The sequence below is a fragment of the Scleropages formosus genome, chromosome 13 (genome assembly GCF_900964775.1).
Source record: "Scleropages formosus chromosome 13, fSclFor1.1, whole genome shotgun sequence".
NCBI lineage: Eukaryota > Metazoa > Chordata > Actinopteri > Osteoglossiformes > Osteoglossidae > Scleropages > Scleropages formosus.
Genome location: NC_041818.1, coordinates 20475861 through 20547949, shown reverse-complemented (window position 1 = coordinate 20547949; position 72089 = coordinate 20475861).

The following is a 72089-nucleotide window of genomic DNA, read 5'->3' as shown; positions in this document are numbered from 1 at the left end:
CTTCGGATGCCTTGTGATGGACTTGTGTCCCCTCCCCCTCCAGCCTTGCGCCCTGCCTTGCCAGGACAAGTGATTTTAAAGAGTGTGTTTGTGTAACTTAAGTGGGTGCAGCATTTGTTTAATTTTTGCAAGTATCAATGTACCTTGTAAATTATTCTTTCCATCTGTTTGTTGCTATTTGTTTTTTATGACTTTTTCCATATAAGCATACCCCTTGTTATTTTTTTGTATTGAGCTGTTTTATGTTTTCTTTTCACTGCAAGGATTAATAAAGTATTATTCCATTAATTTCTTTGTACATTTCCCAAAAAAATCTCAGAAATTACAACATATAATTTTATCCTTTCAATGTATGTCTCAGAAGCATCTATTTTGTACAGGTCCATATAAAGAAACAGGGATTCACCACCATCGTGAGGTCTGGTCCACAGGGAATAGCTCCATCAGGCTCTTGCCTCTTCCTATGAAAAGTAGGAAGAAAAAATCTGCTGAAGGCTGCTGAAGGCTGAGTCTCAGTGGGGCTACATTCTGATTTATTACAGTGGAAAGTTGTACAATGTTGCATACCAAAGTAAAAAAGATATAGCAAAAAACATCTTTTTGACTCAGAGGATCACAGAATCTGCAGGAAATATAGCAATCTGAAAAATTTATAGTACTTTTCAATGTGTTCTTTCAATGATAAAAGCATATTTAATGTTTAATATTTTTACTTAATGCTACATAATATGTAGTGGTGTTAAATTAATTCATTTTATTGAACTTTCAATTACTAAATATGCAAAACAGAAATAATGTGGAAGACAGACAACATATAAGGTGCAAATTGTGAAAATTGGATGAGAAACATCATCAGTATTAAAATTATTTAAAATTACACTTATTGTAAGGGGGGTGCGGTGGTGCAGCAGGTTTGGCCTGTGCCTGCTCTCTAGTGATTGTGGGGTTCAAGCCCTGCTTTGGGTCCCTTGTGATGGACTGGCATCCTGTCCTGGGTGTGTCCCCTCTTGCTCCAGTCCTATGCCCTGTGGTGCCGGGTTAGGCTCCGGATCACCGCTTCCCTGCTTGGGACAAGTGGTTTCAGCCAGCGTGTGCCTGTCTGCTTATTGCCACGACCCAGAGGGACAGTACCCCTATGGGCCAGCAGAGGCGCCACTCAGTGCCGCTAGCCCGAACCCATGATGCAGCTGTTCACAACCTGGTACTTGCTGACGTATGAGAGGAGCAAACGGCCGAGGATCGATCGCGGATCCTTAATCAATTTCTGTTGTGCTCTCCTGGCGATCCTTAGTTACCTGTTTCCGCAGTTTGTTCCAGGTGTATCTGTTCCAGTCCCGGGTTCCCGTCCTGTCTACTGCTGCCTCTTGTTCTCCAGTCCAGATCCAGCGTTCCAGTCCGTTTTTTCGTCACGTCTCCGTGTTCATGTCTTATTGCAAATTCCCTTTTAATTTTTAACCTTCGAATATACTGTGTTTCCTTGTCCCGCGTTCATTGTTTTACCTTTACTCTGTACTTTACAGTTTGCACTGAGCACTTATAAATACTCTCTCCACGTGGGGTCATTTTACTTTTCGTCTGTGTTCGGACGTAACAGCAACGCGCGTCCGTGTCGGACTCCCGTCCGGGCGAAGTGTTCATTAAAATAAACACACACACACACACACACACACACACACACACACACACACACACACACACACACACACACACACACACACACACACATTTTCAGAACCGCTTGTCCCGTACGGGGTCACGGGGAACCGGAGCCTACCCGGTAACACAGGGCGTAAGGCCGGAGGGGGAAGGGGACACACCCAGGACGGGACGCCAGTCCGCCGCAAGGCACCCCAAGCGGGACTCGAACCCCAGACCCACCGGAGAGCAGGACTGTGGTTCAACCCACTGCGCCACCGCACCCCCTAAAATAAATATTTTAAAGTAAATAAATTAATGAATATTTATTTGAGAAGACCTGAAAAAATAAAACACTAAACTTAATCTCTCCTTAGATTTTGCAGAGTTTACCACTGTGTTGTTGTCTTTTTAAATTTAGGAAATCTCATCGTATCTCCTCCCTGCCAATAAAAAAATCCATTGATTTCTTGATGCAAACCTCCAGCTTTAGTATCCAGCCTTAGAAATATTGTGAGAAAATACACACACACACACACATTTTCAGAACCGCTTGTCCCATACGGGGTCACGGGGGAACCGGAGCCTACCCGGCAACACAGGGCGTAAGGCCGGAGGGGGAGGGGACACACCCAGGACGGGACGCCAGTCCGTCGCAAGGCACCCCAAGTGGGACTCGAACCCCAGACCCACTGGACAGCAGGACCGTGGTCCAACCCACTGCGCCACCGCACCCCTCTTGTGAGAAAATATTTAGTATAAATATTTAATATAGTAAATATTCGGAGTAAAACTGAAATGTGTGTACGTGTGTGTTTGTGTGTCATTCAGAGAGCACATGTTGGTGCATCAAACTACTCGCTAACTGAACAACTAGCAATGATTTGACCATCCCCAAATGTTTATCTAAATTTATTTCATTCTTAATTAATTGCCAAGAGCAATAAAGACACGTTAATAATGATACTCTAAATATATAGAAATGAAAGCGGGAAATTTCCTGGAAGTGAAAATTCTCGATTGCCAGACATGGAAGCGAGAGTCAGTTACCTCATTCCATCGATCCATGTCTGAAGGTTGAAACCACAACAATTATTTCACACATTGAGGCTTTTCCTGCTGCTCCTGTATCTTTGAGAAGAAAAGTGCTGCCACAACTGCTTCTTATGCTCACTACTCACTTCCTCTATAAAGTAGTTAGTACATGATAGAGACACACTGAGAAGGTCACAGCGGTTCATGCTCCCGAAATGGCGGGAGGGGTTTTGACAACGTCTATATCCTGGATCCTGGTCAAGTGAGGAGCAACTGTGGAATAACCTCCTTCATCTTCAGAGAGCAACAGAGCTCACAGATCTCATATGTGGCACAATGGTGCTCAACATACTTGTCCAGTATTCACAGTGGATCAATATTTGTGTGATTGTGTGTATGTGTTGTACAAAGTTGAGGCTGAAATTCAGTTCATTCAATATATATTTCATTCAGCGATGGTGTTCATGCCTTGTCCTTCATGCCTGTTTCTTTTGTGGCATTACGTGATAATGTCATTTTTATTTAGTTCAATCATTTCCTGTTTTTTTTTCACACCGTGTGTTTGTTCTGTTCCTCATGACCGGATGTTTTTTCACAGAATGACACCAATGACGAAACTCTGAGAGAACATGTATAGAATTTTACTGCATACATGAAATGAGCTCAACCTTCTAATTACATCCCACCCTGTCCTTTCATATATAGTGCATCTGTGTTGTAGGACCAGTCCAGATTGTTGTTGATTTGCACCCCCAGGTACTTGTAGATGCAAACAATCGCCATGTCTGTACCTTCGATGGTAACCATGAATAAGTGCTACACAGCAAACATCAACCACCAGCTCCTTCTTTTTCTAATGTTCAGCTGAAGGTGGTTTACTTTATACCATGAAAGGTGAACAGGAAAGGAAACAAAACTGTTCTCATTACCATATGGCGCAACAGAAGAATGACCCTTCAAACTGCCACATTGTTTTACTACGAATGGCTGAATTCTGTTCATTAGATACTGAGATCTGAATTTCATTAGAATAATCTGCTATAACGGGGGCGCAGTGGCGCAGTGGGTTGGACCACAGTCCTGCTCTCCGGTGGGTCTGGGGGTCGAGTCCCACTTGGGGTGCCTTGCGGCGGACTGGCGTGTGTCCCCTCCCCCTCCGGACTTGCGCCCTGTGTTGCCGGGTTAGGCTCCAGTTCCCCGCGACCCCGTATGGGACAAGCGGTTCAGAAAATGTGTGTGTGTGTGTGTGTAATCTGCTGTATATCAGTGACATTCAGTCCAGGTGCCTAAATCAAGAACATTATTTTCTCTTTCACTTCCTTTCTCTCACTGTTTAAATTTCTAAAAATATATGTGATTCCTGTCTGCAAAGGAAAGTTTCCACGTGAACTGTAGTCATGAACAAAATAAAATATCCTCTTTATTCCATTTGTTCTAGTTTTAATCCTCAGTCTGTAGCTTTTTCTTTATCGTAGTTTCACAGTCAGCATCCAACTCAGAGAAAACTTTGAATTGTCATTCATAGCAATCACACAGGCATTATTTTTGTGATTTAAATCCATTTTTCATTTTATTATTATTTACAAAATATATAAGTTGCTTTTTTCTTATAGGAAAATACTGTACAGACTAAAACCAATGAGACTGTTTCACAAAGGTATTTTTCTGTAGAATCACACTGATACAAATATTTTTTTCTATCATCAAACAGTTAATATGACTGAGAGAAGAACTCATCTGCGCTGTTGAGCAATTCTCACATCACTGTAAATAATATCACCGCCAGCTGCCTCCGTTGAGACCCTCCCTCCACTGAGACCTTCTGGCTGCACATCTAGAGGACAAAAATAGAGCTTCAGCTCAAACGGTTTCCTCACAGTCCAGACACAGCATGTTTGAACTGATCAACACTTTTAACTTTGACATATGTAACATCATGTAAATAAAACAAGGGCATCCAACATCCATCTGGGATATAAAATAAATGTGTAATATAAAATTATTTAGAGACAGACTCTTAAATAAAAATCAAGTTATTAAAAAACTAATCCTGAAAGGTCTAACCATCTACATCTACAACCTACAACACTCTAACAACATTATACACCCAAACACAAACGTGTCCAAACAAAGAATACAAATTACAGCAAAATGAAGTATCAGCCCTTCTGCAGATTTCCATATGTCTCTTTTATTTTTTTAATATATCAGAAAGCCTGAGCAAAAAAGTGTTTTTTTTTTTCTATGTTTAATAAGTAAAGTATTCCAAGGTGTTTTCAGCACTCAAATTCTACAGGTACAACACACCACTTTGAAAATACGATTCCTGAAATCCTCCACACACAAGTTGTTCATGTCTCTCAGAATGAAAACAGTCTGTTTCACATCTTTGGTTCTTCACCAAACCACAGTCAGATCCATACAGTTCAAATGGAGAAAGTTTGGAACAGCAGTGAATCTTTCCCACAGTGGCTGTCCCAGTTAAATATTTCCAAAAACAAGACATGAAGTGTTCAGGACGTCACAGTGAAGCCAGAACTAGAATATGTAGGATTTTTCATGTCACCTCAGTGAAGGTCGGTGTTCATAACTACACCATCAGAACGATACTGATGGGCAAAAATAAGATCGATGGCAGAAGCACAGCTCACTATAGAAGTATAATAGAGTTCAGTGGGAGTGTTGATATTGACACTAAATGAAGCTGGATGTTCCTGCCATAAATTCTGCTCTGTGTTGTATAATTTTACAGGACAACATCAGACCATCTAACTGTGAGATCAAGTTGAAGAGCAAAGCACACCAGTAAGTGCAGATCGGAACAGGCTCTAGTTAATACTCTGAAAGGTAACATGAAAAGTGGCAGGTACTTTTTCCTCAGGGGTCACTGGATGTTACAACAATTAAATCAAAATATGAAATGTATAAGCATGTCATTCTTGAATTTTTCACTAAAGACTCGATCTGCAAAATATTACGCTGAAGATTCCATAACAGTCACTTGCAAAATTAAACAGAAAGTTAAAATATTACTGTCCATATTAACACCTAAAATATGATTGAGGTAAAAATAGTTTTTGGCAGGGTGAAATATGTAACTTACCCAAATGATGTCTCTTGTACCAAATCAGAATCCCAGCCATTATCAGACAGGGCAGCAGTGCAAAGGACAGAGCAACGATGCACCAGAGCGGAACTGTCCCTTTTTGGGATACAAACCATCAGAAATTAGTTCTGTTACATATCAGGTTTTTTTTTTTAATTAATGCTGTGAAATTTAGTTTTTAATGTGTTTAGTCTTTTTAAAGATAAAAGCTATTCTGACTTAATTAATGCTTAAAATGGAAAAATTTAACTGATTACAATGATTTACCAGTTTGTACAGCTCACAGAATTTTACTGGAGTAATTCAGGGTAAGTACCTTGCTCAATTAAATACTTTAATTAAAGGTTGACACTTCTATCCCATTCACCATCTGCTGCACCAGAATTTCAAAATCGGAAGCAATAATAAAATTATTAAAAGGAGTTTTTGCAGTTTCACATTTGCAGTAACTAATTGTTCATTGAACAGGAACATCATTTGACTTACTTGTGCAGTAAAAGTATTGAGGTTTACTATGAAAACTGCAGCCCTTCTTCTCCACAGAGCAGCGGACACTTCCAGACATGAGCTCCAAAGTTAAGTGTTTCTTACTGTTATTGAATACAGTCTCTTCTCCAAGGACACTGTTATTGACAGTCCAGCTGTATGAAACATCACTGTCATTGTTGGTCACACACAAAAATTCTGATTTTCCATTGACACAAAGAGAGAACTCAACCACTGGAGGATCTGAAAAAGTCATGAAGGACCATCATTTTGTGCCCCATGTACATTTTTCAAATGTTGACCAACATTCATTTGTAAAAACAATTTAAATTCTTCTCAAGAAAAAGACATTTTTACACATACCAAGAACCACCAACCGATGAGTCTCTTTCTTCACAAATGTTCCTTTAGAATGGAGATCAGCAGTGAATTCTCCGCTCCACTTTGTCTGGATGTTGGCGATTTTAAGTGTCCCATTTTGGAAAAGCTCAACTGGTGGATTATTACATTGTTTAGATTTAGCTATGCTACGTGAACCGAAGATCCATTGAACCTCATTAAAACTGTATTTATTCCCATTGTGTAGATGCAGATGAACATCGTCCCCTGTCTTTGTACACACTTTGTTCGCTGAGTCGCCACTGATCTCCCCTGTGGAGAAACACACACTTATTAACATCCAGTGGCTTCTGTTTCACAGCAACATGAACTTGTTCCTACAGTTAGACTTAAGATTTATTTTACGCTACACAATTTTAAGCTATATTGGTACATTTTTTTTTTATATGTACACTTACTTAAAATAGTGACACAGTATATTTTGTATAAATCCAGCAAAATTAACCTTGTCCATTTTAATCGGGTGACTGTCACTGTCCTCACTATGAATCATATTAGTAAATTATACTATTACATTTCACTTATATTAGTGATTAATGCATAATTATAGAAATGAAACTTGAGCATTACCTGAGAGGAGATGAATTGCAGCCCAGAAGAGGAAATGTGTTTTACTGTTCATTTCAGTTGTTGGTTCTATTTAAGGACTGAGTGTAAGATACATCAGTAGAGGATCTTATACGCAACATGTGACCGGACACGGAAACGTCTCAGCCAGTCCTTATATTTTTTTGTTTCCTGCTTTCTTGCTTTTCTTCTGCAGTGCATGAAATGTAGTATACAGACAAAGAAAGTGAATTTAATTTTTAAAGGTTTTTCTGTACTCATATTTTTTTTGTCATCTTACCAGTAGCATTCAGCCTCAATAATAGCAGCCAAGGGCTTTTTATTTCCTTAAGACAGTGAAGAAGGAAGCACAATGAGTAAAGTGTGTTTTTGCATCACTTGTTTATTTATTGTCCAGAATAAGTGCATCTTGTAACAATTGGTTTTGTTCTTTTTTTTTTTTTTTCCAATTCTTAGGGTTTCTTTTCTGTTGTTCTTTTCTGCTTCTGTTCTATTATTTTATTATGATATTATTTTTATTTTGTTATTATTTTTTTAACCATTCACCTTTTTGTCATGTGGTATATGTTGGGCTGCTGTGTGTAGATCTCCCTACAGGGATTAATGAAGTCCTGCCCTATCCTATCCTATCCTATCCTATCCTATCCTATTTTTTAAGGAAAAAAAAGCCAAAAATTAACAGATAAAGATTGTACTGTTCTGTATTTAAGTCAGACAAATGATCTATAGATATGTACTGACGGTCTATACAATAAAATAAACAGGAATTTGGAGTCATGAAAGAAAGACCAAGATGCAGATGAAATGTACACATTGCATTTTCCATGACATAGAATTTTGTTGGAGAAAAACGGCTGCTAAATGAATAAACGTAAATGAAAATGAAAAGGTAAATATATGATATAGTGTCAGGAACACATGTGATTCCTTCTAAATTGGTAGTAGGGGCTGTTCTCGTTAGAATGCCATGTCTGCACTTGCCATGTGTGATTCACACCTCTTGTTGTAGTACCACATAGAAAGGTACTTACCTTGAATTGTCCTGGCATAAATTACCCAGCTGTATAAAAGGGAAAATCACTTTAAGTAAGTTTAGGTTTAGTTTTGGTTTTAGGTGAGCACTATGAGTCAGTTTGGCAAAAAGTATCAGCAAAATGAATAAATTTAAATGAACAATGTATGTGCACAAATACACACACACACTGCAGCTCCTGCTACTGATTCCATTTAATCTGTACTGTTTTTCCCATCTTTCTGGGACAGTCAGGTAATGACAAAAAATAGCCAACAGTAGAGATCTAATGTACTTATTGTCGTTACGCAAAAGCACTTATTTCTCATCTTGTGATGCTCACTGAAAAGATTTACTCCAATGATTTCAACCAAACACTTTTAATGATGCAGAATGAAAGTTCAGTTTTTATTTTCCAGACATGAAATCTGAAAGATATAAAGTCTTCCAGAGGTTGGATGATGACAGTACTAGTTATAAAGAAGCATTTACTGCATGGCTGAAAAAGGTAAAGAAATCAGGCTGGATTCTAACAGTATATGCATCTATACATGTTTAATATTATTAATAAATCACTTTGACTGAATGTTCAAAACAAAACAAAATCATTGTATGTGTTTTGTATGAGTGTGCGTGTTTTTTCCATTTTGTTCCATCTTGTCAAGATTTCACATAAACTGTTATAAAACATGTATATTTTGTAATGTCCACATTTAAGTTGTTCTGTTTGATTTTCCACTCCTCTGACTTGGATTCAACTGTCCATCAATGTCAGTCCAAGAGTGACGGACCCGATTCGCTGGACCAGGAAAGGAGGGACTTCCCAGCCATTGAAAGGACACTTCCTGGAGGCCATTGGGGAGCTTCCTTGTTGGTCAATAACCTGTTGTAGTGTGATTTTGATAGTGCTCTAAGTCCTTTTGCTTACCTTCTTCTTTGTACTTTGTTATTTTTGCATCTTTATTTCTTAGGAACACCTGAATACTGCTTGTGCACTTGTTTGGTTGTTTGTTCGTTTGCTTTCTTTAGACAGTGTAAAAGTAGTGTAATTGGGAAGGTGGCGGAAAACTTTGTTTTGGTTTTTGTCTCCTTTTTCTTTCTGAGTGGAGTTACAGGGTGGTACATCAGATTTGGTAAACTGACTTTTTACACGTTTGTTAGATACTTCTGTCGGATCAGTGTTTGTGTGCATGTGCTGCACACAGTACAGTCTATAATTTAATTCACTTCAATATGTCTTTCATACAAAAAATGAGTGCAGTAAGAGATGAGCTCAAAAAGGGCCCAATGAGCTCCTTGCACAGAGTACAGTCAGTGTTTCGTTGCTTCTCTTTATCTTCATCAGTGTGGTGAATGATAATGGTGAGCGTGTTTTTCTTGTCGCAGTGGGTTGGACCACAGTCCTGCTCTCCAGTGGGTCTGGGGTTCAAGTCCCGCTTGGGGTGCCTTGCGGCAGACTGGCGTCCTGTCCTGGGTGTGTCCCCTTCCCCCTTCGGCCTTACGCCCTGTGTTACCGGGTAGGCTCCGGTTCCCCGTGACCCCGTATGGGACAAGCGGTTCTGAAAATGTGTGTGTGTGTGTGTGTGTTTTTCTTGTGTATTCTTAAAATACATGTTCACTCTTTGTTCCTCATTTTCCCTCCCTCTAGGTAAATGCTCTTTTTTTTTCACATTTCCCTTTGGGTCCTTTTTAGCCACGCCTACTGTCAATGCTTCACTACTTGTGGCTTTTCTTCAAAACTTTTTTTTTTTTTTTAATCATTTTATCTTGTTTGTTCTCCATTTTGCCCTTGCAAACTTGCCATCAGGGTGACATTATGCTAGAATGTGTTGTGCTTATGTCTCCTGGGTCCTTGGTTGTGTTCGGATAAAAAGTGCATTAGATCATAACTCCATTGCTATTTTCATGTCACACAGTAAACTGGCATCCTATCCGGGGTGTACCCCTGCACTGCCTTGCACTGAGTGATTCCATGATAGGTTCTGGACTTGACCCTGACCAGAACAAATAGTTAGTAAAAGTGAATGAGTGAATTTGTCTTCCATGCAAAGTTAAGACAACATTCGGTGAGCGTTTATTATTGTTTTTTTTTTTTTTTCCTGGTTTCTTTTTTTAATAAACAATAACATATACAACAAAAAATTAAAATGCAATTACAGAATACGTAAAACTGACTGAAAGGCATGCAGAAACATATTATAGAAACATATTCATAATTTCTATTCCCAGAGTTTTTTCTTCATCACACATTTTCAGGTGATAAAATCAATGGCATTATTTAGCAAATCTCACATCACTGTAAATAAGATCATTGCCAGTTGCCTCTGTTGAGACCCTCCGTCCACTGAGACCTTCTGACCGCACATCTAGAGGAGAGAAATAGAGATTCAGCTTTCATGGTTTTCTTACAATCCAGTCACAGCATGTTTGAACTTATAAACTCTGTTAATCCTGAGATGAAATGCAACTTCTTAACAAGATAATGACATTTGATCTTCATTTGATATAAGTTGCTTTGGAGAAAAGTGTCTGCTAAGTGAATAAATGTAAATAAATTAAAGAGTAATAAACGTGAACCTCAAATTATTTGCTGTTTTGATTTTGATAAAGTCTTGGATATACCTGTAATAAATGAAAAGACTGTCTTAAAAGACTTTCCTTTTAAAATGTTTTTTTTTTTCAGCTACATTAAAACTAAAACTAATTTAAAATGACTGAAAATAAGATAACAGGGGGCGCGGTGGCGCAGTGGGTTGGACCGGGTCCTGCTCTCGGTGGGTCTGGGGTTTGAGTCCTGCGTGGGGTGCCTCGCGACAGACTGGCGTCCCGTCCTGGGTGTGTCCCCTCCCCCTCCGGCCTTACGCCCTGTGTTACCCGGTAAGGCTCTAGTTCCCCGTGACCCCGTATGGGACAAGCGGTTCTGAAACTGTGTGTGTGTGTGTGTGTGAAAATAAGATAAATTGTCTCCAGAAATTTCTATTTAATACCAATTATTAATTGATTAACTATTTCTCTTCTCATTACTGGTCACCAGCACTCAATAACACCGGACGCACACTGTGAACATTGTAGAAGCCAATTTAATTTATCTGGTCGCAAACTCTGAACTGCTTGTCCCATATGGGGTCGCAGGGAACCGGAGCCTACCCAGCAACACAGGGCGTAAGGCCGGAGGGGGAGGACACACCCAGGACGGGACGCCAGTCTGTCGCAAGGCACCCCAAGCGGGACTCGAACCCCAGACCCACCAGAGAGCAGGACCCGGTCCAACCCACCGCGCCACCGCACCCCCCTCACCATGAAAACAATGGGCAAAAATATGTTCCACAATAAGTCAGAATCCAGTGTTGCCAAAAAGAACATGGGTGTTTCCATCAACTGAAAATGAACCTGCATGTTCCAACCATGAATTCAACTATGTCTAAAGAATGCAGGACAACATCATACCTTCTGAGAGCTGAACAACCTAATTGTGTGACTAGATAATAAAAACAAAGAGAGAACTATTGATCAGAGCTGGAGAACAAGACAAAAAGAGGTTTGGAATGGATTAAAGTTCAGACCTAAAATATTGTGACATTGCTGCAATACTAGAATTGAGCTGTTCATGCTCAAAAACCCAGAGATGCTGAAAGCTTGAAAGACTTTTGGATGGAGGAGTGAGTCAAAATTCCTCCTAAATGGTACGAGAAACTGATCAATACTGACCATCAGATAACAGTTTTGTTATTTGTTCATTCAAGATGTGCCTTGATCTGATATTACATTGGGGGTTTAATAACATTCACTTTTGAACTATATACAATTTATGCAGAAAATCAGACTTCTTAATGGTCGTGCACAATGTTTTACTCACCTAAATGATATCGCTTGTACCAAATCCAAAGTACAGCCAAGATCAGACAGAGCAGCAGTACAGAGATGAGAACAATGACAATACAGGGCTGTACTGTCCCTCCTGTCTCACTGTGGGATTCTGCACCTCAAATACACAGTGTGGTCTGTCAGTTATTTTTTATTTATTTGTTTCTATTTTTATTATTTTGTTTTCTTTAATTTATTTAATTAACACTGTATTCTAGCTAGATTTGAAAATGAATCTGACTTAAATAGTTTAAACACACACCCATAGTATTTAAAGCATTATTAAAGACACATTTGCATTGATTGTTTTCTTACTGACCAGTGATGTTATTTCACTTACTTGTGCAGTTAAAGTACTGAGGTTTACTGTGAAAACTGCAGCCCTTCTTCTCCACAGAGCAGCGGACACTTCCAGACATGTTCTCCAGAATTATGTATTTATTATTGTTATTGAATACAGTCTCTTCTCCCAGGACACTGTTATTGACAGTCCAACTGTGTGTAACATCGTGGTCATTCTCACTGGCACAGTAAAACACTGATTTTCCATCGATACACACGTGGAACTGAACCGCTGGAGGATCTGAAAACACCATGAAATCATTTTGTGCCTCATGTACATTTCTGAAAAGCTATCAAAGATCAGCTGAAATTGAATATTTGAAGCAAAGTAAGAATGTAGTAGGAATGACAAACTGTTACAACAAATTAAAAACTAATTCAGAGAAGGTAATTGTAAACATACCAAGTACCACCAAGTGATGTGTCCGTTTCCCCACAGATTTTCCTTTAGAATGCAGGTCAACAGTAAATTCTCCGCTCCAGTTCGTCTGGATGTTGGCGATTTTAAGTGTCCCATTTTGGAAAAGCTCAACTGGTGGTTTATTACTTTGTTTAGACGTAGCTATGATATGTGAACCGTTGCTCCATTGTACCTCATTAAAACTGTATTTATTCCCCTTGTGTTGATGCAGATGAACATCGTCCCCTGTCTTTGTACACACTTTGTACACTGAGCTGCCACTGATCTCTCCTGTGGAGAAACACACAACAATTAACATCCAGCGGAATCAAACTGTTTCACAGCTACATCAACTTCTTCTCACATTTACACACAATAATTGATCAAGACTTTTGTACTTTTAAGTTTCTTTTAATGACTGTATTATGTTGTTACATTTTCTGTTAAATCAATATTAATTTTAAGTAACTTCTTTCTGATTTCTTTTTCATACATAAATTAAGCTTTTTCCTTTTATCAACTGACTGAATTTGTTTTTCCTAGTTATGAAACATTGCAGCAATTTATCAAGATTTAGTGATTTCAACACTTACCAGGTTCTGTACTATTTCAATATGTGAATATTTTGTTTGGGTACATTTCTGATTTACATTACATTTATGTTTACATTTATTAATGGTTAGATAAACATTCATTTTGAATTTAGGAAGACTCACTATTTCCATTTTTATTGTCACCTTTTCGTTAGATAATTTAAACACTTCTGTTCATCTGTTAAATCATTGAATCATTCATCATCTATACATCTTTTAATACAACTAGGAGATGGATTTTACCTGACAGGAGAAGAAAGACAGGCAAGAAGAAGCAATACACTTTAGTTCCCATTTCAGTGGTTGTTTCTATATAAGGACTGAGTAGAAAATACATCAGTTGAGGTTCATATAAGTAACATGTGACCAGACATGGAAACTACAATCACATGTCACAGCCACTTCTTACATTTTTTTTACTACTTGTATTTGTTATTGCTTGTTTCTAATGCATTGCATGCAGTGCACATATTTAAAAAGTAGATTTCATAGTTAAGGACTTTCATTGAGAAGCCATTAAATGAGACTAATTTCTAGTATCAGTGTTTAACTTTAAACTCTCAACAGTCTGTGTGTGAGACTAATCTCCTTGGAACTCAGCACACACACATTTTCAGAACCGCTCATCCCATACGGGGTCGCGGGGAACCGGAGCCAACCCGGCAACACAGGGCGTAAGGCCGGAGGGGGAGGGAACACACCCAGGACGGGACGCCAGTCTGCCGCAAGGCACCCCAAGCGGGACTCGAACCCCAGACCCACCGGAAAGCAGGACCGTGGTCCAACCCACTGCGCCCCTCTGAACTCAGCACAATTAAGCATTAATAAACAGGAAACTGACAGCACACAAAAATGAAAAGATGAACAGATCCTGCGATCTGACCACACATGAATTGGTTAAATGTGCAATAAATGTGCACATGTGACCCCCCCAACACACACTCATCCACTGCAGCACCCTGTATGGGCTTCATATAAACTCCTACTGTAGTGACCTCTCTGTTGGGGACAGTTACTGTATGACATACAGTTACAGCAGGGGGCTGATACAGGCAAATCAGAGTACAAACACACGGCCCTTTTACGGTGAACAGAGTCACAGGTGTGGAAAAATATCTGGATTTTTCTGAATTATAATCTATGACTTCAGACTTCATATGCTTTTTTCTGGTTCCAAAATGTATTTGCTTAAGATCGGTCTGTGTGTTTTGTGCAAGAATAGCAAGGACTGTTGCCACCACTAATAACATTTTCTTTAAGACAACTGAGATGCAGCCAAAGCGTTACACAGAATATTGCCAGCAACAGGAAGTCACATGGTGCTTTGAGAACCATGACCAAAGGGAGCAGATGCTTATGTATTTCCAGAGAGGCCTCTGTCTACCTCATACTCAGGGATCATGAACCATCCAGGTTTTAGACAGGGTGAGATACCAGTCCATTGCAAAGCACCCCAAACAGGACTTGAACCCTAGACCCACCAGATAGCAGGCCCTGACCAAACTTGCTGCACCTCCATCCCCTGTAAATACACACACACTTTCTGAACCGCTTGTCCCATTTGGGGTCAAGGGGAGCCAGAGCCTAACCTGGAACACAGAGCGTAAGGCTGGAGAGGGGAGGGACACAATCAGGACAGGACGCCAGTCCGTTGCAAGGCACCCTAAGCGGGACTTGAACCCCAGACCCACCAGAGAGCAAGACCTGGTCCAAACCACTGCACCACCGCACCCTCCGCCTTGTAAATACTATATCACACACACACACACACACACACACACACACACACACACACACACACACACACACACACACACACACACACACATTTTCAGAACCGCTTGTCCCATACAGGGTCGCGGGGAACCGGAGCCTAACCCAGCAACTCAGGGCATAAGGCCGGAGGGGGAGGGGATACACCCAGGACGGGACGCCAGTCCGTCGCAAGGCACCCCAAGCGGGACTCGAACCCCAGACCCACCGGAGAGCAGGACTGTGGTCTAACCCACTGCGCCACCGCACCCCCCATATACTATATCTCAAAAATATTATTTGAAAACTGTTTCTACAGTCATAAAAATATACTTTTTTGTGCACTCTGTAAAATGAGTGAAAAGAAAAAAGAAAACTGCTGGAAAATGAAAAAGTGAAAGAGTGAGTTTCAGAAATGATAAGCAATGTATTTTGATTATAGCACCAATTAGCTTTAGAAGAGCGAGTCAACATTTACTTTGGCAGAACTTGTACATTTGATTCATTTACTCTGACAGCCATAGAGGATTATATTGGAATATTGTGAAAAAGATGAAAAATTACAAGACAAATTACAGAAATCAGTAAAATAAGCTCTCTGCTATTCACTATAGAACACTGTAACACAGAAGAAAATGTTTAGGAATGGGAAGTAACTTCACGCTCATTAACAGTGTATTAAGTTCACTGAAAACAATACAAATTATTTTAACTAAAAAAGGAAAAGCTTCCACACTTTGTACCTTGGTACACATGAGGTCAGTACGTCAATGTTAAACTCCATGAGATCCAACCCCCACACACACACACACACACACACACACACACACACACACACACACACACACACACATTGGCTGAAACCACTTCTCCCAAGCAGGGTCACGGCAAACCAGAGCCTAACCCGGCAACACAGGGTGCAAGGCTGGAGGGGGGAGGGGACACACCCAGGACGGGACACCAGCTCGTCGCAAGACGAGACTCACCGGAGAGCAGGACCCGGCCACACCCGCTGCATCACCGTGCCCCCTGAGATCCAACCCATCTAATAAATTTTAATGCTAAACCCTCCCACTGAAGGACAGTGTAATTGAATATGACCTGAGATAGTCACCAGGACACCAGCTATTTTGAGAGACTTTCTGAGACAGGAAGCGACAATAAACGGACCACAGTCAATATGACGTGTGTATGTCTGGGTTGAGGTTGTGCGGTGTGTATAGACTGCATGTTACTTTGTTTAGACCACTATAGAAAATCATCTCAGTTGGGGGTCAGAAGTTTACTGTCCAGTCTGTGGCTCATTGGAACTGCAATGCAGAGATTTGTTTGTTCATAACTCTAAAAGACCGTCCTAAATATTCAGCTAATTTGCATTGTAAATAAACCAAACTCTATAATACAATAAATAAACATCTAACTTTGGACCCATAATACCATGATACTTAAGTGCCAGAACCCTCATTCCACAGGTTCCAAACCGGTAAACCTCCCGTTGAGGAAATCTCCAATTTTCCTGGTGTGTATTTTTCAGAAGAAAGGAGGCTCCACAGCTTCATTGCACACCGTCTACAGTCTCCTCCTGCTCAAACACCACAATGAATTCATTGCAAGGCGGAAAACTACAAGGGTCTAAGTGGTTTGTGGCTCTTTAATACGAGGAGGGGTCGTTGTTGTCGTCATTTTGCTTGATCCTGGTGAAGCTGAGCAAATTTAGAATAACATCCCTCCACCTTCAGAGAGCAGTGGAGCTCATACCGATCAGAAGTGACAGAATACCTGCCTGTTTATGGAATAATGTGTTTGAATATCTCTGCCAGATCAGCGTTTTTGAGTATGTGCTCTACACACCTGAGGTTGGAATTCAGTTCATTCAATATGTATTTCATACAGATACTGTGTGCAGTGAGAGATGAGCTGAGGAAAGGCCTCAAGAAGCCCCTTTACTGGACACTCCCTGTTTCATTGTTCCTCTTTCTGATCTTCAGCTCGAAAGAAGGACCTTCGTGCATCTTTTACCATCTCGCTGTGGTCACTGCTACTGGTGTGAACTTTGTCATATTCATTTTAATAAGAAATGTTCACACCTTCATCATATTTATTTCTTATCGGCAAGAGCTTTTTTTTTTCTCTTTGCAGCTTCTTTTTGTTCACACCTCGTGTTTTTTCCAGTTCTTCATAACTGGTGATTTTATCTCCAAACTTCCTGTTTATTTTGTGTATCTTGTTTGGTCCTGATGTTACTCTCATGAACACAACTTCATTCTGTACTAGCATGTGACTGGACATCTGACCTCCCGACAGTTTGACCAATGAAAACAGACAATACTGCTAAGCTGTATTGCTGTAATATACATTAGAATATACAGTAACGAAAGAGGAAAAAAAAATATGGTTAGAAATCATGAAGTCTTCATTTCGTATTTTAATTATACACTTTTCAGGATTCTAGTAGACGGGAACCTATCCGAGCCAGGATACAAATTGGTTCGAATGGGAAACCAGAGCGCAATGAGGAAACACACAGAAACATGGAGAGAAGATGCAAACTCCACGTGGAGTGAGCCGATTGCAGAGCACCAACACTCATTCGTTCTTTCTACAGTGCCATGTTCACATTTCAACAGCTGATCATTTGTGTCCCATGATCTCACTTGTCACAGAATATACAGGTGTATTGAACAGCCAAAAAGGCACAGTATGAGTTCAGAAACGAGAGCTGGTTTTAATACACCAGTGTGGTTTGTGGTGCAGCTCAGAGCGCAGGTGGCCAACAGAGGGGAGCAGAAACAGGATCCAGGTCACTGCTTTATTCACTGCTCTGAGGACGGAGCTCATCACACACACCTTCATAGTGGATCTATATGATTGTGGTTTAAAGGTGTGGTGGCACAGTGGGTTTGGCTGGGGTCTGCTCTCTGGTGGTTCTGGGGTTTGAGTTCTGCTTGGGGTGCCTTGCAACGGACCGGTGTCCCGTCCTGGATGTGTCCCCTCCCCTCCTCTTCTCGCCTTGCGCCCTGTGTTGCCGGGTTAGGCTCCGTCTCGCTGCAGCCCTGCTTGGGACAAGTTAATCCTGATATTGTTAAAATTAAAGTACATTTTGCTGATCTGAGATAAGGGGCAATAACAGGAATAAAAGTGACCAACAAAACAAATAAACCAGACTCATGGAGTGAAAGGTATATTTCAAATGCACCAATGTCTGTCACAGTCATACCACAGTAGTATCATAACCAAAAACATCATTTGTGGATGAAACCTTAAGAAGTAACTTAAAGCATTAAAAATAAAAGCAACATGACATCATACACTATGAAACTCGAGAAATGTCACATGGCTCTTGCTGTGTGAATAAAAAACATGTTGCCAGTGCAGGAGAGCGATTCACAGAAGCGTGTGCAACACTGAAGTCGGTGGTAGTTTACCACAGTATTAGTGCGTGGCACCCTATAAATAACAGCGTGTCTGCTCACAAAGCCTGCAGGCTTTCTCACTTTGTGTACAGCCTCTACATGCTTTAACCGCAGATGATTTTCCGATCTGCGAGTGGTCTGGTAGCAAGTTTGCAGAAGTTTGCTGCAAATAACCCACATCACAGCATGAAGCTGCTGTCTGAGCTGCTCTTTGCTGGTGTGTGAACAGGCCTCACTCCGTTTCTGTCGCTGTAGCCATGAACACTGATTGATTGGTGAGCTTTAGATGCCCTCCTGCTGCATTGTGTGTCCATGGCCGAAAGGAGGATTCTCTCAAACATCCAAAGCCAAACATGTGTATGGGCTGCAAATTTGAATTTAACACTTCAATTGACCATTGAGAAAAAGAGAGAAGTCACACTAGGTCACTTCAGGCCAGTTGGCATTGCTTTTAAATTGTGAAATGTGACCATGCTTGACATATTTCCATCCTAATGTTGGTAACTCTCTCCAAACTGAGGAAATACCTGTTTTTTTTTTTTTTTTTCATTTGCCTGCTTCTTTAATTCTTTTTGTACAGATAATTGATGGGTGTTTTGTAGGGTTAGGGTTAGCGTTAGGGTTAAGTTTAGGATTAGTGTTAGGGTTAACACTTTCAATCCTAATGCCAATTAACAAAAAGAAACACTGCACTTGGGTACTTGTTTAATGGGCGTATTGTAAAATGCCTCAAGAAATAGTGCTGGTGGGCAAATAGTGGAAACTTTCATCTGCACTAATGCAGATAAAAAATTTATTAGATTTAGAATTTTAATACATTTAAGTTTTGTTAGCTTTTGCTCTCCTTCAAAGGGAGTCACACACACATTTTCTGAACCGCTTGTCCCATATGGGGTCATGGCACCCAACCCGGCAGCTCAAAGCGTAAGGCTGGAGAAGGAGGGGACACACCCAGGACGAGACACCAGTCTGTCGCAAGACACCCCAAGCGGGACTCGAACCCCAGACCCAGCAGATAACAGAACCTGGTCCAACCCACTGCACCACTGGACCCCCATTCAAAGTAACTCATTATATTAAAAACAGGGCGTTTTACGGCAAAGGATACAGGGCTTCAGACGAAATAAAATTCTGACTTACTAATGTTGTTAAAGATCCCCTGACACTAATTTATTGGTTATAAGGTTGTTAATTCAGGTGAATTTTCAGCACATCCTGATTTTACGGTTGTTGTAATGGAGACATCAACACAAGAAGGTGATAATGCAGATGTGCTGGGAAAAACACCAGGATTAAAGATAGATGAAGCTGCAAAGAGCATACAAGTTTATAACAGCCTTCCAGTCTGAAGTTTGACCCTTAAATACATGTGAAGGGCCTTGCTGCTGAGTGCAATTGCTGAGACACCAACAGCATCCTTTGACAGCATTTTGGATGAGTGAATAGAATATTGATGTTTTATAAGAGTAAATACTGAATATTTACCAGTTAGTGTGGAATGGAAGAAAAAAACACCCAGTGATTTTGTTTTTCTTTTAATATACAGTCAAAGTGAATTATTATTATTCTGTATGTACATATACATATACTGCATTATTTAATTTCCTTTAGCAGACAGTTTTCTTTTTTTCCAAAGTGACTTACAATGATCAGTTTTTGTGTTTTCAGCTACTTTGAATTTCTTTATTTATTTCTTTTCCATACAGCTTGAGCAATTCAGAGGAAGAGATCTGGTAAAGGGTCCTGCAGCAGAAACAACAACTGGAACCTAGGTCTCTTAATTGCAACGTGACGCTCCAAGCACAAAAAATTTACAAACAATATTTAATTTTATTAATTTCTCAGGAATGTAAGAGCATGACTGATGAAAAATATTTACATTCCTATGCTATATGCTAACTTCCATTTTCTATAATTCAAACAAAAATATTTACTTTTTTCGAGTACATCCTGATTTAGTTACTTTTATCAGACAGACAGTATGTTGCTTTACTGTAATCTGCATTGTCATCATCCAACATCCGGAAGATTTTACATCCTTCAGTTTTCATGTCTGGAAAATAAAAACAATCTTAATTAAGATTATCAACTATTATCCCTTAAAAGAGACAGACAAATTGTATAAATGCATGACTTACTGAAATTACTTTGCCTGTGGAATTTTTCAGTATATAAAGTTAATCCAGCCTCCAAAAGGAAAAGAAAAGGTACAGAAATGTTGATTAATTCACCGAAGGACCAGAGCTGATCAGTCTCTTGAGACTCTGCCAGACACAGAAAACATGAATTGATTGCCTTGAGTATCATATCAGGTATGACTTTTTTTTTTTTTAATTAAAGAACATGTCTGAAACAGATTCCAGTTATGTTGCTTTCCTTTTTTTCATATCTTTCAATACATTTTGAGTACATTTGAATGAAGAGCAACATGGTGGCACAGTGCATAAGGCCAGTACCAGACATCTTGATGTGTTATTGACAAGTGAGATGATTTGATTTACTTGTACGGTCACATCAGGTTTACTGTGAAAAACAACCACTTCTACAATTAGTAAAAATGTTAATAGAAGTTAACAGAATTTTAGATAAGCATTTATAAACACTAACTTCTGACACAAGTTAGAACATTTCACTTACTTGTGCAGTTAAAGTACTGAGGTTCGCTGTGAAAACTGCAGCCCTTCTTCTCCACAGAGCAGCGGACACTTCCAGACATAATGTTCTCCAGAATTATGTATTTATTATTGTTATTGAATACAGTCTCTTCTCCCAGGACACTGTTGTTGACAGTCCAACTGTGTGTAACATCGTGGTCATTCTCACTGGCACAGTAAAACACAGATTTTCCATTGATACACACATGGGACTGAACCGCTGGAGGATCTGAAAACAACACAGAATAATTTTGTGCCTCATGTACATTTCTGAAAAGCTATCAAAGATCAGGTGAAATTGAAGTAAATTAAGTATTTGAAGTAAAGTAAGAAAGCAGTAGAAATGACAAACTTACAACAAATTAAAACTAATTCAGAAAAGGTCCGGTCAAATGTTCGGTGAAATGTAAACATACCAAATAGGACCAAGTGATGTACCTGTTTCCCCACAGATGTTCCTTTAGAATGGACATCAAGAGTGAATTCTCCACTCCAGTTTGTCTGGATGTTGTTGATTTTAAGAGTCCCATTTCGGAAAAGCTCAACTGTAGCCCTTATTTTTATTTTTTATTTACTGCTAGGTTCCTTTTCTTCCTTAATACATTGCATGTATAGAAATATAAAAACTACTTTTAACTTGTTTTGGTGTAACAATCACATGAATTAAATAACTGTAACTTCAGTGTTAATGTTTTTTCAGCTCTTAGGAAAACATGACTTTTTGGTTGAAACTGTTCAGATTACATGGAATCAGCAGAGGGAGCTGCAGTGTGTGTGTGTGTTTGTGCACATACATTGTTCACTTAAATTTATTCATTTTGCTGATACTTCTTCACCAAACTGACTCATGGTGTTCACCTAAAACCAAACCTAAACCTAAACCTACTTACAGTGATTTACCGTTTATACAGCTGGGTAATTTCTATTGGAGCAATACAAGGTACCTACCTTTCTATGTGGTACTACAGCAAGAGGTGGGAATCACACATGCCAACTGCAGACATGACACTCTAAGCACTACAGCCCCTACTACTCATTTAGCAGAAATCACACATGTTTCTGGCACTATAGCAAATGTTGATCCTTGATTTGTGTTTCCAGATTACTGGTTATTTCATTATACATACCTATACATTGATCATTTGTCTGACTTACAGAAAGACTATTAAAAACTGAAATGACATCTTCTAATTTTTTGTTTGTTTTTGGAAAAATTAAGGATACGTTACAATAGGGTGGTGGGGGGCTGTGGTGGTGCAGCAGGCTTGACCGGGGCCTGCTCTCTGCTGGGTCTGGGGTTCGAGTCCCACTTGGGGTGCTATGTAGCAGACTGGTATCCCACCCGGAATACCTCCCCTCCCCTGCCAGCCCTGCGTCCTGTGTTGCCGGGTTAGGCTCCAGTTTGCTGTGACAAGCAGTTTCAGACTGTGTGTTTGTGTGGAATAGAACAGAACATTATTAGTCTCTGCAAAGGAAATTCACACACTGCAGGTAAATATATGACACCTTACACTTTACAAAAACATGCATGGTTAACATACAACAAAAATAATTAGGGAATTGTAAGAAAATAACAAAACCAATATGTAGAAGTAATAGTTATACTGGACAAAAATACAAAAGTTGCAACAACTCACTTTACTCAATGAGTTTCCTGCTTCTCTGCGTTGAGGAGATAAAAAGCCTTTGACTGGTATTATTGATGCTGATGGCTGTTGGTAAGAAGGGCGCCAAAAAACACTCCTTCGAGCACCATAACTGAGAAATCCGGTGACTACATGACTATGAGCAAAGACAAAGCTTAAAAAAATGAAGTTTACTCTTTTATTTGTGTACTGCATGTCATGCACTGCAGAAGAAAAGCAAAAGCAGGACACAAAAAAATATATGGAGTGCTTGTGATGTGTGACTGAAGTTTCCATGTCCGGTCACATGTTCACTGTAAGAACCTCTACTGATGTGTCTCACACTCAGTCCTGAAACAGAACTAACGACTGAAATGGACAGTAAAACATATTTATTCTTCTGGGCTGCAATTCATCTGCTCTCAGGTAATGTTCACGTTCCATTTGAATAGATAATATATAAATGATTCACTAATATCATTCAAAGTGAGGACAGTCACCTCATTAATGGATGAGTTTAATTTTGCAGGATTCATACAAAGCACACTGTCTTACTGTTTAAAGTATGTGTTTCTATATTAAAAAAAAAACAATCTGTAGTACTATAGTTTAAAAAAGTGTACAGTCTCAGTCACAGAGTGAAATTGAAGATGAAGTTCACATACAGTAGTTGTGAAACAGTTTGACGCCACTGGATGTTAATGGTGTGTGTTTCTCCACAGGGGAGATCAGTGACGACTCAGCGTACAAAGTGTGTACAAATACAGGGGACGATGTTTTTCTGCATCCACACAATGGGAATAAATACAGTTTTTATGAAGTACAATGGATCTTCGGTTCACGTATCATAGCAAGATCTAAACAAAGTAGCAATACTAATACACGACCAGTTGAGCTTTTCCAAAATGGGACACTTAAAATTGCCAACATTCAGACAAACTGGACTGGAGAATTCACTGTTGATCTCCATGCTAATGGAACATCTGTGGGGAAAGAGATTCATCAATTGGTGGTTCTTGGTAGGTTTAAAAATGCCTTTTTCTCAAGAAGATTTTAAATTGTTTTACAACTGAATGTTGGTCAACATTTGAAAAATGTACATGATGCACAAAATGATGGTCCTTCATGGTTTTTTCAGATCCTCCAGTGGTTGAGTTCTCTCTTTGTGTCAATGGAAAATCAGAATTTTTGTGTGTGACCAACAATGAGAGTGATGCTTCATACAGCTGGACTGTCAATAACAGTGTCCTTGGAGAAGAGACTGTATTCAATAACAGTAAGAAACACTTAACTCTGGAGATCATGACTGGAAGTGTCCGCTGCTCTGTGGAGAAGAAGGGCTGCAGTTTTCCCACTAAACCTCAGTACTTTTACTGCACAAGTAAGTCAAATGATGTGACTGTTCAATGAGCAATTAGTTACTGTAAATGTGAAATTAATGTTGCACGAAATCCTATTAATATTATTTTTTATTATTGTTTTTGTAAGTACTGATTAATGCCTGCATGCTGTAAATACTGATTAATGCGTAATGTTGTGGTATTATAATCATATAGTACGCTGTTAACTCAATAGTCATCATTTTTGGCCTAAAAATGGTAAAATGAAAAGTTTTTTTGTATAATGAAAGTTACATCTTTTAAAAGACCCCAAAACAGTAAGAAATTAAACTAAACATTAGTTTTTGTATCCTCACCAGTACCATTATATCTGTTTGATGGTTTCAATCCAAAAATGATTTAAGCCACTGCTGCTTTGTTTGGTCGTGGCTCGATTTCTGATCTGCTTTCTCATTTTGATCAAGCATTAATTTAGGTGATGTTTTTCTCCAAAGGAACTTAAAATGATAAATACTATCAATTATTTTTCCATTTACAATTTTACTGGAGAAACTGAGGTAAATACTTTGACTGGGACAAATAACATTTTCAATGTTTGATGTTTTGTATCTCAATAAGGAACCGAAAATCCCTGGTCCTGCTATGTCATTATTCTGATATCTGCACTGCTGCTGTGTCTGCTCATGGCTGGAATTTTGATCTGCTTTTGTATAGTACGGTACAAGAGACATCATTTAAGTAAGTATGCATAAATTAATGCATAAATTGTACTTTTGCCGAGATGTACGTCGCTTTGGACAAAAGCGTCTGCTAAATGAATAAATGTAAATGTAAATGTAAGTAAAACATGTCACTCTTCCATGACTTTTCTTTTATTTGCCCCAGTGTGATTTTATGCATTCATATCACATTTTTCCAACTGAATGTGATGATATGACTGTCTTTAGTAGACAGAATATTTTGTGAACAGTTCAAGAATGGGACACATAGAGTGTAGTTATTAGTTTTTTAAACATCCAGTGAAGCACGAAGAAAAATAAATGCCCACTGTAACCTTTCAGAGCATTACATTTTTACATTATACATTTGCTGGTGTGTTTTTAATTATTGTCTAGTGACACGATTCAGTTACATGTGGAAAAATTAATTTCCCCATTGGACACAGCAGCTGCACATATTATTATAAGCAGCAGTAAATGCAGCTGGTGACTTTGTCACATCTTGGGGTTTTCAACGTATACTTCTCAATTCATGTTCTGCTACAAAATCGTGAGAGATTTAGGTGTGGACTTTAGGCGATTCTGAATTTGTGGGTATCTGTGTTCTTCAGCTCTCACCTACACTTACTGGTGTGTTTTTAACCGTTTTCTAGTGATACAATTCCTTTGCGCTTCACCTTCATCTCACAGTTAGATGGTGTGAGGTTGTCCTGTAAAATTCTACAACACAGAGCAGAATTTATGGGAGGAACATCCAGGTTCATTTAGTATCAGTTTCAACACTCTCACTGGACTCTATGAGACTCCTATAGTGAGCTGTACTTTCAGCCATCGATCTTATTTTTGCTCATCAGTATCGTTCTCATGGTGGAGTTATGAACACTGTCCTTCACTGAGGTGACATGAAAATTCCTATGTGTTCTAGTTCTGGCTCAACTGTGACATCTTGAAGACTGTCAGTTTAAACATGTTGTGACTGGACTGTGAGGAAACCGTTTGAGCTGAAGCTCTATTTCTGTCCTCTAGATGTGCAGCCAGAAGGTCTCAGTGGAGGGAGGGTCTCAACGGAGGCAACTGGCGGTGACATTCTTTACAGTGATGTGAGAATTGCTCAACAGCGCAGATGAGTTCTTCCCTCAGTCATATTAACTGTTTGATGATAGAAACATTTTTTTCATCACTGAAATTTTACAGGAAAATTCCTTTGTGAAACAGTGTCATTGCTTGTAGTCTGTATCTTCCGATAAGACAAAAGCAACTTAAATATTTTGTAAATTCTTATTACATTTTATAATTAATACTAATAATGTAATGACCCGCGTTACCGGTTCAATGTAAATAGTTGCATTAGGGGAAATAATGTTAAATACGTGTGTAACCACTGGGGGCACTTAGGGGAAAAATGATGGGGTGACCGTGTCTCCCAGTGTGTTGGAGAGAGCCTGAGGGTACTAAGCAGGGAGGGAAGGCTGGTTGTAAGTATGGGTCCTAACAGAAATGGGGTCCCTGGATCCAAAGCATCATTTCCCTTGTGCTGGTCTTCAAATAAATCCTTCGTCATGAACGCTGCCTCCATGTCCTTTTTCGCCCCATCCAAACCCACAGTGCTGCATGCCACAATCATAATAATAAAAAATGGATGTAAATCAAAATAGTGATTGTGTGAGTTTTAAGAATGACAGTTCTAAGTTTTCTCTGAGTTGGTTGCTGACTGTGGAACTACGATAAAGAAAAAGCTACAGACTGAGGATTAAAACTAGAACAAATGGGATAAAGAGGATATTTTATTTTGTTCATGACTACAACTCACATGGAAACTGTTCTTCGGAGAGAGGAATTACATATACACACACACACACACACATTTTCAGAACCGCTTGTCCCAATTACATATATTTTTATAAATTTAAACAGTGAGAGAAAAGAAGTGAAAGAGAAAATAATGTTTTCAATTTAGGCACCTGGATTGAATGTCACTGATATATAGCAGATTCTTCTAATGAAATTCAGATTTTCAGATCTCAGGATCTAATGAACAGAATTCAGCCATTCGTAGTAAAACAATGCAGCAGTTTGAAGGGTCATTCTTCTGTTGCGCCATATGGTAATGAGAACAGTTTTGTTTCCTTTCCTGTTCACCTTTCATGGTGTAAAGTAAACCACCTTCAGCTCAACATTATAAAGAGGAAGAAGCTGGTGGTTCTTGTTCATTGTGTAGCACTTATGCGTGGTTACCATCGAAGATACAGACATGGCGATTGTTTGCATCTACAAGTACCTGGGGGTACAAATTTTCTGTAGAATTATACTGAAGAAAATAATTTTTCATCAACACAGATGCACTGCATACGAAAGGACAGAGTGGGATGTATGTGGAAAGCTGAGTTTTGTAAGGCTAAGCCTTGTAAGACTGCATGTCTTTGGACTGTGCAAGAAAATGTAAGCACTGTAGAAAACCCATGCAGACACAAGGAGAACATGCATACTGAAGAAAAAAATAAGAAATCGTAGGTTTCTCAGAACACGATGTTAACTCACCTGAAAAACGAAAGTAGAGGCTGCTTCTGTTGGAAACAGTCACAGATCTCAGCTGACAGGTGAGAAGGTAAAGTGCACAGTGTGAATTCAGAAGTGAGAATCTGGTATTAATACACACTTTTGGTCTGTAATGTAGCTCAGAGTGCAGGTGACCAACACACAGGAGAAGGAACAGGGTCAAGTCACTGTCTCATTCACTGTTCTGACAGATGACCTGACCAAACAGCATAGTGATGAGGCAGAACTAACACCATGTCTTCTGAAAGCAAATCAATACATTGACTGGTTGATTGATTAATTAATAGTTGAATTGTACAACTGTGCATGTCTTACCCAGCTTAATCAAAGTTGTCATTTACACAGAAAGCACACACACACACACACACACACACACACACACACACACACATATAATGAGTTTCAAGCTAGAGCCCGGGAGCTGTGCGGCACAAGCACAACACACTGTAGCACAATGCCACCCTGATAACAAGTGTAAGAGCAAAATGAGGAACAGAGATATAATAATAATAATAATAATAATAATAATAATAATAATAATAATAATAATAATAATAATAATAATAAAACAAAACACAGATGCTGCAAAACGTAGAAGAACAAGACAAAACTAAGTGACTGTGGCCAAAGAAGAACCACAGAAAGTTGGTGACAACAAACCCCCCCCCAATATTCCTAATATCCAGTTCCATTCTGGCAGCTTCTTGTTCTAATCTATGAATTGTGGTGATTATGTTTGAAGTGACTATGGTGAGTAGAGGTAGTTGTGGTATCACATTACATGCTAAAGTACAGGCACGTGAGAAGTCCCGATTTCATGGTGTGGAACAATCTGGGGAGTACATGAATATGAATACTGACAGACTTTAAAAAAATTCACTTTTTTTGTCGGTATACTGCATGTCATGCACTGCAGAAGAAAAGCAGAAAAGCAGGAAACAAAAAAAATATATGGAGTGGCTGAGACGTGTGACTAACATTTCCGTGTTCGGTCACATGTTAACTATAAGAACCTCTACTGATGTGTCTCACACTCAGTCCTTAAATAGAACCAACAACTGAAATGAACAGTAAAATACATTTATTCTTCTGGGCTGCAATTCATCTGCTCTCACGTAATGTTCACGTTTCATTTGAATAGATAACATATAAATGATTCACTAGTATCATTCAGTAGGGGGTGCGGTGGCGCAGTGGGTTGGACCACAGTCCTGCTCTCCGGTGGGTCTGGGGTTCGAGTCCCGCTTGGGGTACCTTGCGACGGACTGGCGTCCCGTCCTGGGTGTGTCCCCTCCCCCTCCGGCCTTACGCCCTGTGTTACCCGGTAGGCTCCGGTTCCCCGCGACCCCGTATGGGACAAGCGGTTCTGAAAATGTGTGTGTGTGTGTGTGTGTAGTATCATTCAAAGTGAGGACAGTGACAGTCACCTCATTAATGGACAAGGTTAATTTTGCAAAAACTATACAAAGTACACTGTCTCACTGATTAAGTATCCGTATATAACAAATAACAAAAACAATGTGCTGCACTGCAGTTTAAAATAGTGTACAGAGTCTCAGTTTTGGGTTGAAATTTAAGAAGTTCACATAGCTGTGAAACAGCTTGATTCCACTGGATGTTAATAGGTGTGTTTTTCTCCACAGGGGAGATCAGTGGCAACTCAATGTACAAAGTGTGAAGAAAGTCAGGGGACGATGTTCATCTGCATCTACACAATGGGAATAAATACAGTTCCTATGATGTAGAATGGAAGTTCGGTTCACGTATCAGAGCTAGATCTAAACAAAGTAATTAACCACCACTTGAGCTTTTACAAGACGGGACACTTAAAATGTCCAACATCCAGATAAAGTGGAGTGGAGAATTTACTGCTGATCTCTTTGTTAATGGAACATTTGTGGAGAAAGAGACTTGCCAACCGATGGTTCTTGGTAGGTTGCCTTTTCTGTAGATTTTTTTTCAGTTTTCAATTCTTACTACATTTTTTGGACTCCATTATAAAACTGCTCCTTGAAATGTACATGATGCACAAAATGATGGTACTTCATGGTGTTTGCAGATCCTCCAGTGGTTTTGTTAAATCTGTGTATCGATCCAACCTGGGTGTCTTACTGTGCCAATGAGAATGGCCACGATGTTACACACAGTTGGACTGTCAATAACAGTGTCCTGGGAGAAGAGACTGTGTTCAATAACAGTAATAAGCGTATAATTCTGGAGATCATGTCTGGAAGTGTCCGCTGCTCTGTGGAGAAGAAGGGCTGCAGTTTTCACAGTGAACCGCAGCACTTTAACTGCACAAGTAAGTGACATGATCTGACTGGTGAATAAGGATCTATTTACTGCAGATGTGAAATTAAATGTGGCAATAATCCCTATTATTATTGTTATTATGTTACTGTTTGTTTTGTAAATACTGATTAATGCCATGATTTCTTTAATGTAATGTTATTATAATCACAAACTACACTGTTAACTGATTAGACATCATTTTTGGCCTATAAATAGTAAAATTAAAAGATTTTTTGCAAATAGAAAAATAAAAAAATACATATAATTTTTTTTAAAGACCAAAAACACTAAATTAACCTGCATTTTTAAAAATCCTGACTAATAACAATATCTCTGTTTGATGGTCTGAGACTGGAAAGTCAGTGATGTCATCTTCATCTCCACACTGCTGCTTTGTCTGGTCATGGCTGGAATTCTGATCTGCTTTTTCATCTGGAACAAGCGAGATCATTTTGGGAAGTAAAACATTTTATCCTGCCATGAAAAATTTTTTATCCCCATTGGTTTCTGGTGCATTATGGCATATTATTTTCCAAGGGAATGTTAGAAAATCTACAGCTAAATCAAAACTAACTTGGCAAGCTGCCATCAGTAAAATATTAATAGTAGATTAAACTGAGCACACAATAAAACAGTCTGCTGCCTTTGGGTCCGAAGGCAACCTGTTCGAATCTCACGTACTGCTGTAACACTCTTGAGCAAGGTACTTACCCTAAAATGCTCCAGTAAAAATAACCCAGCTGGGAAAAAGTTGTAAATTCCTTAACGTTGGAAGTAGCTTTGTAGAAAACTGTCATATATACAGTGCCCTGAAAAAGTATTTGCCCCCTCCTTGATTTTTTTAAAATTTTTTTGCATATTTGTCACAGTTAAATGATTGAGATCAAACTAATTATAATATTATGCAAAGATGACCCGAGTTAATACAAAATGCAGTTTTTAAATGATGATTTCATTTATTAATTTTGGTAGGCCGGCCACTCCTGGGAGGGTTCACCACTGTTCCAAGTTTTCTCTATTTGTGAATAATGGCTATCACTATGGTTCGCTGTAGTCCCAAAGCCTTAGAAATGGCTTTGTAACCCTTTCCAGACTGATACATGTCAGTTACTTTGTTTCTCATCTATTCTTGAATTTCTTCAAATCGCAGCATGATGTGTTGCTTTTTCAGATATTTTAGCATGCTTCACTTTGTTAGACAGGTCCTGTTTAAGTTGATTTCTTGATTCAACAGGTCTGGCAATAATCAGGCCTGGGTGTGGCAAGTGAAATTTAACTCAACTTTCCAAAAAATGTGGTTAATCACAATTCATTCAGAATTTAACAAGGGGGGGGGATTACTTTTTCACATGGGGCTAGGTAGGTATGGACAGCTTTTTTCTCTTAGTAAATGAAATTATCATTTAAAAACTGCATTTGTATTTACTCGGGTTATCTTTGTGTAATATTAAAATTTGTTTGATGATCTCAATCATTTAACTGTGACAAATATGCAAAAAAAAAAAAATCAGGGAGGGGGCAAATACTTTTTCACGGCACTATATATGGCTGGGACGTGTGACTTATCATCATTATCTTGTTTTACATTATCATGTATTGCTATTAAATTCATGTTTGCATTTTATTAACAGATTAGTACACTCTAAATTCATTAGTCAAAGTCCTTAGGCTGGAAATAGTAAAATGAGAAAATATATTATTTTCAGCTCTAATTAAGTAACTGTAACTTTTCTTTACTTTAAAAGACAGGACACACTATGAAATAAAATTTCTCTAATTATTTAAAAAATGCTTACAAATAACACTCACCGTTTGCTTTATATCCCAAGAAAGAGCAGAAAAGCCGTGGTGAGTCATTGTTCTGATCTCTGCACTGCTCCATTGTCTGATGATGGCTGGAATTCTGATCTGCTCTCTTATTCAGCACAAGTGATCATTTAGGTAAATAAAAATTTCACTTCTGCAATGATTTCTTTTAACCTCTCTTTTTTTGTTCATGTAGGGGGTGCGGTGGCGCATCGGGTCTGGCTGAGTCCGCTCTCTCGTGGGTCTGGGGTGCGGGTCCTGCTTGGGGTGTCTTGGGATGGACTGGCGTCCCGTCCTGGGTGTGACCCCTCCCCCTCCAGCCTTGCTCCCTCTGTTGCTGGGTTATGCGCTGGTTTACCGCAACCCTGCTCGGGACAAGTGGTTTCAGACTCTGTGTTTGTGTATTTTATTTATTCATATCTTGCTTTTCCAAGTGACTCTTATTGAATCTACAGCTAAATTTTACTATTAAATGGAACATTTAGTGAACAAATAAAGAATGTGACACATAGAGTGCATGAATTGACTTAATTTGTACAACATCCAGTGAACCCTGTGAAGAAGTACCTGTCTGTTTGAACCTCTCATGTTGCCTTTAACAGCATTAACTGAAGCTAGTTCTGACCTACACCATCAGTATCGTTCTCATGGTGGAGTTAAGAGCACTCACCGTAGCTGAGTTGACATTAAAATTCCTACATGTTCTTGTTCAGGCTTCACAGATTCTGGCTCTGGGCAAACAAATATAATGATAAATAATAGAACATTACAAATGTGTTATTCATCCCTGATGATCCTTGATTTCCATTATTTGATTTAAAGAATGTTTTCTATGACACAGTAAATAGTCTTTGTCAGTTCAAACATGTTGTGACTGGACTATGAGGAAATCGTCTGAGCTGAAGCTCTGTTTCTGTCCTCTAGATGTGCAGTCAGAAGGTCTCAGTGAAGGGAGGGTCTGAGAAGAAGCAGCTAGCTGTGAAACTGTTTACTGCAATATGAGAACTGGTGAACAACACCAATGAATTCTTCGCTCTGTCAAATGCTTGATGGGGGGGGGAAGAAAAATCTATCTAATAATGAACTGAACAAATCTGTATTGCTTTCAGTCTGTATTCACCTACTTTCTAAACGCAGCCCATTTTTGTAATTTTATATTTTGAAAAAAATATACATTTCTATATTATACAATCACACTATGTGATTGCTTGAATTTAGTTTTAATTCTGTCTCTCTGATTTAGCAAAAATAAATGTAAAAAAAATCTGGATTTTTTCAGTGCTGGTTTTTGAAATATTATTTATACCTCTATGTGTGACTCACAATAACAAGAAACCAGACACGAGTTAGCATGTAACTGGTTCTGCTGGTGACTTCTTTGTCTTTAACTTTTGACCCTTTTGCCAGAACCAGAGGTTCCTTATCACTGGCAGCACCTCCTACAGGATCTATTGTTGAACAGCATTCACACACTTGTCAATTATGAACTGTTCTGCAACAATCGAGCAAAACACAAAAAAAAGAGAAAAAAATTCTAGGTGCCATCTCTTCCTTTTTTTTCATTCAGTTTTGAACCCACTAATCCATCCATCCATCCATCCATCCATCCATCCATCCATCCATCCATCCATTTTCTTTCCTGCTTGTCCTAGTAGGATCACGGTGGCAACAGGGAGAGCAGAGAGGCCAACCCACCCCTGTCCCCGGCAACTTCCTCCAGCTCAACCTGGGGGATCCCCAGCCATTCCCAGGCCAACCGCGAGATATAATCCCTCTGGCAGGTCCTGGGCCAGCCTCAAGGCCTCGTCCCAGTTGGCCGTGCATGGTATACCTCCAAAGGGAGGTGCCCAGGGGGCATCTTTTCAGATGTCCGAACCACCTCAACTGGTTCCTTTCAATGTGGAGGTGTAGCGGGTCTACTCTGAGCTCCTCCCTGATGGCCCAACGCCTCACCCTATCAGGGAGAGTGAGTCCCAACACCCTGCAAATAAAACTCATTTCAGCCACTTGTATCCGCGATCTTATTCTTTCGGTCATTACCCAAAGTTCATGACCATAGGTGAGGGTAGGGACGTAGATCGTCCAGTAAATGGAGAGCTTCGCCTTATGGCTCAGCTCCTCCTTCACAACTACAGTCCGGTAGAGCGACCGCATTATTGTTGCTGCTGCTCCCAGTCTGCGGCCGATCTCAAGCTCCCTTCTCCCCTCACTCGTGAACGAGACCGCAAGATACTTAAACTCCTCGACCTGCGGCAAATTGGAGGGGGCATGCGACAGAAACTGGCACATCCAACAATCAAAATTTAATTTCATATGCACATACACTAGAGAAGTCATGTATTGTAAAGTGTGTGAGGAGCTCTGGGGGAAACAATTACTGTGTAAGGTGAGTCCAGTCTTGAGGGGACCTGAGACATATTGTGGCCAATTTAATCACTGTTTCAATTGAAACACACCTTTGGACTTGGAGGGGTATTAAAAAATTAGTATGAACATGAGGAAAAAAATTCACATACAGAACTACATCTCAATCCAAGTCTGAACCCAGAGCCCAGGAGCTGTTGGGCACAAGCGCTACACACAGCAGCACTGTAACGCAGTGGGGGGAAGTGCTTGAAAAAGAAAATGAGGATCAGACAACATGAGCTACAGAAAAGGAGCAACATAAAATAGGCAAACACAGTTGACGGGGCCGAAGAAAACCACGAAGAGGCTGCAAAATGAAAAAGAAATAGCAAGTTGGTTTTCAGCAAGTGAAGGACGAGGTGTGAACAACGCACAGTCTACACCCAAAATAAAGAACAGAGAGAAGAGAGATGGGCACCGTGTGGTAAAAGAAGCACAAAGGTCCTTGTTTCGAGATGAAGATCAGAAAGAAGAACAATGAAACAGGGAGTGTCTGGTGAAGGGGTTCCTTGAGCCCTTTCCTCAGCTCATCCCTCACTGCACACAGTCTCTCTATGAAATAAGCATCGATATGTGAAATAATTGTGCTTTGAACCCTCTGATATGGATGGATGGAATGAGGTACCTCTCACTTCCATGTCTGGCAATCCAGAATTTTCAATCCCAGGAAACTTCCTACTTTCATCTCTATATATGAACACACACACACACACACACACACACTGGCTAAAGCCACTTGTCCCGAGTGGGGTCATGGCAAACCAGAGTTTAACCCAGCAACACAGGGCACAATGCTGGAGGGGGAGGGGACACGCCCAGGACAGGATGCCAGTCCGTCACATGGCACCCCAAGCAAGACTCGAACCCCAGGCCCACCAGAGAGAAGGACCCGGTAAAACCCACTGCATCACTGCACCCCCACCTATATGTGAAAAGTGTATTATTATTAACATCTTTTGTCTTTATTGCTCTGTGTAATTAAATTGGCATTAATTTAATTCAGAAGAAATCTTGTGGACGGTCAAATTGTTGCTAGTTATGCAGTTATAGTGAGCTGTTCGTTGGGGTATAACTGTGTGACACCCACTGAGATGATTTACTGTAGTGACCTAAACCAAGTTCTGAAACTGAGAGCTGATACACAGTTTATGCATTATCTCAACTACTTACAAACACACACTTACACACATTTCAGGTTTACTCTGTTTGCTTGTTTTCTATTCCCTCATTTCTCAAGAGGTCCAGATTGGGTTTGCTGCTTTCCTGAGTGCTGTGAAGAGGACATCTCAGGTTTTACCTTCTCTTAGAAGGAGTATTTTCCTGAATTTCAGGAGAATGTCTTGGTGTTTACCAGTGATATAATTTATATTTCTGTTATTGGGTGCTAAAGCTGAAGTTGAGAAAGTTATCACTGCAGTTCATTTTTTGAATGGCATGGAGGAGTTACGACATTCCCTATATTTAAGGACACAACTCAAGTGATCTTTCTTTAGGACACTCAACTGTCTAAAATCTAGAAATAATTTAAGTTCAGTATTTTACTTTTCAGGTCTTTTCAAATTGTAAACAATATCAATATCAATGAAGATTTTTAACCAGTTTTCACAGTTGTTTCCATCTTTCATTTTGTCTCTTTTCCACAGTGTTTCTGTACTGCATTTGGGATGGATCAGTACAATCCATCTACATAATCTGTCCACCAGAAGACACAGAGAAGACTCAAAGATGCTGATTATTGACTGTTTCTTCACAGGACAGACATGGATGATTTGCTAATCGAAATAATTACATAATTTTCTATTCGTGGGGGGCGCGGTGGCGCAGCGGGCTTGGCTGGGTTTTGCTCTCTGGTGGGTCTGGGGTTCAAGTCCTGCTTGGGGTGCCTTGTGGTGAACTGGCATCCCATCTGGGGTATGTCCCCTTGTGTCCTGTGCTGCCCGGTTAGGCTCCTGTTTACCATGACCCATGATAAGTGGTTTCAGATAGTGTGCCTATGTATTTGTTTTCTTTTTTCTTTAGTATCAGAATTTGCATTTCTAAAACTGTTCACTCCCTGGGTTTAAAGAGCAACTGGGACAAGAAATGCAATAATGAACAGACAGGAAGCATGCACTTTGTTTTGTTTCAGTTATACACCTGAAATCCTTGCATTTGCTCAGTCAAATTTCTACTGCTGTTTTTGAGTTGTCAACATCCTTCCCAGAGAAAACTTACAAGTCCTCTTTCATTCTCCCTCACACAGATATTGTGTTATTGTATCTCAGATGCAATTCTCACTAATACAGGAGCAAAAAAAGGCAAAGAAAAAACAGAAGACCTTCCAGGTGTTAAGAATTATTTTTAATAAATCAGAAAGATATAATTAAATCCACATTGAAGATATTATAATAAAAATATAAAATATTAACTTTTTTCCATATGGAGTTTTCATAGTAATAAATTGACATCACTATGATTATAATTCAAAATATAAAATTGTTATATATCAACAATATAAAATGTATCAATTGCATTTGGAAAATAGGTGAATGCAGACTGAAAGCAATTATTTCAGAACTAAATTTATGAAAAGAATTATATTAATTTTCTCCCATCAAACATTTTAAATGACAGTGTGAAGAACTCATCGGTGTTGTTTACCAATTCTCCTGTAGTAAGCAGTATCATCACCAACTGCCTCCGTTGAGACCATCACTCCACTGAGACCTTCTGACTGCACATCTAGAGGACAGAAATAGAGCTCCAGCTCAAACGGTTTCCTCACAGTCCGGTCACAGCATGTTTGAACTGACAAAGATCCTTAAGTGTGAGATAGAAAACATTGTCAAAATAAACAATGTCATCTTTTCCTGAGTTGTGAAACATACACAGCAAAGTTTGGTCCTTTTTTAAAGATTTGATCTTAAAATCATCAGCCAATCCACGTGAGAACGATATTGATGGGCAAAAATAAGATTGATGGCAGGAAGCAAAGCTCACTATAGGAGTATAATAGAGTTCAGTGGGAGCGTCGAACTCGACACTAAATGAACCTGGATGTTCTTGCTGTAAATTCTGCTCTGTGTTGAAGAATTTCACAGGACAACATCACACCATCTAAGTGTGAGATGAAACTGAAGAGCAAAGGGATTGTTTCTCTAGAAAATGATTAAAAACACACCAGTAAGTGCAGCTCGGAACAGGCTGTAGTTAATGCTGCTAATGCTGATAACATTAAAATTTTAAGTGGGTAAGTATGTTTTTACAGACTTCACGGGATTTTACAAAAACTTTATCAATGAATGTAATATGTAATTGTCCCATTCTTCATTTGTTCACTGAAAATTCCATTTACATCAGACTTTCCTATAGACTTTGTAGCATTCTCTTAGAAAAAAAATGTGTTTTACTTACATCAATGATGTTGCTTGTACCGAATGAGACCAAAGATCAGAATTCCAGGAAGGATCAGACAATGCAGCAGTGCGGAGACGGTGATCAGAAGATTGATATACCAGCACTCAACTGTGTCATTTTGGGCTTTAAACAAACATAGATTTTGTTATTTGTCACAATTTCTTTAAAAAAAAAAAAAAAAAAACAAGTTTAGTTTTATTTCTTAATGTTTTGTGTCTTTTATAAAATCTATGTTATTCTGTGAAAGTGCCAAAAATATGATCAACGAGTTAACAGTATCACATTCTGTTTATAAAATGCAATATATGTATGTAATAACATTACCTTACAGGATTAATGACATTGAAAAGAATTTAAATAAATAAATGTATTGAAATACACTTAAATACTGTATATAGAAAAACACTGTCAAAAACTTTGAGAAATGATCATTTATTTTGACTGACACTTTTCTCCAGAGCAAATTGCATCGTTAGGTTTGAATACTGAGATACTTACAGTGTTTTATCAGTTTACACAGCTCACAGAATTTTACTGGAGCAATTCAGGGTAAGTACATTGCTCAAGGGTACTGCTATTGGATACTTTGACTGAATGGTGACAGCTCTAATCCATTTCACCTGCTGCCCCAGAATTCAAAAATTGAAAGCAATAATAAAATTATTAAAAGGAGTGATTGCAATTTCACATTTACAGTAACTAATTGCTCATTGAACAGTCACATCATTTGACTTACTTGTGCAGTAAAAGTACTGAGGTTTACTATGAAAACTGCAGCCCTTCTTCTCCACAGAGCAGCGGACACTTCCAGTCATGATCTCCAGAGTTAAGTGTTTCTTACTGTTATTGAATACAGTCTCTTCTCCAAGGACACTGTTATTGACAGTCCAGCTGTATGAAACATCACTCTCATTGTTGGTCACACACAAAAATTCTGATTTTCCATTGACACAAATAGAGAACTCAACCACTGGAGGATCTGAAAAAACCATGAAGGACCATCATTTTGTGCATCATGTACATTTTTCAAATGTTGACCAACATTCAGTTGTAAAACAATTTAAAATCTTCTTGAGAAAAAGGCATTTTTAAACCTACCAAGAACCACCAATTGATGAATCTCTTTCCCCACAGATGTTCCATTAGCATGGAGATCAACAGTGAATTCTCCGCTCCACTTTGTCTGGATGTTGGCAATTTTAAGTGTCCCATTTTGGAAAAGCTCAACTGGTCGTGTATTAGTATTGCTACTTTGTTTAGATCTTGCTATGATACGTGAACCGAAGATCCATTGTACTTCATAAAAACTGTATTTATTCCCATTGTGTGGATGCAGAAAAACATCGTCCCCTGTATTTGTACACACTTTGTACGCTGAGTCGCCACTGATCTCCCCTGTGGAGAAACACACACCATTAACATCCAGTGGCGTCAAACTGTTTCACAACTACTGTATGTGAACTTCATCTTCAATTTCACTCTGTGACTGAGACTGTACACTTTTTTAAACTATAGTACTACAGATTGTTTTTTTTTTAATATAGAAACACATACTTTAAACAGTAAGACAGTGTGCTTTGTATGAATCCTGCAAAATTAAACTCATCCATTAATGAGGTGACTGTCCTCACTTTGAATGATATTAGTGAATCATTTATATATTATCTATTCAAATGGAACGTGAACATTACCTGAGAGCAGATGAATTGCAGCCCAGAAGAATAAATATGTTTTACTGTCCATTTCAGTCGTTAGTTCTGTTTCAGGACTGAGTGTGAGACACATCAGTAGAGGTTCTTATACTTAACATGTGACCGGACATGGAAACTTCAGTCACACATCACAAGCACTCCATATATTTTTTTGTGTCCTGCTTTTGCTTTTCTTCTGCAGTGCATGACATGCAGTACACAAATAAAAGAGTAAACTTCATTTTTTTATGGTTTGTCTTTGCTCATAGTCATGTAGTCACCGGATTTCTCAGTTATGGTGCTCGAAGGAGTGTTTTTTGGCGCCCTTCTTACCAACAGCCATCAGCATCAATAATACCAGTCAAAGGCTTTTTATCTCCTCAACACAGAGAAGCAGGAAACTCATTGAGTAAAGTGAGTTGTTGCAACTTTTGTATTTTTGTCCAGTATAACTATTACTTCTACATATCGGTTTTGTTATTTTCTTACAATTCCCTAATTATATTTGTTGTATGTTAACCATGCATGTTTTTGTAAAGTGTCATATATTTACTACCTGCAGTGTGTGAATTTCCTTTGCAGAGACTAATAATGTTCTGTTCTATTCCACACAAACATACAGTCTGAAACTGCTTGTCACAGCAAACTGGAGCCTAACCCGGCAACACAGGGTGCAGGGCTGGCAGGGCACGGGAGGTATTCCGGATGGGATACCAGTCTGCTACATAGCACCCCAAGTGGGACTCGAACCCCAGACCCACCAGAGAGCAGGCCCCGGTCAAACCTGCTGCACCACCACAGCCCCCCACCACCCTATTGTAACGTCTCCTTAATTTTTCCAAAAACAAACAAAAAATTAGAAGATGTCATTTCAGTTTTTAATAGTCTTTCTGTAAGTCAGACAAATGATCAATGTATAGGTATGTATAATGAAATAACCAGTAATCTGGAAACACAAATCAAGGATCAACATTTGCTGTAGTGCCAGAAACATGTGTGATTTCTGCTAAATGAGTAGTAGGGGCTGTAGTGCTTAGAGTGTCATGTCTGCAGTTGGCATGTGTGATTCCCACCTCTTGCTGTAGTACCACATAGAAAGGTAGGTACCTTGTATTGCTCCAATAGAAATTACCCAGCTGTATAAACGGTAAATCACTGTAAGTAGGTTTAGGTTTAGGTTTGGTTTTAGGTGAACACCATGAGTCAGTTTGGTGAAGAAGTATCAGCAAAATGAATAAATTTAAGTGAACAATGTATGTGCACAAACACACACACACACTGCAGCTCCCTCTGCTGATTCCATGTAATCTGAACAGTTTCAACCAAAAAGTCATGTTTTCCTAAGAGCTGAAAAAACATTAACACTGAAGTTACAGTTATTTAATTCATGTGATTGTTACACCAAAACAAGTTAAAAGTACTTTTTATATTTCTATACATGCAATGTATTAAGGAAGAAAAGGAACCTAGCAGTAAATAAAAAATAAAAATAAGTATGTCTGCATATCAGTAATGACATCTTAGGCGTGGTTGTGATGTGGACTGAAGTTTCCATGTCCGGTCAAATGTTTACTATCTGAACCTGAATGCGTCTTACACTCAATTCTTAAATACAACTAACCACTGAAATGGACCTAAAGGCGTTTTTGCTCTGTTTCTTCTCAGAAATTTTCATCTTTCACGTGGTAATGGTCAAATTTCAGTTGTATTAATGTTGTGTAAATGATTTGCTGATATGATTGCAAAGACAAGGACATTTCACCTCTGTCAAATGATTCAATAAAACAGCTTAATCTAACAGTAACGACTAAACCAAAACAAGCACTGTGCTTTAAAATCTGTTTTTTATGTAATTATAAATGTAGCAGTACAAAAATTTTTTAGTATTTACAAAAACTATGAAGAGTTGCTACAATGAGAAATAAAAGGCAGAACAGGTACATGTTGCTGTGAAATTCTTTGACTCCACTGAAGGTTAATAGGTGTGTCTTTCTCCACAGGAGAGGTCAGTGGCGACTAAATAATACACAACCAGTTGAGCTTTTCCGAAATGGGACTCTTAAAATCAACAACATCCAGACAAACTGGAGTGGAGAATTCACTCTTGATGTCCATTCTAAAGGAACATCTGTGGGGAAACAGGTACATCACTTGGTCCTATTTGGTATGTTTACATTTCACCGAACATTTGACCGGACCTTTTCTGAATTAGTTTTAATTTGTTGTAAGTTTGTCATTTCTACTGCTTTCTTACTTTACTTCAAATACTTAATTTACTTCAATTTCACCTGATCTTTGATAGCTTTTCAGAAATGTACATGAGGCACAAAATTATTCTGTGTTGTTTTCAGATCCTCCAGCGGTTCAGTCCCATGTGTGTATCAATGGAAAATCTGTGTTTTACTGTGCCAGTGAGAATGACCACGATGTTACACACAGTTGGACTGTCAACAACAGTGTCCTGGGAGAAGAGACTGTATTCAATAACAATAATAAATACATAATTCTGGAGAACATTATGTCTGGAAGTGTCCGCTGCTCTGTGGAGAAGAAGGGCTGCAGTTTTCACAGCGAACCTCAGTACTTTAACTGCACAAGTAAGTGAAATGTTCTAACCTGTGTCAGAAGTTAGTGTTTATAAATGCTTATCTAAAATTCTGTTAACTTCTATTAACATTTTTACTAATTGTAGAAGTGGTTGTTTTTCACAGTAAACCTGATGTGACCGTACAAGTAAATCAAATCATCTCACTTGTCAATAACACATCAAGATGTCTGGTACTGGCCTTATGCACTGTGCCACCATGTTGCTCTTCATTCAAATGTACTCAAAATGTATTGAAAGATATGAAAAAAAAGGAAAGCAACATAACTGGAATCTGTTTCAGACATGTTCTTTAATTAAAAAAAAAAAAAAAATCATACCTGATATGATACTCAAGGCAATCAATTCATGTTTTCTGTGTTTGGCAGAGTCTCAAGAGATTGATCAGCTCTGGTCCTTCGGTGAATTAATCAACATTTCTGTACCTTTTCTTTTCCTTTTGGAGGCTGGATTAACTTTATATACTGAAAAATTCCACAGGCAAAGTAATTTCAGTAAGTCATGCATTTATACAATTTGTCTGTCTCTTTTAAGGGAGTCGAGGGATGCGGTGGCGCAGTGGGGTGGACCGCAGTCCTGCTCTCCAGTGGGTCTGGGGTTCGAATCCCGCTTGGGGTGCCTTGCGGCGGACTGGCGTCCCGTCCTGGGTGTGTCCCCTTCCCCCTCTGGCCTTACGCCCTGTGTTACCGGGTAGGCTCCGGTTCCCCGTGACCCTGTCTGGGACAAGCGGTTCTGAGAATGTGTGTGTGTGTGTGTCTTTTAAGGGATAATAGTTGATAATCTTAATTAAGATTGTTTTTATTTTCCAGACATGAAAACTGAAGGATGTAAAATCTTCCGGATGTTGGATGATGACAATGCAGATTACAGTAAAGCAACATACTGTCTGTCTGATAAAAGTAACTAAATCAGGATGGACTCGAAAAAAGTAAATATTTTTGTTTGAATTATAGAAAATGGAAGTTAGCATATAGCATAGGAATGTAAATATTTTTCATCAGTCATGCTCTTACATTCCTGAGAAATTAATAAAATTAAATATTGTTTGTAAATTTTTTGTGCTTGGAGCGTCACGTTGCAATTAAGAGACCTAGGTTCCAGTTGTTGTTTCTGCTGCAGGACCCTTTACCAGATCTCTTCCTCTGAATTGCTCAAGCTGTATGGAAAAGAAATAAATAAAGAAATTCAAAGTAGCTGAAAACACAAAAACTGATCATTGTAAGTCACTTTGGAAAAAAAGAAAACTGCCTGCTAAAGGAAATTAAATAATGCAGTATATGTATATGTACATACAGAATAATAATAATTCACTTTGACTGTATATTAAAAGAAAAACAAAATCACTGGGTGTTTTTTTCTTCCATTCCACACTAACTGGTAAATATTCAGTATTTACTCTTATAAAACATCAATATTCTATTCACTCATCCAAAATGCTGTCAAAGGATGCTGTTGGTGTCTCAGCAATTGCACTCAGCAGCAAGGCCCTTCACATGTATTTAAGGGTCAAACTTCAGACTGGAAGGCTGTTATAAACTTGTATGCTCTTTGCAGCTTCATCTATCTTTAATCCTGGTGTTTTTCCCAGCACATCTGCATTATCACCTTCTTGTGTTGATGTCTCCATTACAACAACCGTAAAATCAGGATGTGCTGAAAATTCACCTGAATTAACAACCTTATAACCAATAAATTAGTGTCAGGGGATCTTTAACAACATTAGTAAGTCAGAATTTTATTTCGTCTGAAGCCCTGTATCCTTTGCCGTAAAACGCCCTGTTTTTAATATAATGAGTTACTTTGAATGGGGGTCCAGTGGTGCAGTGGGTTGGACCAGGTTCTGTTATCTGCTGGGTCTGGGGTTCGAGTCCCGCTTGGGGTGTCTTGCGACAGACTGGTGTCTCGTCCTGGGTGTGTCCCCTCCTTCTCCAGCCTTACGCTTTGAGCTGCCGGGTTGGGTGCCATGACCCCATATGGGACAAGCGGTTCAGAAAATGTGTGTGTGACTCCCTTTGAAGGAGAGCAAAAGCTAACAAAACTTAAATGTATTAAAATTCTAAATCTAATAAATTTTTTATCTGCATTAGTGCAGATGAAAGTTTCCACTATTTGCCCACCAGCACTATTTCTTGAGGCATTTTACAATACGCCCATTAAACAAGTACCCAAGTGCAGTGTTTCTTTTTGTTAATTGGCATTAGGATTGAAAGTGTTAACCCTAACACTAATCCTAAACTTAACCCTAACGCTAACCCTAACCCTACAAAACACCCATCAATTATCTGTACAAAAAGAATTAAAGAAGCAGGCAAATGAAAAAAAAAAAAAAAAACAGGTATTTCCTCAGTTTGGAGAGAGTTACCAACATTAGGATGGAAATATGTCAAGCATGGTCACATTTCACAATTTAAAAGCAATGCCAACTAGCCTGAAGTGACCTAGTGTGACTTCTCTCTTTTTCTCAATGGTCAATTGAAGTGTTAAATTCAAATTTGCAGCCCATACACATGTTTGGCTTTGGATGTTTGAGAGAATCCTCCTTTCGGCCATGGACACACAATGCAGCAGGAGGGCATCTAAAGCTCACCAATCAATCAGTGTTCATGGCTACAGCGACAGAAACGGAGTGAGGCCTGTTCACACACCAGCAAAGAGCAGCTCAGACAGCAGCTTCATGCTGTGATGTGGGTTATTTGCAGCAAACTTCTGCAAACTTGCTACCAGACCACTCGCAGATCGGAAAATCATCTGCGGTTAAAGCATGTAGAGGCTGTACACAAAGTGAGAAAGCCTGCAGGCTTTGTGAGCAGACACGCTGTTATTTATAGGGTGCCACGCACTAATACTGTGGTAAACTACCACCGACTTCAGTGTTGCACACGCTTCTGTGAATCGCTCTCCTGCACTGGCAACATGTTTTTTATTCACACAGCAAGAGCCATGTGACATTTCTCAAGTTTCATAGTGTATGATGTCATGTTGCTTTTATTTTTAATGTTTTAAGTTACTTCTTAAGGTTTCATCCACAAATGATGTTTTTGGTTATGATACTACTCTGGTATTACTGTGACAGACATTGGTGCATTTGAAATATACCTTTCACTCCATGAGACTGGTTTATGAGTTTTGTTGGTCACTTTTATTCCTGTTATTGCCCCTTATCTCAGATCAACAAAATGTACTTTAATTTTAACAATATCAGAATTAACTTGTCCCAAGCAGGGCTGGAGCGAGCCGGAGCCTAACCCGGCAACACAGGGCGCAAGGCGAGAAGAGGAGGGGAGGGGACACATCCAGGACGGGACACCGGTCCGTTGCAAGGCACCCCAAGCAGAACTCAAACCCCAGAACCACCAGAGAGCAGACCCCAGCCAAACCCACTGTGCCACCACACCTTTAAACCACAATCATATAGATCCACTATGAAGATGTGTGTGATGAGCTCCGTCCTCAGAGCAGTGAATAAAGCAGTGACCTGGATCCTGTTTCTGCTCCCCTCTGTTGGCCACCTGCGCTCTGAGCTGCACCACAAACCACACTGGTGTATTAAAACCAGCTCTCGTTTCTGAACTCATACTGTGCCTTTTTGGCTGTTCAATACACCTGTATATTCTGTGACAAGTGAGATCATGGGACACAAATGATCAGCTGTTGAAATGTGAACATGGCACTGTAGAAAGAACGAATGAGTGTTGGTGCTCTGCAATCGGCTCACTCCACGTGGAGTTTGCATCTTCTCTCCATGTTTCTGTGTGTTTCCTCATTGCGCTCTGGTTTCCCATTCGAACCAATTTGTATCCTGGCTCGGATAGGTGCCCGTCTACTAGAATCTTGAAAAGTGTATGATTAAAATACGAAATGAAGACTTCATGATTTTTAACCGTCTTTTTTCTTTCCTCTTTCGTTTCTGTATATTCTAATGTATATTACAGCAATACAGCTTAGCAGTATTGTCCGTTTTCATTGGTCAAACTGTCGGGAGGTCAGATGTCCAGTCACATGCTAGTACAGAATGAAATCGTCTTCATGATAGTAACATCAGGACCAAACAAGATACACAAAATAAACAGGAAGTTTGGAGATAAAATCACCAGTTATGAAGAACTGGAAAAAACACCGAAGTGTGAACAAAAAGAAGCTGCAAAGAGAAAAAAAAAGAAAGCTCTCGCCGATGAGAAATAAATATGATGAAGGTGTGAACATTTATTGTTAAAATGAGGATGGACAAAGTTCACACCAGTAGCAGTGACCACAGCGAGATGGTAAAAGAAGCACGAAGATCTTTGTTTCGAGATGAAGATCAGAAAGAGGAACAATGAAACAGGGAGTGTCCAGTGAAGAGGCTCCTTGAGGCCTTTCCTTAGCTCATCTCTCACTGCACACCGACTCTGAATGAAATACATATTGAATGAACTGAATTCCAACCTCAGGTGTATAGAGCACATACTCAAAAACACTGATCTGGCAGAGATATTCAAACACATTATTCCATAAACAGGCAGGTATTCTGTCACTTCTGATCACTATGAGCTCCACTGCTCTCTGAAGGTGGAGGGATGTTATTCTAAGTTTGCTCAGCTTCACCAGGATCCAACACAATGACGACAACAACGATCCCTCCTCGTATTAAAGAGCCACAAACCACTTAGACCCTTGTAGTTTTCCGCCTTGTAATGAATTCATTGTGGTGTTTGAGCAGAAGGAGACTGTAGACGGTGTGCAATGAAGCTGTGGAGCCTCCTTTCTTCTGAAAAATACACACCAGGAAAATTGGAGATTTCCTCAACGGGAGGTTTACCGGTTTGGAACCTGTGGAATGAGGGTTCTGGCATCCAAGTATCACGGTATTATGGGTCCAAAGTTAGATGTTTATTTATTGTAGTTGAGAGTTTTGTTTATTTATAATGCAAATGAGCTGAATATTCAGGACGGTCTTTTATAGTTATGGACGAACAAATCTCTGCATTGCAGTTCCAATGAGCCACAGACTGGACTGTAAACGTGTGACCCCCACTGAGATGATTTTCTATAGTGGTCTAAACAAAGCAGCTTCGACAAAGTAACATGCAGTTTACACACAACCTCAATCCAGACATACACACTTCACATTTTCTGTGGTCCATTTATTGTTGTCCCCAAATCTCAGAAAGACTCTCGGATAGCTGGTGTCCTGGTGACATCTCAGGATATATTCAGTTACACTGTTCTTCAGTGGGAAGGTTTAGTATTACTTTCCTGTATTAAAAATTCTTGAAAAAATTTACAAATGAAATTAAATCCCTAAATTCAGCATCGAATATATGACCCTATCAGTCGATATGAATATCAGGCTGCTAATTTATACCAATAAAAACAATGATATATGAACAGGAATCGTAAAGTGCTCATGTGCTCATTAAAGTCCTTGATCATCAAACTATTCTCAGCATTATTAATGTCTCCCTGGTTTCTGGGGTGGTTTCGGATTCATCCTGAAACTATTCTTCAAGAAACTGACCTCAGATCCTTCTATTCTCACTAACCATACACCAATTTCTAATCTGCCTTTTATCTCCAAAACCGCAGAAAAGGTTGTTCATCGGAAGGTCACCGCAGCTTCCCGATCCATCGATCACAGTGGCAGAGAAAAGCGATAAGAAAACAAGATCCTGTTCTAAATTACAAACTTTGCAACATACACACACACACACACACACACACACTTTCCGAACCGCTTGTCCCATATGGGGTCGCAGGGGAACCGGAGCCTAACCCAGCAACTCAGGGCGTAAGGCCAGAGGGGGAAGGGACACACCCAGGACGGGACGCCAGTCCATCGCAAGGCACCCTAAGTGGGACTCGAACCCCAGACCCACTGGAGCGCAGGACCCGGCCCCACCCTCTGCACCACCGCACCCCCACCTTGCAACGGAAAACTCCCTAAAACCTTCTCCACTTAAGCAAACTGGGCCACCTGTGATACTCACACACACACACACACACACACACACACACACACACACAGCTTAAGCAAATACATGTTGCAGTAACAGAAGCGAGTTTGAAACCTACAGCCACAGATTATGATTCAAACGTGCAAAAATGACTACAAATACAGTACATAACTACAGCTGTGAATTTTTTCATAAATTTGTCTCACTGTACAAGTAGAAGTGCACAGATAATATTGCCTGCAGTTTGTACTGTAGGAAGGCAGCAGAGGGAGCTGTTGGTGAGGGGACTGCATCGTGTGGGGGGGGGGGGGGGGGTGTCACATGCTGTGTGCACTCCCATTCCACATTTAACAGAACATGTGCCTGGTTTCCTCACTGCAGAACCTGTTTACTTTTCTTTTCTATGCGCTGCCAAATTCCTGTTCAATAGTTCATTATTTTTATTTCCAAGTACAGGACATCAGCTTGATAACATACATATTTTAAATGATTAAAAAGTGTTAACAACTGCTCTCTGGTGGGTCTGGGGTTCGAGACCTGCTTGGGGTGCCTTGCGTCCCATCCTGGGTGTGTCCCCTCCCCCACCAGCCTTATGCCCTGTGTTGCCGTGTTGCCCTGTGTTAGTATCCCCAGTTCCCAAATGATTAAAAAGTGTATTTACAAAGAAAGGTGATGTAACAGTGGTAAACATGCCTCTGTCCCAACCTTTTTTGAATGTGTTGAAGGCATCAAATTCTGAATTTGTTTATATATACAAAGTACAATTAAGTTGGTCAGTGAAAACACTGAAAATCTTTTCTTTGTACTTTTGTCAGCGAAATGAAGTTCAAGAGAATTAAGAAACCGCAGATTCTTGTTTTTATTGCATTTTAGAAAACATCCCAACTTTTCTGGAAATGGAGTTTGTATGTAAACATTTATGTTACATTACAGGAGTAGTTGCGTGAAGGTTTATCTATATCTATCATCATCATGATCATCATAATCATCATCATGCATACATAACCTAACATGAAATTACAAATTACATAACTTGCACTTAAAGAGTAGGTAAATATTGGATGAAAGGCATGCAACAATATTGCAGAGCCTTAATGAGTAGAATTACATTCATAAACAACATTTCTTCATCAAACATTTTGTAGTAAGTCAGCGAGGAACTAATTTGTGTTACTTAGAAATTCTCAGTTGAGTGCAAATAATATCTCACTACCAGCAATCAACAATACATCACCACCAGCTGCCTCTGCTCAGACCCTCCCTCCACTGACACCTCCAGACTGAACATCTATAGGTCAGAAAACAGCTTCAGATGGGATCCAGAGATAGGTGGTGGCTCTGTGTGAGAGCATGACATCAGAGATTCATCAGCAAAGGGTCTGAATGTGGAAAAGGAAGTTTTTTGCTGGGAGATCCAACACTGCTGGTGTAGGTGGATGCAGAGAACTTGTGGATGATGGAACTGACTTTGTGTCTGAAGAATGAGGCTAAATTGGGAGGAGGGAAGAAAAAAGTGGTGAAGAGTGTGACGTTTTGTGTGTTGTTGGCGACTGCTGAGTGTAGTTGGTTTGGATGACAGTTGTTCTTGCTTAGGAAACAAGTTTCTGCTTAAAATCATTGTAGGAAATCATCTCAGTGAGTTGATAAATCACAGTTTATGTGTACATATGATGAGTGCATTAGATGCCTGCTTTAGTCTATTTGTGTCACAGTAAAACTGCCCCCAGCAGACTGGTCAATAATGTACAGTTTACATCAAGCCAGAAGAGGGCACTGTCAGCAGAGTATTGGGGTGGGGGGGGGTCAGGCACTTTCATTCCACTTTTGCCAGAAACCACAGGACCTAATGTCCCTTTTGTGGTTGTGCCTTGCCAAATTTCTGTTTATTTCAGCATGCACAATTCTGTATATAGGGCATTGTCTGTAGTACAGACACACAGACACACACACACATTTTCTGAACTGCTTGTCCCATACAGGGTTGCGGGGAACCGGAGCCTACCCTGCAACACAGGGCGTAAGGCCGGAGGGGGAGGGGACACACCCAGGATGGGACACCAGTCCACCGCAAGGCACCCCAAGCGGGACTTGAACCCCAGACCCACCAGAGAGGAGGACCCCATCCAACCCACTGCACCACCACACCCCCCAGCATTGTCTATTGTATTAGAAGCTAAATAAGATTTTCTCATCTTTAAGATTTTTGTACATATCACCATAAAAACTAAATAAATTTCACTTCTAATTTCAATACTGCACGTTGTGTTCTGCAAATGTAAAAAAAAAACAAGAATTAAAGAAAAAAATCTGAGGAGTGGCTGTGACATTTCACTGTAGTTTTTATGTCCGGTCACATGTTATCTAGATGAACCATATGCTGATGTATCATCCTGTCAGTCCATAAGTAGAACCAACCACTAAAATGGACAGTAAAACATATTTCTTCTTCTGGGCATTGTTTCGTCTCCTCTCAGGTAATATTTAAATTTGATTTTTCTGAGTTATGTATGACCGATTCACTGAAATCAGCGAGAATACGGACAGGGAAACAGTCCACTGATAAACTTTTTAATCTTGCAGTAATGATAAAAGGGTAAAAAGGCCAGCTAAAACTTTGAAAATGTTTTAAAGTATTCGTGTGCTGAACTGGAACTAACCGAAATGCAGTAATTATTATAGTTATATAACTGATATAAAAAACAAACTATAAAGAGTTACAATAATTCATGATTAATTACTGTGTAAATTTAAGAGCAAATTCATGTTGATGTGAAACAATTTGATGCCATTGGATGTTATTTGGTGTGTGTTTCTCCACAGGGGAGATCAGTGTTGACTCAGCGCACAAAGTGTGTGCAAAGACAGGGGACGACGTTTATCTGCATGTACAGAATAGGAATGAACAAAATTTGAATGATGTAACATGGAAGATGAAATCAGAAACCATAGCATCCTCCAAACGAATTTTCAAACACGGAGTTGAGTTTTTTGAAAACGGGACACTTAAAATCCCCAACATCCTGACAAACTGGAGCGGAGAATTCACTGTTGATGTCTATAATGACAAAGGACAGCCAGTGACAGAGCCGCAGTATTTGGTGGTACTTGGTGTGTTTACCTCTTCCGACTTCCATAAATGTAATAGTTTTTACAATATTGCCTGTTACATTACATTATTATTTTTTGCATTGACATTCTTTACGTTAAAAATTAATTTCCAGCTGAGCTTTGGTCAGCTGTTAAGAAACGTACAAGTCGCGAGATGATGGATTTTCAAAATATTTTTTTTTTTTTTCAGATCCTCCAGTGGTCCAGTTAACTGCGTGCAGCAATGGAACATCTGTGTTTTCTTGTGTGAACATCAGTGAGAGACAGGTTACGTACAGCTGGACTGTCAGTAAGAGTGAGCTGGGAGAAGAGACAGTATTCAGCAACAGGAATAAACACAAACTTCTGGAGATCATGTCTGGAACTGTGTATTGCTCTGTGGAGAAGAATGGCTGCACTTTTCACAGTGAACCTCAATACTTTTCCTGCCCCAGTAAGTCAAATGATCTGTTCGGTAAGACATTACTTGCTATAAATGTTAACTTTTGTTGCAGTAACTCTTAACCCTAATCCAGTCTGTAAACATTGTCAGGTTTTCTTAGTGAACTTTCCTACTTTCATTGTATGAGTATGTCCAACACTGAAGTGGAAGATATGACAGTGGTTGCCATCAACCCCTTGTATGTGTTGTTCCTTCTTTGAGTGGAGGAAGGACACGCAAACCCCACAGACCCTCTGCCAGGTTCGAACCTAACCCCAAACAAGCAACTCAGAGCTCTGAGGTTCTGGCCTTATCCAATATGTCACCATGTAGCTATCGGTTCATAAGTATTACAATAATAAGAGCGGAACAGGAGATATTACATTTCAGGAGTTAGAAATATTAGACTGGTTGCCCATTACCGTGGATGCTTGGTGTACTTTTCATAGAGGCTTAGAGTCCACTGGAGAGCTTGAGCCTGCTGTGAAATGATGTTGCTGAAACCCTAGAAAAAACATCATTGGAAGAAATAAAACTGCATGGGTCCAGGAGCCAGATGGGTCTCACCCAATGCGGCTTACTAAGAGAAACAATAAGGCTTAAGAACATGGGAGACAGGAAACACCAGCAAACTGGCGAAGGCGACCAACATTAAGCAGGGAAAAACCTTGGAATTAACCTAAAAAATCATAAGACAGATTTAAAAAAATCATAACACAGATAGTACTCAATGTGATAAATCTGTGTTTTTTTCTGTGTTTGGCAGAACCTCAGACGACAGATCAGCACTGGTCCATCAGTGCATTAATCTCTGTGCCTTTTCTTTGTCTCTTGGTGGCTGGATTTACTCTATATATTGAAAGATATCGCAAGCAAAGCAAGTTCGGTAAGTAAAGAATTTACACTGTGCATCTGTTTTTATTTGTTAAAATATTTGTTCTTAATGAAGATGTTTTCATTTTCCAGACATGAAATCTGAAGAATCTGAAGTCCTCGTGAGATTGATACATGACAATACGGATTATAGTGAAGCAATTTACTGTATGGCTGGAATAAATAAAATTATTCAGCAGTGAAAACATTGATATTTGAAATATCCACTCTTGTAGTTAGCATATAATACAGCAAATTATTTCATCTGTTTTTTTAACATCAGTTATGTTCTTTCATAACTGACATTGAAAGTCACTTTGTAAAAAAATGTCAACGGGAAAAATTAAATATTATATGTATATATTTTCTAAGAAATACAGTAAATTCAGTTTGACTACACAGGGTGTTCTTCATATTTTACATCTCCCACCGTCTGATCAGTATTTAATGTTTCCTATTGCAAGACATGTACATTGAAATTCACACACACACACACACACACACACACACACACACACACACACACACACACACACACGTATAAGATTCCCAAAATGCTGTTCAGAAATACCATGATGCAAAATCACCACTGGAACCAACAGTAGGAGCTGAAATAAAATCCTTATCAATATTAGCCTGAAAGACACAACAAGCAGTATAGAAATTTAAATTAAACCCATGAAAAGATTTTATCTCCATCTAGCTATTATAAATATCCCCCCCCTTCCAATGCAGGCACACCAGAGCCAAAAAGAATTCTATTCTTGTAATAATTTTAACACCGCTACTTCCTGGAGGAAGGCACCGGATCATGGCGACCCTGCTCAGGACAAAGCGGTTATTGAAACCGGATGGATACATTGGTGAACACCATGGGGTCACTGCACCATAGAGACAAACACACGGTGCGAAGCTGCAAATACGCCCACATGTACAAAACAAAGGCAGAAGGTCTAATGGTCACAATATTTCAGGCATGTGATAACGCAGCACTATATAATGAGGTGTCCAGAGATTTCAGATTTGATTTTGAAATGTCATGAACATCACATGTTCAGTATTTTAGAAGAAGAACGTTAAACACTTTGGTCATCCACATATTTTCAGAGGGAGCTTCAGGTGTGCACCGTAACAAAAAACACATTTCCTTGCCACCCACGGATCAGCCTACATTGCATACCTTTTTCAAACTAATTCAATAGTACACTTAAAATAATTGACATTGATTTGAACAAATCTGAAAACTGAAAAGCGGTGATTTTCAGTATTTTAGCAGATAGAAAACAATGGGTGTCTTAAAGGATGATTGGGATTTTGACTTCAAATGACATTAAAAGTCAAACAGATCTTTTCTGCCAATCAGAAAGTCAACAGCTATTAAAATAATAAAGTTGACTATGTCTATTTAATCCAGATTATTACTATTCAGTCACAGTGGTATACATTACTATAGCAATGCTAAAATACAGTGCCGTGAAAAAGCATTTGCCCCCTCCCTGATTTTTTTTTCTTTTTGCATATTTGTCACAGTTAAATGATTGAGATCATCAAAGAAATTTTAATATTACACAAAAATAACCCGAGCAAAAACAAAATGCAGTTTTTAAATGATGATTTCATTTACTAAGGGAAAAAAAGCTGCCCAAACCTACCTGGCCCGATGTGAAAAAGTAATTGCCACTGCTGACCAAAAAGAACACAAAGGCTCGTCTCACATTTGCCAAAAAACACCTTGATTATCCCCAAGGCTTTTGGGCAAATATTCTGGACTGATGAGACAAAAGTTGAACTTTTTGGAAGGTGTGCGTCCTGTTACATCTGGCGTAAAACTAACACAGCATTTCATAAAAAGAACATTATACCAACAGTCAAACATGGTGGTAGTAGTGTGATGGTCTGGGGCTGCTTTGTAGCTTCAGGACCTGGACAACTTGCTATAATTGATGGAACCATGAATTCTGCGCTCTACCAGAAAATCCTGAAGGAGAATGTCCAGCCATCAGTTCGTGACCTCAAGCTCAAACGCACTTGGGTTATGCAGAAGGACAATGATCTAAAACACACCAGCAAGTCCACCTCTGAATGGCTCAAAAAAAACAAAATTACGGTTTTGGAGTGGCCTAGTCAAAGTCTGGACTTAAATCCAATTGAGATGCTGTAGCATAACATTAAAGAGGACGTTCATGCTCGAAAAAACCTTTGTGGCTGAATTAAAACAATTCTGCAAAGAAGAGTGGGCCAAAATTCCTCCACAGTGATGTGAAAGACTCAGTGCCAGTTATCACAAAGGTTTGATTGCGGTTGTTGCCGCCAAGGGTGGGACAATCAGTTATTAGGTTTAGGGGGCAATTACTTTTTCACATAGGGCCAGGTAGGTTTGGACAGCTTTTTTCCCTTAATAAATGAAATCATCTTTTAAAAATTGCATTTTGTATTTACTCGGGTTATCTTTGTGTAATATTAAAATTAGTTTGATCTCAATCATTTAACTGTGACAAATATGCAAAAAAAATAAAAAATCAGGAAGGGGGCAAATACTTTTTCACGGCACTGTACATGAGATCAGATCGTTCAGTTTAAACACTGTACCTTCTTAAGAAAAGTCAGTGTAACTATTCGAAACGTCCTCATCTCAGAAGATGAAAAACCACCGTATCTGAGACGAAGGTAACAGAAATGGTGCAGAGTGTGTGTGTGTATGTGTGTGTATGTGTGTGTGTGTGTGTGTGTGTGTGTGTGTGTGTGTGTATGTGTGTGTGTGTGAAGGGGGGGGGCTGTTGTGGTGGGGGATACTCTTTTCTCAGTCTCAGTACTTGGTTGTGATGACCACAGAAAAACATCTCAGTGTTTCCTTAAGTTTACAGCCCAGCCAACTGCAAACGTGTAAAGATCTGACCATCCACAACAGAACAAGACTGTCCTGTAAGTTTATTTCATTCTAAATTCTGTAATTTCCCAAGCAGGATAAAGGAGTAACAAATGAACTTTGGACTCTTCATATATCTGGACACACGATGTCTCCTGGATGTGAAAATGCTGGATTGTGTGACACGTAGCCGAGGGGAACCTCATTGCACAGGGCAGGTTCCAATACAGAAAACTCTTCCCATACCGCAAAACCTTTGGCATGTGTCGATACTTTGAAAAGACAGTGTGTGTACTATGAAAAGAACTATCACAAGTGCATCTTCTGCTCACCGCAGTCACTTCCTACACAAGTCTGGGTTGAGCCACTTGCAGAAGTTCTCTGATGACTTGGTAGTTGTGCAGTGCGTAGGAGAAGGTCAAAAAGCCGAATTCAGACGTTTGATTTAGCACCTCGTTCCATTGCTTAAGGTTAAACATCTTCAGCTCAACCTCAGAAAAAAAGATGAGCTCATGCACTTGCTTACCACTGAGGGTAATTACATTGTGGTTGTTTGCTCCTACATGTACCTGGCAAACTACATTATTTAGCAGACCATTTTCTCCAAAGCAGTTTCCAATGAACTCTACATAGTGTCCTCAGCCCACACACCTTATTCACCACGGTGACTTACACTGCTAGATACACTATTACAAGGGGTTACTCATCCAGATATCAGAAACACACACTCTGTCACTCACACACTATGGGTGAACCTGAACAGCAGGTCTTCAGACTGTGGGAGGAAACCAACACAGGAAGAACATGCAAACTCCACACAGACTGAGCAGGGATCAAACCCATGTCCTTTTGCACCACCCAGGTGCTACTTGCAGCACTACTTGCTGTGCCACCGTGCCACCTAGGATGAATGGTCACACAACACATATGCACTGTATGAGAAAAGACTCGGCTGATTATACATACAAGGTTGAGCCTTAATGTATTGTAGCACGATGCGCTCTGTGTTCAGAGGGGACAAAGGAGGACGCACAGATACCCTTCATTATGAATGTTCATTGAACACCAGCACAGCGCGAGAGGTATAGACGCATATACCTCCACAGCGGCCGAATGACTATTATACATCTTTCCCACAATTCCCAACTATTTAGAAAAAAACGTCTTTTCCCACTCGAATGTGACACTCGTCAGTAGCACGGGTCGTTACAGTTTGTTAGAAAATTCTACACCTTTTATTAAATAATAGTCGCCAGCACCATCATTTATGCTGTTATGTGTTATGAGACCCACAGACTCAACAAACTTGGAAAGACTGTACAGCTTACAGATGTGTTACAGGTGAACTAGTGACTCTACATGGCCCACAGTATGTGTGTGTGTGTGTGTGTGTGTGTTTGCAGGCTACTCTGCAATATGTCCTGTCCAGGATGTATGTACCCCTCTGAGTCCAGTGTTTCTGGGATAATCTGCAGACCACAGTGACCCTCATAAGGCCAAACAGTTTACTGAAGTGAGTGAGTGTGCCATGGTGCTTATATGCAGCAGAATGACTGTTAACATATTTCTCAAATATTTCAATTTACATTTACATTTTTTTTATTTAACAGATGCTTTTCTCTAAAGCAACTTCCAATGAACTCTATGTAGTGTTATCAGCCCACACACCTTATTCACCGCGGTGACTTACACTGCTAGATACACTACTTACACTGGGTCACTCATCCATACATCAGTGGAACACACTCTCTTTGTATCACTTACACACTAAAATATTTGTATTGGATCAGTGATTGTGTGTGTTTGTTGTACAGAGCTGAGGTTGGAATTCAGTTCACTTAGATATGTATTTCATATAGAAACTGTGTGCAGTGAGAGACGAGCTCAAAAAGGGGCCTGATGAGCCACTTCACAGTGTGAACTATAGTACTGAGTGAGTTTTTCTTGTTTCTTGATACTATACATTGTTCACACTTTGTCCCTCATGTTCATTTCCTGAAGACAACTGTGTCTATTTTTTTATTTTTGCACCTGTGGTTCCTTGGCTGCTCACCGACTTATGCTTTTCTGTCTATGACTTTTAATTTTACTTTGCAGCTTGTTTTTCTTTTTCTTTTTATTTTTAATTGTGTCTTATTTGTTCCTCATCAGTTAAATCAGTTAAACCTGTAATAAGGACTCTTAAGAGATGGACTAACAAAGCAGAGGGGGACTTAGAAGTCTGCTTCGAGTGCACCGATTGGAGTGTTTTTGAGGCTGCTGCTACCGATCAGTTTCTGTGAGGATATTTGCATCTCTACCAGGACTCATTTAACATACAACAATGACAAACCATGGTTCACTACAAAACTCAGACAGCTTTGTCAGGCCAAAGAAGATGCCTACAAGAACGGGGACGGAGTCTTGTATAAACAGGCCGAAAACACACTAACAAAGGAGATCAGAGTGGCTAAGAGAAACTACTCTGAAAAGCTGAACAGTTTTCAGCCAACGACCCAGCATCAATGTGGAAAGGCCTGAAAGACATCATCAATTACAAGACACCATCCCCCAGCACCGTGTCAACTCAACAACTGGCCGACGATTTGAATGAGTTTTATTGCAGATTTGAAAAACCCTGTTTACACACCCCACACCCATTCTGATCTTCTCTCCATGCATCGATTAACACCTCCAGTAACCCCCACCTTCCCCCCTCCTGCACCTTTGATTTGTGAAGAGGAGGTGTGTCGGGTCTTTCGCAAACAGAAGACGAGGAAAGCACCAGGCCCAGACAGCGTCTCACCAGTCTGCCAAAAAACCTGTGCTGACCAGCTGGCCTCTATCTTCACAAAGATCTTCAACAGATCACTGGAGATGTGCGAAGTTCCTTCCTGCTTCAAATGCTCCACCATCATCCTCATTCTGAAGAAACCCAAAATCACAGGACTTAATGACTACAGACCTGTCGCCTTAACGTCTGTGGTCATGAAGTCACTTGAAAGACTGGTGTTGGACTACCTGAAGGACATCACTGGACCCTTGCTGGACCCCCTGCAGTTTGCTTATCGAGCAAACAGGTCTGCGGATGATGCAGTCAACATGGGACTGCACTACATCCTGCAACATCTGGACAAACCAGGGACTTATGTGAGGATCCTGTTCGTGGACTTCAGCTCGGCCTTCAACACCATCATCCCACGCCTCCTCCTGTCCGAATTAACCCAACTCTCTGTGCCCACCTCCATCTGTCAGTGGATCACCAACTTTCTGACAGACAGGCAGCAGATAGTGAGGCTGGGAAAATTCTCATCCAATACTCGCACAATCAGTACTGGAGCCCCCCAGGGATGTGTGCTCTCCCCACTGCTCTTCTCCCTGTACACCAACGACTGCACCGCAAAAGACCCCTCTGTCAAACTCCTGAAGTTCGCAGACGACACCACACTCATCGGCCTCATCCGGGATGGTGACGAGTCTGCTTACAGACGGGAGGTCCAAGAGCTGGCTGTCTGGTGCAGTCATAGCAACCTCGAGCTGAACACGTTCAAAACAGTGGAGATGATTGTGGACTTTAGAAGAAACACCCCAGCATTACCCCTACTCACCATCATGAACTGCACTGTGGCAACAGTGGAGTCATTCAGGTTCCTGGGCACCACTATCTCACAGGACCTGAAGTGGGAGCTCCACATACACTCCATTGTGAAGAAGGCCCAGCAGAGGTTGTATTTCCTTGGCCAGCTGATGCAGTTCTACTGTGCAGTCATCGAGTCCGTCCTCTGCATTTCCATAACTGTCTGGCTCAGCTCAGCTACAAAATCAGACCTCAGAAGATTACAGCAGATAGTCCGGACGCTTCCTCTTCGAACCTTTGCCATCCGGCCTGCGCTACAGAGCACTGAGCACCAGGACAGCCAGGCACAAGAAAAGTTTCTTTCCTCAGGCCATCTACCTCATGAACAGCTAAATGCCCCATAGGGAGTAAACTGGTGCAATACACAATGCTATTTATACTTATGTTTATTTATCACATCATATCTTTTATTTACATTCCCTTGCATTTGTATATAACATACGTGTACATATGTATAATGCCTAGTGTCTATTTTGCATATGGTGTACTTTATATTTTATACATTTTTTTTTATCTTTTATTCACTTATTCTATTTTTTATTATCTGTGTTTTGTCACTGTCATTCTGTCTGTGCTGTGGAAGTTTTGTCACCAAAACAAATTCCTTGTATGTGTGAACATACTTGGCAATAAATCTCATTCTGATTCTGATTCTGATTTATTTTGCTCTTAGAAACACACGATATCAGGATGGCATAATGTTGTACGGTGTGTTGTGTACTGTGCCTGTGCATCACAGCTCCTGCACTCTAGGTTCAAAACTCGTTGTGTGTGTGTGTGTGTGTGTGTGTGTGTGTGTGTGTGTGTGTGTGTGTGTGTGTGTGTGTGCTCTCTGTTTGTGTTGAGCTCCTCCCACAGCCTGTTTCTATTCCTCTGTGTTGGTCAGCTGCACTCTGAGCGACATCACAGACCAAAGTTGTGTATTCAAACCAGATTCTCACTTCTGAACTCACTGCTTTAATGGCAAGAGTAACATCAAAGGGGTAAAACCAAGGGTGTGGTGGCACAGCAAGTAGCACCGCTGTCTCACAGAACCTGGGTGGTGCGAGAGGATGTGGGCTTGATTCCTTCTCAATCTGTGTGGAGTGTGCATGTTTTCCCGTGTCTGTGTGGAATAGGTCTGTGGGTGCTCTGGTTTCCTCCCACAGTCCAAAGACATACTGTTCAACTTCCCCTATAGTGTGTGTGATGTATGGATGAATGACCCAGTGTAAGACGCCTCGGGGAATAAGGTGTGTGGGCTAGTAACACTACACAGTATCCATTGTAAGTTGCTTTGGAGAAAAGCATCTGCTAAGTGAATAAATGTAAATGTTTAATGCTGGTCTTAATGTTTCGATGCCATAAAGAAGCTGATGTGAATGTTATGACTTTGTTCTGTTTGTTTCAGTTTTAGAACTCAAACTGTTTTGCCTTACCATATTTCTGCTGCTGTTTTCGAGGTAAGTCGACATCCTGCCCAGAGAAAACTTTTTTCTTCATGGCACTGACACATAAACTTTATTAATATGCTTCACACTTACTGTATTTTTTAAGAATTCAGAAATACATGTAATTACATCTTGTATTGTTACTACATTATGTAGTAACATATCATTATGAATACTATGACACTACACTAAATTATAGAAAATGTTGATAGATGTGTGACTTAATTCATAAATAAAAAAATCTTCCATGCAATGTTAAGATAATGTTATGAATTCATTGTTTTTATTTAGAAAATGTAATAAAATTTTAAAAACAAGATGAATTGAATTTAGACAATAGGTCAGTATCATAATACAAATTATGGGAGAGATATGTAGAAATATATTTATCAGTAATAGTCTGTTTTTACCATCAGAGATGTTATCAGAAAAAATGAAATCATTGCCGTTATTTCGCAATTCTCACTTCACTATAAACAAAATCACCACCAGCTGCCTCCGTTGAGACCCTCCCTCCACTGAGACCTTCTGGCTGCACATCTACAAGACAGAAATAGAGCTTCAGCTCAGACGGTTTCCTCACAGTTCAGCCACAGCATGTTTGAACTGACAAACACTAATACTGAGATAGTGAGCGCACTATAAAAATGATGGCATCGAATATTCCTTAGAGACAAATAATACATTTTTAATAATAATAAAGTGTTGAATGAAAGGTTATAAAAATTATAGTATTATCAATAGAATGTGTTTGTAACTTAAAAACATGTGTAACCTGAACATTTGTAACAGCATAGCCCAGCATGTGCAGAATCTAAGATATGAGATATGATAAGATAATCTAAGATAATGATACACAGCTTGGTACTTCTTTCATTATGTTATGTGCAACACACTCAGACAGTCCAGCCATGATCACCCAAAACAGCAAAGCAGAGGTGGGAGATCAGAACATTGATACACCAGGGCTGTAGTATCTCACTATGGTATTATACATATCAAACACACAGTCATTTGTTGTTTTTTTATAAATGTAATTTAATTTCTTTGCATGTTGGACCTCTTATTAGATTTATAAGTTACTGTGACTTAATAAGTGGTTAAAAATAACATAAATCTTTCATTTTAATTATTCCTAACCTCACTGGGGGAGAAGGAGCCGGAACTGGTGTGGGAGGTTGAGAGATACCAGCTAGAGATAGTTGGGCTCATCTCCACTCACAATGTTGGCTCTGGAAACAAACTCCTCGATAAGGGGTGTCCTCTCTCCTACTCAGGAGTTGCACAGGGTGAGAGGCGCCGGGTGGGTGTGGAGATACTCATAAGCCCCCGGCTGATTGCCATACAGTTGGAGTTTATCCCGGTAGATGAAAGGGTCGAATCAATGCGACATAAGGTCGCAGAGAGGAAAACTTGTCATGCCTTGTCTCCACTCCTGTTTGTGGTCTTCATAGACAGGATATCAAGGTGCAGTCGAGGTCAGGAGAGCATTCTGTGTGGGAGTTGGAGGGTGACGTCTCTGCTTTCTGCAGATGATGTTGTCCTTTTGGCACCGTCACATGGTTTCCTCCAACACGCTCTGGAACGGTTTGCAGCCGAGTCTGAAGCGGTTTGGATGAGGATCAGCACCTCAAAGTCTGAGTCCATGGTTCTGTCACGGAATACGGTGGCATGCCCCCTCCAGGTAAGGGAAGAGAATTTGCCCCAGGTGGAGGAATTCAACTTATCTTGGGGTCTTGTTCATGAGTGAAGGGAGAAGGGAGCGTGAGATCGGCCACAGACTGGGAGCAGCGGCAGCAGTAATGTGGTCGCTGTACCAGACTGTAGTGGTGAAAGGGGAGCTGAGCCATAAGGCGAAGCTCTTCATTTACCAGTTCATCTACTGTACGTTACAACCCACACCTATGGTCATGAACTTTGGGTAATGACCAAAAGAATAAGATCGTAGATGCAAGCGGCTGAAATGAGTTTTCTCCACAGAGTGTTGGGACTCACTCTTCATGACAAGGTGATGAGTTTGGACATCCAGGAGGAACTCAGAGTAGAGCTGCTACTCCTCCACATTGAAAGGAGCCAGCTGAGGTGGTTCGGACATCTGCCGTTGGAGCTTTACCAGGCACGGCCAACTTGGATGAGGCCCCGAGGTCAGCCCAGGACCCACCGGAGAGATCATGTCTCACAGTTGGCCTGGGAACAGCTGGGAATCCCCCAGGCTGAGCTGGAGGAAGTTGTAGGGGACAGGGGCGGCTGGGCCTCTCTGCTCTCCTTACTGCCACCGCGACCCTACGAGGACAAGCAGGAAAGAAAATGGATGGATGGATGGATATTCCTAACCTAAAGATTCCCTAACTTATGATATAGCAAACATTTATACTTACAAAACCAGTCACAACAACAGTATTGCAAGACAGCGCATACTGTAGTGCTTAGAAGCGCAGCCTTTGAATCTGCAGATTGTAGGGTTGAATTCCATCTCCAACTGTAGTACCCTTGAGCAAGGAACTTATCCTAAATTGCTCCCATAAAATCACCCTGCTGTGTAAGTTACAGTTTCATTACATTAATTCATTTAACAGACTCTTTCCTCCAAAGTAACCTACTGTGTTATGGTACTTACAATTACTTCACACGTTTACACAGCAGGGTCATGTTACTGGAGCAATTCAGGCTAAGGGTCTTGCTCAAGGGTACTACAGTCGAAGGTAGGGATTAAACCTGTGATCTTTCAGTCTAAAGACAGTAGGTCTAACCACTACGCTACTAGCTATCCAACTCTCTAGAGTAACGCTGTAAGTCACTTTGCAAAAAAGTTCCAGCTAATTGAGTAAACATGAGTTGGACACACACAGTCTAAAAGCACCTGTCCCAGCAGAGTTGCACCAAACCAGAGGCTAACCCGGCAACACAGGGGGCAAGGCTGAAGGGGGAGGGGGGACACCCCAGATGTGATACCAGTCTGCCACAAGGTACACCACGGAGGACTCGAACCCCAGACAAACCCACTGTGCCACTTGGGAGCTGGACCATTTGACTTAATTACACATACAGTAGAAGTGGTTCTTGCATAAAAACAGTTAAATCACACACACACACACATTTTCAGAACCGCTTGTCCCATACGGGGTCACGGGGAACCGGAGCCTACCCGGCAACACAAGGCGTAAGGCCGAAGGGGGAGGGGACACACCCAGGACGGGACGCCAGTCCGTCGCAAGGCACCCCAAGCGGGACTCGAACCCCAGACCCACCGGAGAGTAGGACGGTGGTTCAACCCACTGCGCCACCGCACCCCCCTCTAACAGTTAAATCATTTGCCTTAATTTATTACCATCAAGTTACAAGACAAAATCTGAAAAGTGAGATAATTTGGCTTATTTATACAGTACAAGTAGTGAGCTTCACTGTGAAAACTTGACTTCCAGTGAAAATGTTAATAGTGGTTCTTAGATATTTAAAGCAATTTCATACTGAACAGTGAGATTGTTTCACTTAGTTGTACAGTAGAAGTAGTGAGGTTCACTGTGAAAACTACAGCCCTTCTTCTCCACATTTTGAGATGTGATCTTCAGAGTTATGTGTTTATTATTGTTGTTGAATACAGTCTCTTCTCCCAGGACACCGTTATTGACAGTCCAGCTGTATGTAACACTATGGCCATGCTTATCCACACAGTAAAACTCAAACGTTCAGCTGAGTCACGCAAGTAATTGAACCGCTGGAGGACTGGAAAAAATCATGAAAGACCATAATTTTGTGATTTTTGTAAATTTATGAAAAGTTGACCATATGGTTCTGTTGTCAACAAGTGTTGAAACAACAGTAAGAAGGCAGTATGAATGAAAATTCCAAAAAAATTCTAAATATCTTCAGAAAAGGAGTTTGTAAACATACCCAGAACCAGGATCCAACACAATGACGACAACAACGACCCCTCCTCGTATTAAAGAGCCACAAACCACTTAGACCCTTGTAGTTTTCCGCCTTGTAATGAATTCATTGTGGTGTTTGAGCAGAAGGAGACTGTAGACGGTGTGCAATGAAGCTGAGGAGCCTCCTTTCTTCTAAAAAATACACCAGGAAAATTGGAGATTTCTACAAAGGGAGGTTTACCGGTTTGGAACCTGTGGAATGAGATTCCTGGCACCTAAGTATCATGATATTACGGGTCCAGAGTTAAATGTTTATTTATTGTAGTTGAGAGTTTTGTTTATTTATAATGCAAATGAGCTGAATATTCAGGACGGTCTTTTATAGTTATGGACGAACAAATCTCTGCATTGCAGTTCCAATGAGCCACAGACTGGACTGTAAACGTGTGACCCCCACTGAGATGATTTTCTATAGTGGTCTAAACAAAGCAGTTTCGACAAAGTAGCATGCAGTCTATACACAAGACACAACCTCAACCCAGACATACACACTTCACATTTTCTGTGGTCCGTTTATTGTCGCCCCCAGTCTCAGAAAGACTCTCAAAAGAGCTGGTGCCCTGGTGACATCTCAGGTCATATTCAATTACACTGTCCTTCAGTGGGAGGGTTTAGCATTAAAATTTATTAGATGGGTTGTGTCTCATGGAGTTTAACACTGATGTACAACAAACCTCATGCGTACAAGATACAGAGTGTGGCAGCTTTTCTTTTTTCATCTTTAATCAAACTAATTTATTGCAGGCACCAGAACACAATTTTAATGAGTAATTGCAGTAATTCCCATTCCAAAACATTTGTGTTACAGTATTTTATGGCAAAAAGCGAAGAGTTTATTAAGTGATTTCTGAAACCTTTTCCGGAGAAAGCTCGGTGGCGCAGTGGGTTGGACTGGGTCCTGCTCTCTGGTGGGTCTGGGGTTTGAGTCCTGCTTGGGGTAGGACCTAACCTTGTGACAGATGGGTGTGCTCTCTTGGGTGTGTCTCTCCCCTGCCTCCGGCCTTACGCCCTGTGTTGCCGGGTTAGGGTCTGGCTCCCCGTGACCCTGAATAGGACAAGTGGTTCAGACTGTGTGTGTTTTTAACAGTATTCCACTATATTCCTGTGGCTGTCAGAAAAGTACAAGTTCTGTCATAGTAAGCGTTGACTCGATCTTCTGAAGCTAACTCTGGTGCTGCTATAATGAAAACACATCATGAAATTCTCTCACTCACGGCACAGATTTATTTTTTCGTCCCTTTAGTTTCTATAGACGCGTCTGGACGCGTAATTATATTACTAGGCACGAAAGTAAAGTATAAAAACCCCACGTGCAGAGTGCAAACTGTAAAGTTCAGAGTAAAGGTGGAATAATGAACACGGGACAAGGAAACACACACCCAGTTGTGTATAGCCGAACGAGGTGAAAAGCGAACCACGAGTCTGCGAGCGGGCCTTGAACACGGAGGTGTGCGGAAATCCTGGACTGGAACGCTGGACCTGGACTAGAGCACAAACGGCAGGAGAAGATGGGGCAGGCGCTCAGGACTGGAACATGAACACCTGTGGGACACGAATTTGAAAATAAGTGAGTTACTAAGGTTTGCAAGGAAATCACAACAGAGCGCTGACTAAGATTCCACGGTCTTGCCTCAGTTGTTTTCTACGAGGCTGATCACCAAACTGTGAGTCTAGGTCTGGGCTACTGGAGTCGAGTGGCGCCTCCTCTGGTCACTAGGGGTACTGTGCCTGTGGTTCACGGCACTATAACTGACCGCCCTTCATGCGCAGTGTGCAAAAGTGTTTTTTTTTACGTCTGTAGAAACACACAGGCTGAAGCCACTTGTCCCAAAGTGGGGTCACGGCAAATTGGAACCTATCCCGGCAACACAGGGGGTAAGGCTGGAGGGGGAGAGGACACACTCAGGATGGGATGTCAGTCAATCACAAGGCACCCCAAGCAGGACTTGAACCCCAGATCCACCAGAGAGCAGAGCCGGCCAAACTCGCTGCACCACCGCGCCCCCCTCTCTGTGGAAGCAGTTTTGAGATAATATTTTTGAGACTGAATATACCCATCCATTCATTCATCATCTAGTCTCCATGTGTTTTACGCATCTTAGTGGTCATACTCTCCTGTACCTTGTCCACAGGGGAGGTCTCCATCACCTCCCTCCTCAGCCCCACACTGAGCTCATAACCTTCACTGCCATGTGATTAACCACTTCACTGTGTGTAAGTCTGACATCCCTAGTCAAATGTAGAGGTGACTTTGTGGTCAAGCTGCAGCTGCACCTCAAGTCAAGCGGAATTAGCGCTGCCTAGTTCTCCCTGGTCTCTAAACTGGAGGTCCTGAAGCACAGTCCGCTGCTTGGGGGCCAAATCCGAGCATGCCTGGAGCTCTAGCTGGAGCGAGACGCCACCTCTGTGAACAATATGATGCATCGGCAGCAAAACGGCGGGATCTACCTGGTGACGAGCAGTGTGCTGGGTGAGCATCTGATTGGAGCGAGACGCCACCTAGGCTTACAGCTGGCACAAGCGTGACCGCAACCCCATGGCTGCTGCTTGAAAATGGAAGATACATCATTGCCACAGATAGACATGCCAGCAGATTTGAGGGAATCGATGACGAGGACTCGGTCGGACCTATGCTTGGACAATACTAGGGTAGGCTGCATTGCTGTCTTTTCTCTTAGGTGAGATATGAAGTAGGAACATTCCCTGGACACCAGTCCGTCACAATGCACCCCAAGCAGGACTCAAACCCCAGACCCACAGGAGAACAGGACCCAGACCAACCACCACATCACCGCACAACCGTGCCCCCTGACATACAAACAAGCAACAACAAATAAAAGTAGTAAAAAAAAAAAAATGGAAGGAGTGGCTGTGACGTGTGATTGTAGTTTCCATGTCTGGTCACATGTTACTTATATGAACCTCAACTGATGTATTTTCTACTCAGTCCTTATATAGAAACAACCACTGAAATGGGAACTAAAGTGTATTGCTTCTTCTTGCCTGTCTTTCTTCTCCTGTCAGGTAAAATTCATCTTCTAGTTGTATTAAAATCTGTGTAAATGATGTACTAATGATTCACTGATTCAACCGATAAGCAGAACGGTTTAAATTATTAAATGAAAATTAGAAATTGAAAATAAATTAGTTAGTATAAAAATATAAATAGGCAGTCTTGCTGTATTTATAATGAATGTTTATCTAACCAGAAAAAAATCCATAGAAAATATTCACATATTTAAAGAGTACAGAGCCTGGAAAGTGTTGAAATCACTAAATCTTGATAAGTCGCTGTTATGTTTCATAACTAGGAAAAAACAAATTCAGTCAGTTGATAAAAGAAAAAGCTTAATTTATGTATGGAACAGAAATCAGAAAGAAGTTACTTAAAATCAATATTGATTTAACAGAAAATGTAACAGCATAATACAGTCATTAAAAGAAACTTAAAAGTACAAAAGTCTTGATTAATTATTGTATGTAAATGTGAGAAGAAGTTGATGTAGCTCTGAAACAGTTTGATTCCGCTGGATTTTAATAGGTGTGTGTTTCTCCACAGGGGAGATCAGTGGCGACTCAGTGTACAAAGTGTGTGCAAAGACAGGGGACGATGTTTATCTGCATCTACACAATGGGAATAAATACAGTTCCTATGATGTAGAATGGAAGTTAGGTTCATGGATCATAGCTAAATCTAAATTAGATAATACACAACAAATTGAGCTTTTCCGAAACGGGACTCTTAAAATCGCCAATATCCAGACAAACTGGAGTGGAGAATTCACTCTTGATGTCCATTTTAAAGGAAAATCTGTGGAGAGCGAGACACATCACTTGGTGGTACTTGGTATGTTTATAATAACCTTTTCTGAATTAGTTTTTAGTTTGTTGTAACAGTTTCTCATTCCTACTGCTTTCTTACTTTACTTGAAATTTTCAATTTCAGCTGATCTTTGATAGCTTTTCAGAAATGTACATGAGGTACAAAATGATTTCGTGGTGTTTTCAGATCCTCCAGCGGTTCAGTTTCACGTGTGTATTGATGGAAAATCAGTGTTTTACTGTGCCAGTGAGAATGACCACAATGTTACACACAGTTGGACTGTCAACAACAGTGTCCTGGGAGAAGAGACTGTATTCGATAACAATAATAAATACATAATTCTGGAGAACATGTCTGGAAGTGTCCGCTGCTCTGTGGAGAAGAAGGGTTGCAGTTTTCACAGTAAACCTCAGTACTTTTACTGCACAAGTAAGTGAAATAACATCACTGGTCAGGAAGAAAACAGTCAATGCAAATGTGTCTTTAATGTGTCTAATAATGATGTTTAAACTATTTAAGTCAGATTCATTTTCAAATCTAGGTAGAATACAGTGTTAATTAAATAAATTAAAGAAAACAAAATAATAAAAATAGAAACAAATAAATAAAAAATAACTGACAGACCACACTGTTTATTTGAGGTGCAGAATCCCACAGTGAGACAGGAGGGACAGTACAGCCCTGTATTGTCATTGTTCTCATCTCTGTACTGCTGCTCTGTCTGATCTTGGCTGTACTTTGGATTTGGTACAAGCGATATCATTTAGGTGAGTAAAACACTTCACTCTGCCATGACAATTTTTTATTTTCCTCAGTCTTTTATTATATACACACACTGTCTGAAACCGCTTGTCTCGAGCGGGATGGCAGCGAACTGGAGCCTTAACCGGTAACACAGGGCGTAAGGCCGGAGGTGGAGGGGACACACCCAGGACGGGACGCCAGTCCGTCGCAAGGCACCCCAAGCATGATCTGCCCAAACCTGGCTCGCTACCGCACCCTCCCCCCATATTATGTATTGATAACACATTTTTCCAAATTATTGTTTACTTTTCCAAGTGATTATTATGAAATATACACCTTAATATTTTGTAGATCGAACGTTTAGTGAGCAATTAAAGAATGACACACTTTTCTCATTCATTTATTGATTGAATTGTTGCAACATCCAGTGGGACCCTGTGGAAAAAGTACCTACCACTTTTCATGTTACCTTAACGTGAAACATAATGCTTAACAGCATTAACTGCAGCCAGACTGAAGGCCTTTCGCTCAATAATATGGGGAAGACGATGTCCATAATGCACAATATGCGCTTGAGATACAATCCTATTGAGAGAACAGCTGAGATGTGTGATCTTCCCGCCAGGACTCGTGTGCATCTTAAACATTTTCACTGGTGTGCACCTTGAATGTTTTTTTTTAGATGTGGATTCATGATAGTAGGTCAATTCACATAATGAATTTTGGGGACACATTTTTGCAAGTCATTGTAGCAAATATTTGGATAATCAGAGTTCGCATACTGATGGATACCTGTACACTCAAAATTAGAAGTGGGGGCCGTGACCTTTGTCATGGGGCGATAATTTATTTTTTGTGTGTTGTGTATATTTCTGTGAAATGTATGCTTTTTATACCTGTACTTGTGTGTTTCAGGTGTGACTTTCTAAATACTTTTTTTTAATACACTCTGTTATTTTTCATGAGTCTGATTATAAATAAATGCATATCACAAATGCTGAACTTTGAATGCCATTATTTGATTTAGAGGATGTTTTCTGTCTCAGAGTTAACAGTGTTTGTCAGTTCAAACACGTTGTGACTGGAGGGTAAGAAAACCATGAAAGCTGAAGCTCTATTTCTGTCCTCTAGATGTGCAGTCAAAAGGTGTCGGTGGAGGGAGGGTCTCAACGGAGGCAGATGGTTGTAATACTATAGTACTCTATGAGAACGTGAGCTCTGCTAAACAACACCAATCAGTTCTTCACTCTTTCATTTCAAATTTCTAATGAAGGAAAAAAATGATATAGTTATTTTGATGAATATATCTGTATTCACCCATTTTCCAAATGCAGTGGATATGTTATGTTATTTCAATTCTGCATTGTACATTTATACATGACTGTAATAACCTGAATTGGAATTTAATTGTGTCTTGAAAATAAATGTGAATGACTTGTCTCAAATGTAAAAAAAATATCTTCTCATGATTTTTTCAGTATTCTTGAAACCTCTCAGTGGGTGGCTCATAATAATAATGTTTATGTGTGAATGAATGAAGGAGAATCTAAGTTTTCTCTGGGGGATGTTGATTTAATTCAAAAACAAAAGTGTAAACATGATTTTAAAAAATTTGCAAAATTACAGCTAAAAAAAAATGAAGCAGCTGCTTTATTCTACTGATTAATATATTTCACATACCAGCTGACATGAGTGTGGTATATTTTTAGAAACAACAACACTGACAAAGCAGAAAGCAATATAATCAATGTCACTATTAAAACACACATATCTACCCACGTCCTGTCAATTAATAGTCACCACATTCAGCCTGGAAACAAGCAAAATATAATTTCATTTGATATAATAAAACAAATACAATAAGTGAGGCACCCTTTTTCTTGCATTATTTTAATTGTGTTAAAGTTCATAAATATAAAATCAAACACGTCACATACACTGTGTAAAGTGTGTGAGGGGCTCTGGGGAAACAGTCGCTGTGTAACGTGGGTCCAGAGTGTAGGAGACCTGAGACACTTGGAGGACAATCCCTCACACAATCATCACACTGGGGGCAATTTAACCACTGGTTCAACTGAAACACATGTTTATATTGGGGGGGCACAGCAACTTCGCACAGACAGAACTAGATCTTATCCCAGAGCCCAGGAGCTGTTGGGCACAAGCGCTACACACAGCAGCACCGTAACGCAGTGGGAGGAAGGGCTTGAAAAAGAAAATGAGGATCAGACAAGATAAACTCAAAAAAAGGAGCGACATGAAATGAGCAGATAAAAACAGACACACAGTTGATGGGGCCAAAGAAAAACCACATAGAGGCTGCAAAAGAAAAAAAAAATAGCAAGTTAGACTTCAGCAAGTGAAGCACGAGGTGTGAATAACACACACACACATACAGTCTACACCCAAAATAAAGAACAGAGAGAAGAGAGATGGGCACCGTGTGGTAAAAGAAGCACGAAGGTCCTTGTTTCGAGATGAAGATCAGAAAGAGGAACAATGAAACATTGAGTGTCCAGTGAAGGGGATCCTTGAGGCCTTTCCTCAGTTCATCCCTCAATGCACAGAGACTCTGAACGAAATACATATTGAATGAACTGAGTTCCAATCTCAGCTGTGAAACCGATCATGCAAAACTGTTGTTTCAATTTATTTTACAGATACGGTTGTGTGCAAAAGTCTGTGCACCCCTGATCAAATTACATTTTTCGATATTCTAAATGAAAAGAAGTTAACGAGAGAAAAGAAGAGAGAGAGAAAAGAAATTTCAATGTTTTATTTCTGAAATTTCAAAGCACAATATCTATTTATTTGCTTAATCTGCAGAACAGTCAAACCGCAGTGCTTATCTAATTTGATTGTTGCATCTCTCAATGTAAGTAAAATCCAGCAATTACAGGACAAACAAACAGCAAAGTAATGCTGGTTCATTAAATGATGGACCAGCACTGCAGTGTGAAACATATATTTCATTTTAGTACCATCCTTAGTGGGGGGGCACAGTGGAGCAGTGGTTTGGGCTGAGTCCTGCTCTCTGGTGGGTCTCGGGTTTGAGTTCGGCTCCCTGCGACCCCGTATGGGGCAAGCGGTTCAGACGATGTCAGACAGACCACACACACACACACACACACAGTTTCAGAACCGCTTGTCCCATACGAGGTCGCGGGGAACCGGAGCCTACACGGTAACACAGGGCGTAAGGCCGGAGGGGGAGGGGACACACCCAGGACGGGACGCCAGGCCGTCACAAGGCACCCCAAGCGGGATTCGAACCCCAGACCCACCGGAGAGCAGGACTGCTGTTCAACCCACTGCGCCACCGCACCCCCTCCAGACAGACCATCCTTAGTATTTATTTCTTAAAGTGACAGTGCAGTTTTATTGCACTTTCTGTATGGGCCCATGAAAAATATTTTGGAAAAATGGTTCCCCGCAACCCCGTAAGGGACAAGCGGTTCAGAAAATGTGTGTGTGTGTGTGTGTGTGTGTTCTAAACAACTATGATATTATTATTTAAAAATTACAACATGTAATACATTGTTTTATTATAGAACATGTTTTTATCTTATTTTTACAGAATGATACAACTTATGTAGATGATGTTATTGAGTGGAGCGCAGCAGCACAGTGGCGCAGTAGCGTGGTGGTGCAG